The 71,136-nt window shown below is 37.1% G+C and overlaps 7 protein-coding genes and 1 non-coding gene across 10 annotated transcripts; 6 read left to right on the top strand and 2 right to left on the bottom strand.

Annotated features, from left to right (window-relative positions):
* The first annotated feature begins 12,394 nt into the window (after nt 1-12,394).
* LOC113280224 (porphobilinogen deaminase, chloroplastic-like) lies at nt 12,395-16,692 on the top strand. Its single transcript, XM_026528877.1, has 5 exons — nt 12,395-13,170; nt 14,115-14,520; nt 15,045-15,248; nt 15,716-15,893; nt 16,326-16,692. Exons 1-5 carry the CDS (start codon nt 12,962-12,964, stop codon nt 16,451-16,453), a joined length of 1,125 nt encoding a protein of 374 aa, XP_026384662.1. The 5' UTR covers nt 12,395-12,961; the 3' UTR covers nt 16,454-16,692.
* On the bottom strand, nt 16,547-18,616 carry LOC113280215 (UDP-glucose 6-dehydrogenase 5-like). Its single transcript, XM_026528870.1, has one exon. It carries the CDS (start codon nt 18,457-18,459, stop codon nt 17,002-17,004), a length of 1,458 nt encoding a protein of 485 aa, XP_026384655.1. The 5' UTR covers nt 18,460-18,616; the 3' UTR covers nt 16,547-17,001.
* A 1,391-nt stretch (nt 18,617-20,007) lies between these two features.
* Nucleotides 20,008-23,065, top strand: LOC113280199. Its single transcript, XM_026528857.1, has 7 exons — nt 20,008-20,271; nt 20,502-20,996; nt 21,272-21,421; nt 21,542-21,688; nt 21,780-21,815; nt 21,895-22,331; nt 22,431-23,065. The coding sequence occupies exons 1-7, from the start codon at nt 20,073-20,075 to the stop codon at nt 23,043-23,045; spliced, it is 2,079 nt and encodes a 692-aa protein (XP_026384642.1). The 5' UTR covers nt 20,008-20,072; the 3' UTR covers nt 23,046-23,065.
* Nucleotides 23,066-23,094: 29 nt separating this feature from the next.
* On the top strand, nt 23,095-24,793 carry LOC113280208 (F-box/kelch-repeat protein At3g06240-like). Its single transcript, XM_026528864.1, has 2 exons — nt 23,095-24,270; nt 24,421-24,793. Exons 1-2 carry the CDS (start codon nt 23,441-23,443, stop codon nt 24,458-24,460), a joined length of 870 nt encoding a protein of 289 aa, XP_026384649.1. The 5' UTR covers nt 23,095-23,440; the 3' UTR covers nt 24,461-24,793.
* A 366-nt stretch (nt 24,794-25,159) lies between these two features.
* Nucleotides 25,160-25,783, bottom strand: LOC113355058. Its single transcript, XM_026597887.1, has one exon. The coding sequence runs from the start codon at nt 25,781-25,783 to the stop codon at nt 25,160-25,162; it is 624 nt and encodes a 207-aa protein (XP_026453672.1).
* Nucleotides 25,784-28,493: 2,710 nt separating this feature from the next.
* On the top strand, nt 28,494-30,024 carry LOC113326337. 3 transcript variants are annotated; one of them, XM_026574089.1, is made up of 2 exons: nt 28,494-29,513; nt 29,866-30,024. In XM_026574089.1, exons 1-2 carry the CDS (start codon nt 28,997-28,999, stop codon nt 29,985-29,987), a joined length of 639 nt encoding a protein of 212 aa, XP_026429874.1. In that variant the 5' UTR covers nt 28,494-28,996; the 3' UTR covers nt 29,988-30,024. The 3 variants fall into 3 exon arrangements, with proteins under 3 accessions (XP_026429874.1, XP_026429871.1, XP_026429878.1); XM_026574086.1 differs by having other exon boundaries at nt 28,494-29,611; nt 29,866-29,999; XM_026574093.1 differs by having other exon boundaries at nt 28,494-29,616; nt 29,866-29,960.
* Nucleotides 30,025-33,418: 3,394 nt separating this feature from the next.
* Nucleotides 33,419-36,660, top strand: LOC113326329 (ribonuclease H2 subunit C-like). Its single transcript, XM_026574080.1, has 4 exons — nt 33,419-33,668; nt 33,759-33,854; nt 33,958-34,136; nt 36,359-36,660. The coding sequence occupies exons 1-4, from the start codon at nt 33,452-33,454 to the stop codon at nt 36,413-36,415; spliced, it is 549 nt and encodes a 182-aa protein (XP_026429865.1). The 5' UTR covers nt 33,419-33,451; the 3' UTR covers nt 36,416-36,660.
* A 143-nt stretch (nt 36,661-36,803) lies between these two features.
* LOC113341262 lies at nt 36,804-36,921 on the top strand. Its single transcript, XR_003355845.1, has one exon. It is a non-coding gene; the product is annotated as a U5 spliceosomal RNA (small nuclear RNA).
* Nucleotides 36,922-71,136: the final 34,215 nt, after the last annotated feature.

Below are 71,136 nucleotides of genomic sequence, written 5' to 3'. Positions count from 1 at the left end.
TAACCACCACCTCAACCACCACCATCTCCTCTCAAATCAACCAAACCACCAACTCCACCTGCTCGAACATCATCACCCCCTATTTCTAGCCCCCTATTTGATTGATATTTCTTCTCACCTTTCTCTGAAACCCTAGAAGAAAAATCAATCGATTAGGCGAGTCTAGAGTAGCAATTGACACATGGGAATGGAGCAAAGGACCAAGGGGAAGAATGGGTCGAAGTCAGAATCAATTTTCAGAGAGTTGGTGAGTTTTAATTTCACTTTTGGTGAAACCCTAATTTTTGGGAATTTTGGGGATTATGCTTGCATGTATAAATTGAGTGCTTGGGGTGTAATTTTAACTATGCCCGGAGTAGCCGGTGCACCAAGTTGTAGAATTTAATTTTAGTTCATGTTCTAAATCAATCTGCTAGGTTTTGGATGAAACCCTTAATCACATGTTAAGATAATTCAAGTTCATATTATTGTTCTTATTATGCTTCATGGCTTTAGAGATGCTAGTTAGCTACATTGATCAAATGAACCTGTGATAAGTTGTACTGTAAGAAGACAGTTTATGCTAGAGGGGAATTAGTGAAGTTGGTTGATAAGTTATCCATTTGAGATCCCACCATAGAATAAGAACTGTGCTTAATTGAGAAAAGAATGAGAGTTAGCTAATTGAACCAAATTAGCCTGTGATAGGTTGTGCTGTAAGAAGACAGCCTATGCTAGGGGTGAGTTAGGAAGATTAACTGATAAATCATTCTTTGGAGTTTTCTTTGGAAAGGAACAAGAACATAATTTGAATAAATATTTCCTTAGGATAGGATTAAGAAGGTGGATTCAAGACCCTAGTAGTGTTACCACAACTGTTTTACTTTGTTTCTTTGGCTCTTTACTTCACTGCCTTTGGCTCCATGCCATTGTTTCACAGTTATTCCTTGGTTCACTATCTCACTGCCACTTAGTTACTTGTTTAGATAACTTTAGCTTAGGAAGATTTCAACACACACCCTAGTCTCTGTGGAATGACCCGTATTTGCACACACATACTACAATCGACACCGTGCACTTGCGGTTATAATTTGTAGGTCTTTTAGAAACCTAACAAGTTTTTGGCGCCGCTGCCGGGGACTTGGTTGTGTTGTGTTGAATTTTTCTTGGCTGTTTTTGCATGTTAGTTCATTTGCATCATTGCATACTCTTTTGAATATTGTTTCATTCTAGCATACTCATCATGCATTGCATTCTTGCATTTTAGTGTAACTTGCTGTTTTAGTAGCTGCTGTGTAGTGCAGCTGAACTTCTTAGCTTCTAGCAAGAAACTTACTTCTCTTTTTGAGCCAACAGGTGTTGCTGCTGCTGCTGCTTCCTGTTGCTGCTTTTCTTCCTTACTGTCTGCTGCTGCTGCTGCCAAGCAAGTGCTGGTGAAGCTGCTGCTGTGCCTGAGAGCCTCTTGCTGCTGAGGCTGCCCCTGAGTTGCTGCTGAACTGCCCCTCCTGAGACCTGCTAGCCTGAATTGCTGCTGTGGAGCTGGTGCTGCACTATTGTTGCTAGAACTTGTGCTCCTGCTGGTGCTCCTGCTGGTGCCAGGCCAAGTCTGCTGCAACCCCTGCTGCCTGGTGCTAAACTGAGCCATCAAAGCCCAACTGGGCTGATTCCAAGCAGCTGAAAAAGAACAAAGCCCAACTGAGCTTTGCAACTGAAATACCCAACTGGGCTTCAACAAAAGCTTAGGATGATTCAAAGCCCAACTGGGCTTTTGCAACCTAACTGAGCAGCTGGGCTGTGCTTAAGCAAGTAAGCCTAAACCCATTAAGAGAACCCAACCTGTGGGCTTCCATTTTTAATTTGTGGGCTTGTAATAATTTTTTCCATCTTTCTGTTGGGTTTGTAATTAATTTCTTGTGGGCTTGTTTGTTTAATTTCTTGTGGGCTTGTGGTTTTAGATTAATTTGGGCCTGTTGTTTAAATTAAAGAAAACTGAACTTTTGAAAGCCCAGTTGGGCCTCATATTTTAGTTAGTAGCTAGCCAAAGCCCAACTAAATTTCTGGGACTGTGGGCTTAACATCCATTTGAAAACTAAACATTTACACTGTGGGCTTGACCCAAAAACAGAAAACGTTTTCAAAGCCCAGTTGGGCCTCGACCTTTGGCTATTTAAGAGCCCAAATTTCAAATTGTTACGTGGGCTTGTTTCTGAACTGTGGGCCTGAACCAAAGTTCAAGTGGGCCAAAATTTCAAAATTCCAAAAAACAACAGTGAGCTTTACTCACCAGCAGTGGGCCTGTTTTTCAAAAACGCAGCTGGGCTTCTTCTTCAAAACTCACAGCTGGGCCTCTCCAAAAGCACTAAAAGATCTACCCATTATCTGGGCTTTTTCCCGAATAGAAACCAAGGTTTCTTCATCCCATTTAAACCAAAAGTTTTTTCTTTAACCCATTAAAAACCAAAAGGCTTTGCTCCCTTTAAAAACCAAAATTTTTCCTCATCCCATAAAAAACCAAATTTCTTTTCCAAAATTCCCAAGAAACACAAAGCTCTTTGCTCCCTTTAAAAAACCAAAAGTTTCCAAATGTCTCCCGCCAAAACCAAATGTCTCCCGACAAAACCAAATTTTCCCCGAAAAGTCCAATCCCATTAAAAACCAAATTTTCTTGTACATAATCCAGTAGATAAAATTTCTTAAAACCCTTTTGTTCCTTTTGTATATATTTTGCTAATCCAATATGATCTCGGCTGACATATGTTGGATTCTTGCCTTGAATAACGGAGTTCTAATATTGCTTTCGCCGAAATCGGGTATTCTCTTTCCTTTTTCTCTACTCAACATGATCCTCTTCATATGTTGTATTATAATTTTGTTCATATTTTGAAACATTGAGGACAATGTTTAGTTTAGGTTTGGGGGTGAAAATTAGATACTTCGATAACATGTTATAATTGAAAACAGAACTCCCTCTTTTTGAAAAAATTTAAAAATTCCGAAAAAATTAAAAAATTAAAAAATCATAAAAATGGAGCTCATTTACCTTGAAATGTTGACTCTTGTGCATATATGTAATTTTTAGGAGTCTTAGTCTAGATATTTAGGCACCCTGATTCTAGCACAATTCACATAGTGATAAGAAACTTGCACGCGCACGATCTACCAATACATGTATAGCCTCGATCTTCAAGGTGTTTGATAGGAAGTTAGATTGCCAATCACTTTAGAATACTGAATGAGACTTGACTAGCTTGTTCTTTGGTTGGCTGGGATAGAAGTTGGAGGATACGTTAAGAAAAGCAACCATAGAATTTGACCGGATGCATTCGATAAGGGCCACCTCTTGCTAAGAGTCATGTAATTATGTTTTTCTTTTTCATGTATCAAAAGTGTCACTATGTTGTAAAGATCAAAGTTATTTCTTACAAAAAAAAAAAAAATATTCAATCAAGTATTTATTTATTCCATGTTTTGTCATGTTAAAGACAATATTCTCTCTTGTTCCAAAAATAAAAGAGAGTAATCAATGTAAATAAGAGTCATGTAAAGAGTCATCTTTTTGTTGTAAATAGTCTTGTAATAAGCAAGGAGGGTGCAGCCATCGATGTATAACGCGGGTAAACTGAAATATCACCAACTCATTGGGTGAACATTCACAATTCTCGTAAAGCCGGACAACTAGCTTGGCTTAGAATTCGGTTCTTAGCCTAAAAACTATCTCTTGGTGATTAGTAGTCATAACTTCAGATCTTTCTTTACACATGTGTAGATACACTTTACACTCTTATCACATGTTTTTATTTGTTATCAGTGCTAGGATTGTGCCTTTGATAGCTAGATTGACATCTCCATTTTGCTGTGAGCTTCTACTGTCTTGCACATGTCACATTTCATAGAATATGAGCTTATATTTTGTCCTAGAACTTTGTAGGTACGTTCTAAGCAAACCTTCACGAGACTTCACTCGTCCACTAGGGACACTTAGTGGTTTAAAAGGCTTAGTGCATACGCTAAATGCATTCGAGAGACCAGCGACAGTGGTATAGGTAGGATTTCCTTAGTTTTGTTTTACTTGAGGACAAGTAAAATTCAGGTTTGGGGGTATTTGATGAGTGCTAAAAACTGCATATTTCTATATATTTTTCTTGGCATTTAACTCATCTTTTGTGCATTAATTCTACATTTTATCCCATATTCTATATTTTCTTTGTTTTCAAGAATAAATATTTTTATTAATTAATTTTGCATTTTTAGGTAATAAATAAAGTTTGGATGAATAGCGGAACAGAAAAGAGCAGAAAAGCGGTGAAAAGCCGGGAGGAATTACACAAGGAAGCCGCGAAGAATGTTGTGCACAAGACCAAAAGGCTAGAAGTGGGCTTGAAGAGGAAGAATTGTTCTTAAAGAAGATATGGGCTTGGCATACCCAAGGCCCAAAACCCTCACCCAAATCCATTTCATATATCCATACCCGTTTCCCTTTCTAGCCGTCAGATTGGATCATCTCAGCATCCTACGGTCGCAGCATCGCCAGTACATCAAAGTCTGAAGCTCCTGTCAAACACTACAACACCTAACTCCATCTTGAGCCGTCAGTTTCGTTGTATCAGGCATCCGACGGTCGATACCATCCTCTTCACTTGTAGCCGTTAGATCAATCTATCATTTCCGCATCCCACGGCTGAGCTTCGCAAATCATCAAGCTTGCCATCCCCGCCACACACCCAAGCACCTAACACCTATACCCCGCACCAAACAACCCCTTCTCCTATTCTCCATCGAATCCATCTTCTCCTCCACTCCGCTGCAGAGAAAACCCATGTCCGCCATCACCATAACCACCACCTCAACCACCACCATCTCCTCTCAAATCAACCAAACCACCAACTCCACCTGCTCGAACATCATCACCCCCTATTTCTAGCCCCCTATTTGATTGATATTTCTTCTCACCTTTCTCTGAAACCCTAGAAGAAAAATCAATCGATTAGGCGAGTCTAGAGTAGCAATTGACACATGGGAATGGAGCAAAGGACCAAGGGGAAGAATGGGTCGAAGTCAGAATCAATTTTTAGAGAGTTGGTGAGTTTTAATTTCACTTTTGGTGAAACCCTAATTTTTGGGAATTTTGGGGATTATGCTTGCATGTATAAATTGAGTGCTTGGGGTGTAATTTTAACTATGCCCGGAGTAGCCGGTGCACCAAGTTGTAGAATTTAATTTTAGTTCATGTTCTAAATCAATCTGCTAGGGTTTGGATGAAACCCTTAATCACATGTTAAGATAATTCAAGTTCATATTATTGTTCTTATAATGCTTCATGGCTTTAGAGATGCTAGTTAGCTACATTGATCAAATGAACCTGTGATAAGCTGTACTGTAAGAAGACAGTTTATGCTAGGGGGAATTAATGAAGTTGGTTGATAAGTTATCCATTTGAGATCCCACCATAGAATAAGAACTGTGCTTAATTGAGAAAAGAATGAGAGTTAGCTAATTGAACCAAATTAGCCTGTGATAGGTTGTGCTGTAAGAAGACAGCCTATGCTAGGGGTGAGTTAGGAAGATTAACTGATAAATCATTCTTTGGAGTTTTCTTTGGAAAGGAACAAGAACATAATTTGAATAAATATTTCCTTAGGATAGGATTAAGAAGGTGGATTCAAGACCCTAGTAGTGTTACCACAACTGTTTTACTTTGTTTCTTTGGCTCTTTACTTCACTGCCTTTGGCTCCATGCCATTGTTTCACGGTTATTCCTTGGTTCACTATCTCACTGCCACTTAGTTACTTGTTTAGATAACTTTAGCTTAGGAAGATTTCAACACACACCCTAGTCTCTGTGGAATGACCCGTATTTGCACACACATACTACAATCGACACCGTGCACTTGCGGTTATAATTTGTAGGTCTTTTAGAAGCCTATCAGTACCCGTTTGTATACCTGAGTGAGTTAAGTTCTAAAATCGGTTTGTTCATGAACAAATACATTTATATAATAAGGAATGCAATCTTTGCAAATCGTGGGTATAATGTTCATGATTGATTCGAGTGAATCAAAATCGATTTTGCTTCAATTGTGTCTTGTATACTTTTATCAGAATATAAACAATTGAACAACTCTATAACTAGCTTCATTTGAGTCATTTGAACTAGTTGTGATTAAGATGAACAAGGTTGATATGAAAGTGTTCATATGGCTAACTTTGGTTAACTATTGTTGAGCCAATTAAGTGTACACGTTTAGGTACGTTATCCATATCTAAATAGGCACACTTCATTTGTATGTAACAAGCTAAGATCAATCTAACAGTTGGAATATATTAGCTTGAATCTAATCAGGTTTTATCTAACAATGAATGCTTTGTTACCAAGGTAACATTGATTGCAAACCCTGATTTGAAGACTATATAAGGGATTACTCTAGCAACTGGGAAACCTAAGTCCTATACCTTCCGTGTGATACTAGTTGCGACTAGAGTCAATTCTCCTTTAACCTAGGTTTTTCTAAAACCATTATAGGCTAACGACTTAAAGACTTCATTGGGATTATGAAGCCAGACCCAACTATTTTCTCTGTAGTTGCGTGTTCTAATCTTACTTTGTTCTATCGTATTGAGTACTATCTTCTCTAAGATTTGCTCGACATTCAATCTCCGATAGGTAAGATAAAAAGTAATCACAAAGCTCTTCTTATCATTCTTTGTGATTCCACAATATCTTGTTTTGCTACCATACTGTTAAGATTATTATGGGGTGACTAATATTATTAGGCTGTTCTTCATGAATATAAGTCTGGTGTATCAATTGGTTCCTGTTCCCCTTGATTTATCAAAATACGGAACAAGAACTCGTAGGTATTTCTGTGGGAGACATATTTATCTATTCAATAGACTTTTCTGTGTGAGAAAAATTTGTTTATCAAGTCTTTGACTTTGGGTCGTAACAACTCTTAATTGTGGGTGAGATCAACTAAATGAATCAAGTGCATAGAGTCCTGCTGGGATTCATAGGTGTAAGGAATACGACTGTGCCTTGATCAGTGTGAGATTGGTTAGGGCTCAACTACATTCTAGTCCGAAGTTAACTTATAGTAGGCTAGAGTCTGTAGCGGCTTAATATAATGTGGTGTTCAAATCTGGACTAGGTCCCGGGTTTTTTCAGCATTTGCGGTTTCCTCGTTAACAAAAATTCTGGTGTCTGTGTTATTTCTTTTCCGCATTATATTTTCTATATAATTGAAATATCACAGGTTATGCGTAGTTCAATCAATTAGATAATCCAACCTTTGGTTGTTGATATAAATTGATTGACACTTGAACATTGGTCTTTGGTACCGTTCTAGTTGTTTCTCATAATAATCAGGCTCGCGGATTTATATCTGTTTGATTTGCTGATTACATTGAGAAACATGATATAACTCTTGAATGTATTTTCCTTGATTGAGTTTGACCGTCTAGTTGATTCTCTTGGAAATATATTGGAGTTAATCTATACAGATTTCCTAAACGAAATATTGGGTGTGGTTGTTAGACCCCCGCTTTTTCAGCTATGCCTACCTAGATCTAAAAGTAAGACTCATCCTGTAATGACCCGTCCCTTAATCGATATTGTCTCCGCTTAGCCACTGCGGTTATCTGGAAGTGTGAAGTTTTTCACGGGCATATCTGCGGTTATCCGACAACAACTTCCCGGGAGGTCACGCATCCCTGGATTACTCTCTCCCGAGTATGCTTAACTGCAGAGTTTTCTGCCAACTCTGGATCCAATTGTGCTGAAAAGACCTCAGTATAATGTAGACGTTCCTTGCCTCATGTGAAACCAGTATCTGGCATAGCATCCCAGCATACTCTCCCACCTGAGCACAAGCGAACCTTCCCTATTTGTATGCCAACTAACACCGATATTGTTCACATTTACCCACTGTGGTTATCCAGTAGTATGAGATTTTTAACGACATTACTGCGGTCATCCACCAACAGCTTCTCGAGAAGTCACCCATCCCGTGATTACTTCTGGCCGAGCACGCTTAACTGAGAAGTTTTCCCCCAAAAATCAGTCAGGTGAACCCATCATGCCTTGGTGTTAGGAAATGACAAACCATTACTTATATTTCATTCAGCCAACCACTGTTGGATATCGGGGTATTACAATACCACCACCTTAAATTTGAGTCGTCCTCGGCTCCGGAATATATTTTCAAGCCCAGATCTCCGGCGTTCCCTGCCCCTCATGAGAGCATTACCTGACATATTCCGTCCAGCGTACTTTCTCACCCTCGGAAGGTGAACCGTCGTCGGCTCTGATACCATTTGTAGTAACCCGTCCCTCCACACACTGCTGTCATCCAACAGTGTGGGGTTTTTAACAGGCATCGCTGCAGTAATCCAGCAACAACTTCCCACGAGGTCACCCATACCTGGATTGTTCTCGTCCTAGCACGCTTAATTGCAAATTTTTCTGCCAACTCTGGAGCCAATTGTGCTGAAAATACCTCGGTATAATTTAGACGTTCCTTGCCTCATGCGAAACCAGTATCTGGAACAACATCCCAGCATACCCTCCCACCCGAGCACAAGCGAACCGTCCCTAGTTGTATCCCAATTAACACCGATATTGTTACCACTTACCCGATGCGGTTATCCAGTAGTGTGGGATTTTAACGTACTACGACGGTCATCCAACAACAGCTTCCCGAGAGGTCACCCATTCCGTGACTACTCCAGGCCGAACACGCTCAACTGAGAAGTTTTTTCCCACAACTCAGTCAAGTGAACCCATCAGGCTTCGGTGTTAGGAAAGGACAAACTATTACTTATATTTCATTCAGCCAACCACTGCCGAATATCGGGGTATTACACATCCAACAAAAGTCAAGTTTCATGTGACCGAGAAAGAACTTGAGTACCACATGATATTAGGCTGACCGTGGATTCACGACAACGTGGTCATCCTCTCAATTTATCACCAATACATGAAGGCTATGTTGAATGAGAAGATCAACAATGCAGCATCGCCATCATATCCGTATGCTCCTGTTTATGATGTTTTTTTCTTCGAACCAAGGTGGAATCAACCTAACTTTACAAAGAAAAATCTATTAAAAAACTACTTAGGAAAAGAAATGTGTTTATTATCGCAGATAGAGAGAGGAAAGTTGGGAGAATTTGACGTGTCTTGTTCGGATGAAAGAGAATCTAGGCATAAAAGAAAATCAATTTACTGATTTCATGTTCAACATATTCATAACTTGTACTAAGAAAATGAAAGGAGTAATGAGACACCTGCAAAAACTATAGAAAGTGATTGAAATAAGTGACGAGATGCCTACAAAAACTTTAAAATGTGATTACAAGAAGTGACGAGATATTTGTAATTACTATAGAATGAGACTAAAAGAAGTGAAAAGACGTTTGGAAAAACTGTGGAATGAGATTTAAATAAGTGACGAGATGCATGCAGAAATTGTAGAATGATATTTGGGAGTTTGAATTTCATAACTATGATGTAAAGTATATACACTGTTTTATCAATCAATTCAGGATATGTTATGATAGTTTGTACACTGAGGAAATAAAAACATTTAAGCAACAAAATATATAATTTTAAACCCTAACTCAATTTCGTAAGAATCAAAGTTACACTTAACATGTGCAACAAGCCTTTAAACCATTATGATAACCCAGTGGACGAGTTGTGTTTTGTGAAGGTTTACAGAGATATGTACCCATAAATCTATGCTAATCTGTCTCAGTCTTCATCGGAATCTCCGAGAACATGATTGTGTTTCAGTTTTGATAATTGATCAAGGAACTTCCTTTTTAAAATGACATAGCACCCAACAAGTTCAAATTTTCTTCCTTTTAGTTGAGGGTATTTGATTATGCCAGTCTTTCCTACAACATTCAAACATTAACTTTAATGTTCATTAGTTGGAAGTTAAATAAATTAAAATATCAAAAAGTAAATGGATAAATGTTTATAAGTATTTTAGTTGTCATTGATTCATAACAATTGCACTTGGTGAAATCCCGGGTTGGAGGGATATCAACTATGTTACTCCTTCATTGATTACTAGATTACTATCATGTATGTTTTACATTGTTCTTTGGCGAAATTTTTCATAATTTTTTTGATAATAGCGCCGCATCCGGCTCCAGAAGGTATCAATTGGACGAACTCCTTACCAGACATCTGAACAGAGAGTTTCAGATAACTAAATCTTCTTGTAAATCATAACTGGCCATAGTACTTGAAGATATTTTTATAGTGAATTGAGTAGAAGAAAGTTGATTTTTATGAAGAAAAATGAGAAATGATTTTTGTTATGTAAAGGGACAAGATCAAGTGTGAGAGATTGTAAAAAAAAATCAAATAAGTATTGAATTTATAAGAGGGACCGTGTGGATACTTAGTCCCGACGAGCTAAGCCTGCACTTACCAACATTATAGATTTGTAGTTATGGTAAGCCTTGACTTAGCTAACTACCACAATCTTATCATCATAGTAGTTGCTTATTACTAGATTGTGGCTAAAAATAAAACAATAATTCTTTTCAGCCCGCCTTATTATCCCATGGTCAATCCCACCATGACGTGGCATGAATTTTCATACATTTTATCTTTCTTCTTCCTAATTGAGGTGGTCTGTTCAGTGTTTTACGGACTAATGGAGTTTTTGGCTCTGTTATTCAATCTTTGTATCTTTCTTCAGTCAATCCCTTATGGCATATGTTTTTTGGTGGCCTTCTTTTAACTCTCTTTCAATTTCAGAAACTCTAATCTCAATTTTTGCCTAGTTTTTTCAGTGTTTTTTAGCTAATAAATATGAAATCGGATCCACTGAAGCTATATGTACCACTGCTTATTGGTTTGTCTTGATCTAGCTCTCATAGCAGGACACAAGTAACAAATGTTGCCGCATACGGGCACTACCCATCTAGACATGCATTACTGGTATCTTTTCACCACCACAATCCCTTCACCTTCTTCTCCACAAATTCACTTTTGAAACACAGATTATTTACACTAATTAAAATTCCCAAATTCAGCAGACCATGATCATAATAATCAAAACATTCCACCAAAATCAATAAAAATTCAACCTTTCATCAAATTATATACTAAACCTGATCAAATTGCCAAATTGACAAAAATGAAGAAAAATCTCAAAAGGTCAAAGAAACAACTGAAGAATGTTTCAAAGACATTAAAGTTTCTTCCTTTTTCATACTAAACTCATAACATTAAACACAATCTTCTCAAAATCAAGGAACCCCATGTCTTAGATGATTGAGATATCATCTTTCCAGTAAGAAAACATATAGACTTGATACCAGGTTGTTATTTTCCATCTCCCAATTGATTTCGACTTATTGTTTTGTAATTGATAACAAGTTGTTATTATAGACTAGACTTAGAAGACTAATTGGACGTGGAGAAGTGAACGAATGAGCTAAATGAATAGGATGTTTAAATCATCCTTACCCTGTACTCAGTTTCAGAAGAACTTCTATGGACGACAGGGTATCCAATGATCCAAGTCATAACTGAATGCCATTGATGGTGGAACTAATACTTCCTTTCCCATAATCAAAGTTTCACATGTAAAGAGCTTGTTTCCATCACTAACAACTTCAATGAAAAATTTAATTTGGATAAAGATTGGTTTAGTCTTGTGTGCTCGTCACACCCAGAAAATAGTAAAAAGCCACGTCAATTTAGAGAGAGAAAAATCAAAAGATAGACTAGCCACGTCATAGTGGGATTGACGGTGGGACAATATGGTGGACTGAACAGAATTACTGAAAATAAAAAACAATGCTCACCGTAATGCATACTTCTATATCATGATATACTATCTTTATTTCAGCAAGAGTTATACATTTACTTATTCATTTTTAACAAAAAATAATTCATATCGAAACTAAAAATATCAAAACGGAGAGAGTAGTATTCTGTTTGATTACTTTGTAGTTAGTCCCATGTAATGTTAGGAATCTTAGGATTCATGTTGTGTATATAACAAGTAAAGTATCTTCTTAATCATGCAACAAGTACGTACTTCCGTACTTGGGCAGGTAACAACTAAGTGGTTCAAGAACATGGCAGGGCAATCCTTCTGTTCTCGTCCTTCTCCTTTTTATTTCTTCAATTTAAGAAAAAAAAATTATGATGACATGGTAGATAGATTGAATCAGCTTTGCTTAGAGACCAAACAAATGGGGATAAATTTTCGTACGGAATCTTCTGTTTTTTTTTGTTTAGTCCTCCCATTGGCGAAGTATTTTGTTGACCGCAAAGTTGACAATTAGTATGTTTGCAGGTGCAAATGCATCTTTCGCTCAATAGTATGTTTGCAGGTGCAAATGCTCCTATAAGACATGGTTTTTGCAACAAGCATCTCTAATGGAGATTCTAAGAAATGTGGGCGGTAGTTAGAAAAAAATAACTACAAATAGAAAAACTTTCACAGAGAAAATTTTAGATTTCTAGACTCACATAGTCATTTTCATACCTTTTCATTTATCGAAAAATTCCTATTTCCTATTATATCTCAATCTCACCAACACCAGTTTAAGAGATTGCAGTAAAAATCATCATTGGAGACGATCTAAGTTGAATTATGAGTTTAATTACTTAAGCTAGGTAATCGAGCAAACACTTTTTGATAGTCAACACCTTTTATACTAAATTATCGATTAGGTATAGTATTAATATTAGATTAAGATTTAATCAGATCTCATCTACTGTGTTAATCAGTAGACTTTTTTTACAGCGAAAAATTGTACCTAATTCAGGATGGGGAGGATGAAAACTGGGATGTTGGATTTTGATTGGTTCAATCTTCTGACATTATCTTTTTCCCCCTCTCAATAATTCCTTCTTTCTTTCTTCTAAAAAACCAAAACCCTCCTCATCTCTACAAAATTCAGACCCAAACTTTCTTCTTCTTCTTTCTTTATCTATCTTTGTTTGGGAATAATGGCAAACTTAGCCTTGAAACAGTGTATATTTCTTGGTTCTCCAATTACAAACAAGAATCTTAGTAATGGGTCGATTTCAGTTATTGGGTTCCCACCACCATCTTCTTCCTCTCGAAAACACCTTGTTTTGACTGCCAAGGCTGCTGTTACCGTTGAGCAGCAAATCCAGAAGAAAGTCTCTCTAATCAAAATTGGAACCAGAGGAAGGTATTATCTTCCTTCTTTGTAAATTGTGTAAGCTAATCATGTACAAATTTGGCTTCGCTTTGAGTTTTTGTTTCTGGGTTTTGGATATTTGGATAAAATATCTTCATTTTTGTACTTTTATGATCTGTGAATTATTATGGTGGTGTTGGAGAACAAGATGGCACTGCATAACTGTTCTTATTGATTTGATTAGGGTTATGTGTGCTATAAACCATCTCAATTGATTCCAATTTAGTTAGTTAGAAGTTATGGGGTTAAGTTATTGAGACTTCTTTCTGAACACATGGAAAATTTCATGTGTTTGAACCTGTTTAACTGAGCATTGTCCATCCGTTTCTGAACATAATATGAATAGGTTCATTTGCTCCTGCTTTGCTGGGTCTTTATCTTTTCTTTGGCTGTTGTAGAAACTTGAACAGCAAGGTGGTTTTGTATCTGTTATGTGTTTTGATATGATTATGAAGCCATCAATTAGTATGACCTTAGAAAGTTCTACTAGTTTAGAAGTTAACTAAGATCTATGGAGGTTTATGTCAGGGACTGAAAGCTAGCTATACCTGTTCGTTTTGAGGTCAGTCTTCTACCCAAGTCTTGTCAGTATCAGTTTTGGCCAAATGTTAGGGACCTACAAAAAAAGTAATTTGTGAGCATAACTGCTAGAAAGGCGCCTGTAAGAAATCCGTAAAGTTCAAATACTCAAGAAACTGAATTTGTTATTGCTGTCAGTATATTCAGAACAATATATGGGGAGTGCCTGTAAGAAATCCGTAAAGTTCAAATACTCAAGAAACTGAATTTAAAATCAATGAAGATACTTAAAATTATTTTCTGGCAATCTGAGAGGTGTCCTTATCCATATTCTGGAAGCTTTTTTTTCTTCTTCTTTGTACAGTTTTAAGTATTCTCCGTTGGGTGATATAATTCCTGTGCTTTGTTTAGGACAGCCCACTGGCACTTGCTCAGGCTTACCAAACACGGGAGAGACTCATTGCCGCACATGCAGACTTGGCTGAAGAAGGAGCCATTGAAATTATTATTATAAAAACAACTGGTGACAAGATACTGGATCAGCCTCTTGCAGATATAGGAGGCAAAGGCCTGTTCACAAAAGAGATAGATGAAGCTCTACTAAATGGCGACATAGATATCGCCGTCCACTCTATGAAAGATGTCCCTACATATTTACCAGAGGGGACGATTTTACCATGCAACCTTCCACGAGAAGATGTCCGTGATGCATTTATTTCATTAAGTGCAGCTTCTCTGGGTGATCTCCCTGCTGGAAGTGTTGTTGGTAGTGCTTCTCTTAGAAGACAATCACAGATACTGCACAAATACCCTTCATTGAAAGTAAGTAATAATTTGTATGAGAGAGTATCAGGATCTTCACTTGTTACCAATCTTCATGGTAGTGCCTGGGTGGCGTTTCGTCTACATATACATAACTCAGCCTTCTGTTATCTCCTTTGAGGGGTAGTGGTTATCGAGAACATGGATTTTGAAACTAGTGACCATTTTGGTCATAACAGAGTGCTAGTGTCAGCAATTACCATCTTGATATGTCCATCTACTGGGCACAACATTTTAGGTTGTCATAATCCAAATAGGCTGGTTTGCAAGTTATACTGAATCGACGCCTTTAGTTTCTTGCATCTTGTTGTGGGTTGAATTTTGGAGTCTGCATTGGAATCATCAACTTGAATGGTCAACTCATCTTATTAAAAGTTCATAAACAATCCTGTCATTCTGAGTAGCAGATTCCCAAACATATCTTTGTTCTGTATCGTTTCTCTAATTTGTCCAGTTCCTGCGTTCTATAATCTTATCTATCTCTTAGGAGCCTTCCTTTGATGCATTTATTTCCTATTTTGCAGGTCGAGAACATTAGAGGCAACGTTCAAACAAGATTAAAGAAACTTAAAGAAGGGAAAGTCAAAGCGACCTTATTAGCATTGGCCGGGCTCAAACGTCTTGACATGACAGAAAATGTCACTGCCATTCTATCTATAGATGATATGCTTCCAGCCGTTGCTCAAGGAGCTATTGGAATTGCATGTCGGACCAATGATGATAAGATGGTATATATCCGTTAGTTTCCAAGTCTTGCAATTCCCTCTTTTCAGATTGTTGATTCTAAGAAAATGAGAAGTTTTATGTAAATAGGTTTACTTGACACCCTCACTTCTTGATTGAACTTAGTGCTACTGCATTTTCAGTTTGTCCTTTCCTTCACCCCCTCCTAGTGCCTTTTGACTTTCTTTTGCTTAGCTCAGTTGGCTTCTTTTTTCTCGTTTTATGGTGATCGGAATTGACTTTTCCTTTTCTGTTTTCCTCTTCTTTTCTATGTAAATGGACCGTGGTTGTTCTCTTTGTTCCTTTAGACAGTGACACTAACTAGGGTTAAATTTAAGCTTTTGGGGTCGCCTGTAAAAATGGTGAAAAACTTGAGTGCGTTTCTCTGTGACTTGCATATTTTAGTTTCTATTCGAATTATTATGCAATAAAAATGAATTCTGTCAATATTTATTAACACTGTCTTGTGTAGGCTAATTACATTGCTTCACTGGATCACGAGGATACCAGATTTGCCATCACATGTGAAAGAGCTTTCCTTGCAACACTGGATGGTTCTTGCCGAACTCCAATTGCAGGTTATGCTCACCGCGATACAGATGGTTCTTGTGTATTCAGGGGATTGGTTGCTTCACCTGATGGAACTCAAGGTAAGCCAAATATTATTGATTTTCGATTGTCTTACGTCCGAACTTGCCCACAACTTGTATATAAAATCCAACAAGGACCCTCTGGTTTCTGCTTATAATATGCACTTTTTTTATAGCAAGGTAAAAGTCTTAACGATATTTGGATTGAATGCTACACTATAAAACTTCTTTTCTAGACAAACTTGTAAACTTAACTCTTACTTACCACTTGTTCTGAAGTCTCATTCGAAGTAGTTAGTGGATTCCACATAGAGATGATTCATGATATGCTTGTTCTCTTCCTATTTTGAGCAGTTTAACCAATCTTGGCAGATTTTCACAAAATTTTAAAACTGTTTCACCTCATAAAAATAAATAGGCCAACTAAAAAACACTTCTTCTTTTCAAATTTTTTTGTGTCTACTCATTTACTGTCTTTCTTTCTTATTTTAGTACTTGAGACATCGAGAACGGGTACATTTGCTCTCGATGATATGATTGCCATGGGGAAAGATGCTGGTGAGGAATTGCGTTCACGTGCTGGTCCAGGTTTCTTTGATTTCTTAACAGCCCAAAAGTAGGAATACAAAACAATAAAACATAATAGGTGAAGAGAAAGAAAGTCTCTGGCGCATTCGAAGGAAGAGGTAATGCGCCTGCTTCTGATGTCTGTACTTTGTAACATTTACCGGCTGTAGTCGTTTGTTGAGCTAGATTAGATAAAGCATGCTGTACGGAACTTCAAATGCTGAAGAGATTAGATTAGACTATTTATTCATTTTTGTGCAAGTTAGTTTTTCGTTTTCCTCGTTCTTCTTCACAGTTGGCGTATATAATCTCTTATTTGGTAATTGTTCAAAATGAAATCTATTAGCGTTGTTTTTTTTCAGTAAGCAACTGCACATCTTTCTTAAACGTCCAAGAGAACCAGTTTCCTTTTCATAGATAGGTTTCATGTTTTGTTTTCTGTAAGACAAGTTAGCAGGTGACAGGAAGAAAGTGATTTGAAGATGATTTGGTGAAGTAGTTCAAGAAACAAAACAAAGAAAAGAAAACTTAGGTAAATCTTACAAGAGAACTGGTGCTAATGGTAAAGAAACAGAAAATGGAAAGTGCTAAGCGGAGGATGTTAGGTTAAAGGGGCAGCTGGGAGATCCTTCATCCAAGCATCTAATGGTTTGCCTATAGAGTATACGATGAATCCAATCTTTCTTAGTTCATCAGGATTCACTACATTCCTTCCATCGAATACAAATGCCGGTTTCTCCATTCCATCGTAGATCCTCTGGTAATCTAAGAATTTGAACTCATCCCACTCCGTCATGATGCAGATACCATGAGCTCCCTTGGCTGCTTCATATGCATCCCATGTGACAGTCACCATTTCCTTCGATTTAGCTGTAGGACTACTTGGGACCAGGTGCTGCGGATGATCCCAGTCAAATTTGCTCGTCGTTAGATCCCTTCTAATTTGATCCTCACTTACCTGTGGATCGTAGATTGACAACTTTGCTTTGTCCCCTAATAGACCCAAGCAGATATCTATTGCAGGCGTCTCCCTAGTGTCACCGGTATCCTTCTTAAATGCGAATCCTAACACTAGTATCTTCTTTCCCGATACAGTGTTGAACATGGATGACACTACCCTGTTCACAAACCTCAACTTCTGGTAGTCATTAATCTGGACTACCTGCCTCCAATAGTTTGCCACCTCTGTCAGACCGTTGCACTCACAAATGTACACCAGGTTCAGTATGTCCTTCTGGAAGCATGAACCGCCGAACCCGACACTTGCGTTCAAGAACTTGGGGCCAATCCTAGTGTCCTTACCCACGGCATAAGCAACCTCCGAGACATTAGCACCCGTTGCTTCGCATAATGCAGACATCGCATTGATAGAGGAGATCCTTTGAGCCAATATTGCATTTGCTGCCAGCTTTGAGAGTTCTGCTGACCATAAATTTGTGGTTATGATACGATCCTCGGGGACCCATTTGGCGTACACACCCTTAAGAGCAGCCACGGCCTTCTGTCCTTCAGGGGTCTGACGTCCTCCTATGAGGACCCGATCTGGATTAGTGAGGTCATCAATTGCAGTACCCTCTGCAAGGAATTCAGGGTTCGAGAGTATTTGGAAGTTAACACCATCACGACTGCTGTGGTTTAAGATCTTCTCGATGGCCTCTGCAGTCTTCACGGGGACGGTCGACTTCTCTACCACAATCTTGTCGGACTTGGCGACATCAGCAATCATACGGGCAGCACTTTCCCAGTAAGTGAGATCAGCTGCCTTGCCAGCTCCAAGACCACGGGTTTTGGTTGGGGTATTGACTGAGACGAAGATGATATCGGAATCCGCAATATGGGACTCGACGTCTGAACTAAAGAAGAGATTGGTGTTTCTGCATGATTTGACAACTTCATCAAGGCCAGGCTCAAAAATTGGGAGACGGTCACTGTTCCAGGCATTGATACGCGGAACTGAAATATCCACGACGACCACTTGAATATCAGGGCACTTGTAGGCGATCATTGCCATTGTCGGTCCTCCAACGTAACCGGCCCCGATGCAACATATTTTTACCATTTCGGAACGACTTTATGCGTGTTTTCTTATTCTTTTGCTTCTTGATCAATGGATTCTCGATTGAGAAAGACCAATTTTCTAGTTAACTCTGATAACAACCGCTAAACTGCATGCCCTGGATCTTTGAGAGCTCAAAAGGAACATACATAGGGTTTCTTTTTTCTTTTGAAGAAGAAAAATTTAACGAAGCTTTGTTAGTTTGAGCGAAATTTGTGAATATTTTCTTGTGGAGGGGAGAAAAGGTAGGATCATACATGAATGCTTTTAGAGAGAATAAAATGGATATCAGCAGCATGGTCACTTTTTTTTTTTTCTTCTCTTTTAACGTAGTCAGCAGGACCAGTACCCTTGTCTCTATCCAGTAATTGTTTTTTTGAGAATCTAATGGGTTCTCGGATCCAACGAAATACCTGGTTCGGGTTCAAGACCCGGATCCGTTAAGAAATGGACCCAACTTTTTAAATCGAGTTCTGTGCCGGGTTCGTAATACCGAGCAGAACCGAATCCTCAAACACCCTCCCCGGCAGATAGGGTGGCTAAAAACCCTACCCGTCCGACCCATTGTGCAGGCCTCAAATTTGTGACAGATCATGAAATCACCAGGTTACTTCGTCTCGTATAGTTCCACGAAGTTCCAAAAAGGAGATGATTAAATAGTTACATTCAGATTTTTGTTGAGAAAGTTCTTCTCCTTTTTGATTATTCATATTTCTTAGTCAAAGTCTTCTTCAAGTTGTATCTTTCAAGTCAGAGGCCTAGTTAGTAAGTTCGCGAATGATTCGCGAATCATTCGCGAATTTTTCCGTATCACGAATTTTACCGTCTTATTCGCGTACGTTTGCAACTCCGAACCCAAGTCGCGTATTATGTGGCATTCCCGGATTATTCGCGAACCGTTCACGAATTTTACGTATCCCGAATGATACGTCCGCTTAATTCGCCATAAATTCTTTAGCTTTTACTTTTCAAAGATCCCATTTTTTGGGCTTTACTGCCTCCCGAGCATACACGACCGAATATTAGACGTGTTGTAATTTTTATGAAACAAAAACGACTGAAGAGATTTGAAGGTGAAGGTGAGAGAGATCTCAAACTCACTAACCAAGCATCTAAACCACCATACGACGTCCTCTTGGATAACTAATGTTGTATATATTATTAATATCATCATATTAAGTTTATTTTTTCTTTAAATAACTCACACATATGCATAAAAATTGGTCTATGACCTTATAAATACAAATTATTTGTTATATATAGATACCGAATTTTCAGAACCGAACTCACATTTATAAATCGAATTATACACGTACGTATGCCGTTCCGAATTACTAACGAATCACGTCCCGTTGACCGAATTTTTGACCGAATCTGGATTTTACAAAACCGTATAATACTCGTACGTTTGATGTTCCGTACGTTTGACGAATCCCGAATTGCTAACTAGGGTCAGAGGGTGGCAGGCTCTTAAATAATTGTATAAATGTTTGGTTCATCAAGTCTTTTCCAAAGTGGAATTTGACTTCAGGTGCAACTTACAGGGTAACGTTAGTTCTGAAATCTCAAAGGGAAACACAAACTAGCTATACGCAACAACAATTTCACATTAGGAAATGTCAACAAGGATGAAGTTAGCACAAGATAATCCTTACTTGCAAGAGATAACTTGCGATTACAGTACTGCTGCGTCTGAGCAACGGCCATTTGATCTTCGCAATGTGGTTCAGCTTGGTGCTTCTGATTTGGCAGAGATTAATCCGACTGTCTGCTGTTTTTCACCATCCCATGTTTCCGTCCCGTCCTACGATTCAGGTATGCAAACTTTCCTAAGCCTAATTAGGTGAAGAGATGACTTAATATGGTGCTAAGTTAATTGCTTGTGGATTAATCACTTACATACTGAATTCTGGAACAATTAACTGTTACTGTTTAATTAGTATCCGCATTTCAAATCATATGAAGTTTTTGTAGCAAATTGTTTTTGTGGTACTAGTTAACAAGAATAGGTTCTGATGAGCAATTGAGCATGTGTGCTTTGGCAGGTAATCGCCTGAGGCCTTTAAGTGAGTCTTTGCCATTGTACAAAGCAGCAGTGAATGGGGACTGGAAAAGGGCTAAAGATATCATCAAGGATGATTTGGCCTCAACGACTGACGGAATCACAATATTCTCAGAGACGGCACTGCATGTAGCTGCAGCTGCAGGGCATGCCAAGTTTGTCGAAGAGCTAGTGCAACTCATGCAATCAGATGCTCTTGAATTACGGGAAACCAACAATGATGAGACAGCGATCCACCTTGCTGCCATTGCTGGGCATACAAAAGTTGCCAAGGCCATGTTGCAGAAAAATCCCAATTTAACACAGCTGCGTAATATGAATGGATGGACACCACTGTTGAGTGCTATCTATTCTTCATCGAATCAACCAAAGGAGATGATTGAATATCTTTGCAGTGTCACCATTGATGGAGATAGTATAAACAATCCATTGGTTGGTGGTGAGCTAATCTGTACCATTGCTAGAGCTGGTTTATATGGTAAGTAATCATCACTTAATTAGCTTAAAAAACCAACATTTATAAATGTGTGTCCTACAATACAATATTGTTTCTCAGTAATCTAATAATGCAGATAGCAAGAATCAGTTTAGGAGTAAAATATATCATTATATGTCCATCAAATGGCTGAAGGCTATGGCTATCCTTAAGGGTGTGGATAGATTGTTCTTGTTAGATGTGTTCTATGGATAGACATGACAAGTATAATTTCTTAAGTTAACTGATTTTCTAGGTAATGAATTTCTTGTATGTAGATATTGCTATGAATTTAATTCAGCAGAACCCGGATCTGGCTATACTGAAGGATGAAAGTGGCTGTTGTGCATTGGAAGTGATGGCGGAGAGGCCGTATGCATTCCCAAGTTCAAGTCAGCTGCGACCTTGGCAAAGGTTCATCTACCCATGTTGGTCACTGCTTAACTAATCTTCTGCTTTATATAATTTGAGTGCAACTCCTAGCTACTGAAGATATGATTCCATTCAACTGAAAATCTGAAACAATCCATATAATTTTGGTGGTTCAGTTATTACAGTGGAGTCATCTCCTGCAGTTGCCAACCAGGTAAGAGCAGATTTGGAGAATCCTTTACTGATTTCAGGGGAACTATCAACCAATATCACTACTCAAAGCACAACTAACAACATCTCAGTCATTGCCTCCTCAATTCAAGGTTTGTTTGAGTTTTATTAGCTAGCTACCTTGGCAGTCCTCTTGTGTATTGATCCTTATCTTACTCAGGGATACCGGGTTTTCCTTTTCAGTGCACTATGGACGGATAAAAGAACTACTCTTGAAAGGTATGGCAATAGTTTTTTCGGTCTCAATAGAAGTAGTATGAAGTAATTAAATTTGATTAATGATTTTATTCTATTTCAGTCCGTGGTATCAAACAAGTATACGATGAAAAGTTGATGCATAAACAAGCCTTGGATTTGGTCAAATGTATTTGTGCACAGATTTTTCTTATGAGCTGTTCAGGAATCTCAGATTTTTTCAAAGATTCGTCTACCTTCACGACAGCCACGATTTATGGAACTGTCGAGGTTGTACTAGAGTGCATTCAAATGTTTCCCGATCTAATCTGGCTTAAATCGCAAGGACGTAGTATATTTGAGATTGCAATAGAAGAACGACATGAACAGATCTTCAATCTCGTACTTCAGATGAATGAGCACAAGAAAAAATTGGTTTACTCGAGAGACGAGTTTGGTAATACTATCCTGCATTTAGCTGCCAAGTTATCACCTTTTTCTCAGCTTCACTCGGTCACTTGTGTAGCTTTGCAAATGCAGAGAGAGCTGCAGTGGTTTGAGGTACATATTTCAGCACATAAAAGTCCAAACTTACACCAAATTGGTATGATTACTAGCTTGTTGTTGTGTGCATTGTTAATGATGTTACCTTTTCTCCAGGCCGTTGAAAATATTACGCTACCAATCCACAAGGTAACAAGAAACAATGATGGAAAGACACCAGGAATTTTGTTCAAGGAGCAACACCATGCCTTAATGGAAAAAGGGGAGAAATGGATGAAAGATACAGCCCAGTCGTGCATGTTAGTAGCCACCCTCATTGCTACTGTAGTATTTGCTGCAGCTTTTCAAGTTCCTGGTGGTAATTTTAGCGATGATGATGGCAGTAACAAACTAGCAGGCTTCCCAATCTTTTTACGTCGAAATGCTTTTATGGTGTTTGCAGTAGCAGATGCTTTGGCTTTTTTCTCTTCCTCCACATCGATTCTGATGTTCTTATCCATCCTAACTTCCCGTTATGCTGAACAAGATTTTCTCAACTCATTGCCTAAAAGGTTAATCATCGGTCATGCGACTCTTTTTTTCTCTATAATCACCATGATGGTAGCCTTTAGTGCAACACTTTCTATTTCACTTGGTCCCAAATTTGGATGGGTTCCAATTCCATTAGCTTTAAGTGCATGTGTCCCTGTGACCTTATTTGCATTCTTACAGTATCCATTGTTTTTTGAAATTGTGTATTCGACATATGGGCCTGGCATCTTTCATAAATAAAGGAAGAAACGTCGCAGCAATCTGAACTTCAGCAGTAACTTAGAATCCTTGATTTACAAGGAACTTTACAATCATTGCAGCATGTGAACACATGTAGAAGTCCATATTCGAGAGGATGACATATCTGCTTGTAAGTTGTGATTAACAGTGCCTGCAAATGCATAACGAAAGACAAAGGTTACGAAATTTGATCTTGAAATGACCCCATTTGGACTGGAGCATTATCTGGAGGCCCTTTCTGGAAGTATTTCTTGTGATGGTTTTTCTTCTACTGCTGGATCAATATTTAGCGGGTTTCCGGGTTCGGAAAACCAGTATAGATTATCTATTCCATAGGTAATGATTCATTGGAATCATTATTGTCTAGGGATAAATTTCTTGATTATGCAGTAGAAATGGATTATCCATTCAATTCTCGAGAGTGTTCAGTTGATCTACTGGGTTGTTGTCATGGTCTGGTTTGCCTATGGTTAGAAAATCGTGATACGACTTTTTTATGTCTTTGGAATCCAGCAACCAAAGAGTACAAACAAGTACCCAAATCACCAGATGATCATGATGATATGAATCAAATGAGCATGGTTGCATTTGGTTATGATTCTAAGAATGATGATTACAAGTTACTAACTCGTTTTGATAATTTAGTTCAAGTCTATTCGTTAGGATTAAATTCCTGGAAAAGAATTGGAAATGTGGAGTTTCGCAGCCTTCGGGATGCTGGGGTGCTTGTTAATGGAGATCTTCATTGGTTAGCTGAATCGCAGGACTCTTCACGACAAATTGTAGTCTCTTTAGATATGAGTGAGGAGATATTCAAAGAGATGCAACTACCAAAAACTTCGGTGAGTAGGCCGCATCGGTTTATGAAAGTGGGGGCGTTGGAAGGGTGCCTCTGTGTGCTTGGTAGCGATATTTGTCTTCAGGTTGAAGTATGGGTAATGCAGGATTATGGAGTTCATGAATCTTGGACTAAACGCTATGTGATTAACCATGAGTCGGTCTCGAATGATTATTTATTGAGGCTTGTGTGGTCTTTTAAGAGTGGGGAGATTCTATTCGGGATTTCTTCTAATGGTTCTTTAATTTCATACGACCCAAACTATCGAAGACTTAGACCAACTAACCTCCTCAGGGTAACACACATCGAAAAGGAAGGGTCTTATTGCGAAAGCTTAATTTCACTGAACTCTAATACTTATCAGGGAAGGACAAGAGGAACCAACAGGTGAATTAATTTGTTAGTATTTATATGGTATTAACTTGTATATCTGTTTCCTGTCCCGTCGTTGCAGCTTTTACTGTTAAGCAAAATAAGTTTGGATTGTCATAATTTATAAACACTGATGGACAACTCTTAAATTTTGTGGTAATGCAGGGTGCCCAGGCATAGAGCAGGCTTAGATAGTTTAGATTAGTTGGGCTTGAGGCAATCATATGGGATGAAGAACTGAAACAAGAGAATGCTTTGGGGATAACAAATATGGTGATGTATAATCTCATTGAGATGACGCAGTAGAATTCTTTTGTGCAGGGTTAAGTTTAGGTTTAGTCGTCTTAATGTCTTGTTTTCTGGATATATTTAAAATAATGCAACTGCATACTAGATGTGTGTTTCTAAAGCTCTCTGTAGAACTTGGTCTCTAGTAGTCCAGTGGTATGAGTCCGAGTCAGAAACAGTTGGATTAAACTAGAAACAGTGGTGCAATTATCATTTTGGGCTAGTGCTATTTACGCTTTAATGAGTTATTTTTCATTACGTTATTTTGTTGAGATTTAACGAGTTATTTTTCATTATGTTTCTCGCATAATTGTTCTATATTATACAACCTCTAAATACACCATGTAATGGTAGTGAATGGCGTGAACCTTTTGTGTTGTATCTCGCCTAACATGCACAACAATACATCTGCCTGTGTGGAGTTTCTTCTAACATTTTTGTTATTAATTCTGCATTTCTTCTTGAGATCATCCAATCATTTAAAGCTCTCTACCAATAGTGGCAGTCGTGTTTGTAATGCTCTTGTTGGAATACATAAGTACAAAGGTAAACTTAAAATTACGAATTACAAATAACAACCAGTAATAATAATGCATTAACTCATACATCTCCGTCACTAAAGAAGAATATGTAATACGAGAACCGATAAGGCAACGATACCCAGGCTTATAAGACCACCGACTTGAACAGGAGCGCTTGATAGCCTCAAATCGTGGTTGAAAGACATCGATCCTCGATCATTGACAGTAACGTTCGTTCCTAACCTCAAATCATGTCTTTTTGACTTCAAAATTCCATTCGAATACCTTGTTTTTGTATCCAATTCGATCCTAAACATGATCGTTTTCCCGCTAGAAACCTCTGTTCTAGCCTTTTCCCAAGGTACTCCAAGAGTCATAACTGTCCCTGAGCGATGAGCTGCCAAACCGGACGAATGATGGAACTCGGGTATAGAGATGTTTCCGATCGGTAAATCTGAGCTATCACTATAATAATAAACAGCCAAATTAATGCTATCGTAATAAACAGATTTTGGCTGCTCGCGTCCCTTGTTGTTTAACCTCCAAAAACTGAGCTCGACAGATATGGTCGTGGTGTTGATGCCTTGAGACTCATTTGACCCTATGTCGAGGCCAGGAACATAAAACTTTTTGAGAAAAATTGCTGGAGGAGACTGGCACTCGGCGAAACCGATAAACCACAGCGTGATTATAATTACTAAGAACATTTTGGAATGCATAGCTCTAATACTCACTCTGCAAGAATCAAGAAGATACAGCTAGGAATGTCTCAACTCAACAGCTTGTTTCCTTCTTTTAACTGTCAGAAATGAAGTGCTTTTAATTTATAGATATTCCTCAAAACTTAAATGTGGGAAATGTTCCTTCTTGTGGTACTACAAGACAAGTAAAGGTTAGTAAATGTGGGTGATGTTCTTATGTTAATTTCCTGTCACATTGACAAAAAAACATGCACCATACCGTGATTAGTATATATTGGCCGCCGGAGTGGGTGAATGATTTCAATTCTTTTTTTGCTTGTCACTCGGAAGAGAGTAGGTACATGAGAACGCTGTCATGTCCCAAACCTAGGAGGAGGGCGCCCATATCATTTCGACGACGGTATTTAGTGTAATCTTTAGTTGTAGCCTTTAACCAACTAGGGGTGTCTTTATCTTTTGTAATGAGTGGTTTAGATGTAAGCATTTAGTGGCATTGTAGCCGTTAGATCAAGGGCAGTATTTGGGGTAAAGCCTTGTAAACCCAGGAGTCTGTAATAGAGCTGGCAAACGGGCGGGCCGGGGCTGGCTTGTTACGGGTTACACGGGTTCGGGTTAATACGGGCCAAAACCCGCGGGTTGATATTCTTCACGGGTAGTCATTTCTTCAACCCGTGCTCGTAACGGGTAAAGCTTGCGGGTTCACGGGTTACCCGGCTTGTTAGATTAAAAATCAAATCAAATTTTAATTAAGTTAATTTAGGACAAATTACAAAGATCAAACACAAGTATTACAATAAGCAAACACAAATCCTTCCAAATCCTTCCCTATAACACCTAACATACATCTAATCAGTCCATTTTCAGCTCAACCCATCGTTGCTTCAATCGCAGCAAGAATTCTATACATTTGAAGGTGAAGTTTTTCTCTTGCTGAGAATCATCCAAATCCAAATGATGGACACCAACTCTTCCCTCAGTTGAGCCAATTTATATACAAAATAAAAAAAAAAATAGTTAGTCGGGAAACATAAAAGAATCAGTCACCAACCCCTTTTAGAATTAGTAGATAACTTTACAAGAAATGACACCATTTAGTCACAAAACTAGATAATAAAATTCAGAGTGCAATACCATTTTAGATGTTCAACCCCCGTGATGGCTAGAACTGAGTACTGCCAGTTAAAACATACTACAAAAATGTTGCAGAAGAATCTGTGCATTAGCTCCTTCAAATCACAAGGGATTTTGTTGAGACAATTTTTCAACCACCCTCCAAGCACGAACCTTGCCATTTTAGTCACCAACTCTTACTGCCATCAATAGCTCTCTATTTCTCTCCTTTTTCCAAACAAGAACAATCCCATTTAACCAAATCATCTTCCACTCTTTAAAGAAATAAAAACAGAGATGAAAATCAATTTCAATTAGAATATATACTTCAATTAGAATTATCATCAACAACTGCAATTACATCCACAGGACCATATATACTTCAATTAGAATTATCAACAAACAAAGGCATACCTCATTCAACAATACTACTAGTAATTCGATCACACCAGTAACTCATATTTTTGCAATTTGTCGTAGGTCATAATTAAGGCGGAAAAAAATAAATAAAAAAGGAATGCAAACGGGAAGGATGATCTACTGACCATTGAAAGTGTTGCGGATCCATCACCTTCTTTGGCCTGCAGAAGTATGTAAAGAATTTCAACTCAATCTCAATGCATAAGAAACTATTAATAAATCTACTAGATAAAACAACCACAGTTGAACAACATGCAATCAAAGAAAAGATTCATAATGATTCTTATAATAAAACCCTAACTCTAAATTCATACTGAGTTTACAATAATTATCTTCTTCTTTTTTTCTGTAAATCAATCTTCAAATAAGAATAATTATTTTCTTCTACATCTCACGATCTTAAATCCCATCTGGAATTTGATAATCAATCCTCAACTCACATAACCCTAATTTATCTTCTCTAAATTACTTCCCCCTTTTGAGTTGGAATCAATTTCTCGACTCAACAACACTACCAACAACCATACTTCGATCTATATTTCCTCAATTTCAAACTCAATCTTAACCACAGAGAAAACCCAACTTTTTTCCTTTTTAATTCACAACTTCTTCATCATCTTCTTTTTACTTAATTAACATCAGTAACACTATTATTAACACCAACGAAACCTTTCCCCTCAACTCTCGGTCTCAATCTCTCACTATCATTTCTAATTCTCCACCAGCCGAAGAACACAGAAGAAGAGAACGAGCAGAAGAGGCAGAAGAAAAAAAGAGAATGATGTTTTAGGTTTAGCCTTTCCTTTTTATACCTTAAACGTAAGGATATGATTAGCCCTAGATAATCCGACGGTTATGATTAAATATAACTTATTATAAGCAATTTAGACGGGTTTACGGGTTGTACCCGCGGGTTCACGGGCCGGGACGGGTTAACCCGTTTACTCACAAACCGACATTTCTCCAACCCGAACCCGGCTTGTTTTGGAACCAGCCGAGCCGGGTTCGGGTTTTCACGGGCCGGACACGGGTTAACTCGCGGGTTTTGGCTTGTTTGCCAGCTCTAGTCTGTAAGAACAGTTTATCGAAGAATTAATGAAAAGAACCAGATCGTTTCAACCGATCAAACCGTGTTCGCTGAACCGGGAGGCTTGATCCGTGAGGATCTTGACGTTACTATTATCTCCATCCCCATTCTTGTTGTGAATCACATCCAGGTTCATAACAAATGGTATCCTCCAGTCTTTCCTGTCCGTGCTCTGCACTTGAAGAGTTCTCAACTCCATTGGCTCAATTGGCGGCTTCTACCAAGATCAGTGAGGTAAGGAAGAGTTGGAAAATCTCAAAACGGAAAGTTCACCAGAGCGAGAGCTTAATCTTTTCAAAACGGAAAATCTCATTTCAATCACAAAGACCGAGTTGGAAAATCTCATTTCAGTCTCAGAGAAAGAGTTGGGACCATTCATCACCGACGTTGAATCAACTCAGCCGCAACCATCAGAAGAACAATTAGTTGATGAAGCTAAAGGCGTTGCTGAAAAGGGAGAAGCTAAAGGTGTTGCTGAAAAAGGAGAAGAAAGGGAGTTCGAGTTGATTATTCCTTCTTATTTATTTGAAGAACAAGATGATTCTCTAGATCTAGAGTCGATTCCTTCTTACTTCTTTGATGAAGACGACGATGAAGATACTGTCGATTCTGAAATGCTCATTCCCTTGTTTTTCTTCCACGTGAAGGATTGTTCTGATAGGGTGGATGTTCAACCTAAAGAGGTTTTGAGTGCTGAGGTTACTAAGGAGAAACTCGTGAGCTTACAGGTACTAGTACCAACTACCCACACCCTGTTGTTTTCTGATGGTTTTATCATTCCTATCTATTCTTCGCGTATTCTATTTGATCGTGGCAGAGAAACTGAAATTATAAAGGGTTTTTCTGATCTCCCTGGGAATTATAAATCATGTTCTATTCCGAATAGTCCTGGTTTTTTGGTACCCAATGTGTGTTCGGTTCTTGTGGATAAATTTGATCAGAAATCTATTTATGCGAATGTTTTCAAACATGGGTATCAATTGGGATGGTTTGTTGAGGATTCAATGGTGATTTTGTGGGTTAAAAATGAAAATAGATATGTTGCTGGCAATATGTTTGATAAAACGCCTGAGAGCGTAGTTTGGTGGTTGAACAGTGGCGGAGATGATTTTCTCTTGCAATATAAAATGGGTAAGTTAAGCTACAACTTAATAGTTGATGAATGTCTCTACCTCATCTTTGGTTCTGCTCGTGGTGTATTTGATCGTGGGAAAAAATTTAAACTTCTGGTAAGGTATTTTAAATTTTATGTGGAATTGAAATTGTTGGATAGATATTACAGGAAACTTGTTCAAGAGCTGCTTTATAAAAGTGGGTACTGGTCAGATTTATGATCTAATGTTTTGTTTGGTTGTGTATCATCTAGAGATGGTATTATTAGTACTACTTGGATGTTGTTAGATTACATTCTTCAGATGGATATTTTGTATTTCACTGGGATACTGTGTGTGTGTGTGTTTTCACCCTTGTTTCAACTTTACAGGTAGAGTCTTTGATCCAGGAAGAGAATTTGAATCCATTGATGGGTACTCTTACTCTGCTGGTGAAGACAGAAAGTTGTTGGTGAAAATGTCATGTAGAGATTGCAAAATGAGCGAATTTTGACACCTCTGTTGATTATGGTTGAATCTGGTAGCAATGTTGATCGAAGTGAGCCATTTAGGGGAGGGATAATTTTGATATTCTTGTTGGCAGGAGTGTTTTTAAATGAGCAAGCTCACCAAAGGATTTGTACGGCGCCTCAAAGGAGTATTGGATACCGGAATTCAGTGGTCACTCAGGTCTTGTTAATAGTGAATCAACAATTAGCTGTCAGATTGATGGGGTACTTAAGCTGGAAATTTAAATTCCTTACTTCTGAGAATTATGAAAGCCTAGCCATTCGAGAAGAAGAAGAGCAGTTGCACCTAGATTTTGTCAAGCTTGTTCTCCGTTCCTTGTATTACACTCAAAATGACTCTAATTCTTATGTGAGGATGTGGAGTTTGATTGGTGCTGTTTATTTTTCTAAGAATTTGTATTCCGTAATTGACTGTGGGATGAATCTTATTGAGTCTGATAATGGAAAAAATGCTTACGAGCTGGATCTAAGACTAGGGTACAGTTCAGAATTTCAATTTAGGTATCTGATTGCGTTTATGTTGGCTGGTCTGTTGTTTCCGCATGTGCCGTGCAGAGATAGTATACTTGAGACTACTGTAACACAACAGTGGATGGAGTTGGTGAGGTTTAGGAAGGTATATCAAATTTTTGGTCAAGTGTCTGGTAACAAGAAAACAAAACATTTTTTCTTACAGTTGCAGTTTGATTTGCTTAAGCTTAAGGGGGCTTATAGGCCAGCGATGAGTATGTGTGGCTTAATGTTTTTTATCTTATACAATCGTATGGTTATCTGCAATATTGGCATTTGACTTATAGTGAGAATCAGATCCCTTGGAAGGAGTTTACACGCATATTAATGCTAATATTCTCAGTAGTCGATGGATTGATTAGTAAAGCCACGAATGTGTTCACTCCTCTGCAGCTAGAACTTGGTAGTTGGGGTGAAGGCTTTAATGTTCCATTAGGGTATCGTATTGGTATTATTCCACCATTCTTCGAGAAACTGAATGTCTCCACCACTACAGACATGATAGTACAAGGCAAAGATGTCAACTATACATTGTTAACGGTAGCATTACAAGAATTCCTTGGGAAGCTCCTTACGTCTCTTATATTGCATCTGAGATGTGAATTACTGAATAGTTGGGAAGCTGAGAAGCAAATTGCAACAATTCTCAAGGGTTTTACCTATTTCCCATCCCCACTTTCCCTAAATCCCATCCCACATATCCAAATCAAATTTTATATAACTTTTTTTAAGGTGGGTATACAAAACACACCCTATTATATTCTATAGGTAATCGTCGTCTTCCAAACCACCGTCTTCTTCCTTCTTCTCTCAAACCATAGCCTATCTTTATCATTACTGCAACCTATTTAACAAGATGGTAGCATCACGTCGCTGCCTATATGTACCACCGATATCCAATAATTTCCATGAACATGGTTTAATGAAGGATTGGCACTGTGAGAAATCCAAAAACTACAATATGATCACAAAAGGGGCTATTCAATTAGGTTTTTATTGGATATTTGGATTCAATTATAACTCAATCTAATAATTTTATATTAGTGGATTTTGTTTGTGATTGTAATACGGGAATTGTACTACGAGAATATAAGTAAGTTTTGGTATCCAAACTCAAAACTTGATTAAGATTGATTTGCAAACTAATTTTCAAACCCAATTAACTTGGCGGCGGTGGTAAAAATTTAGGTTAATCATGGAGATTAGAGAACATTTGAGTGAGTTTTGTTCACCCAATTTAAAATAAGTTACATGAAGTTTGATTTGGATAGTTGGGATGGGATTTAGGGAATGTGGGGATATGAAATAGGTAAAACATTCTCAAGACCAAAACAAGTTTGTACTTGGGCACTACAGTTACAGTTCATGGTATGTGCTTATTTCTCTCATCTCCATCTTTTATTAGTACTGCTATACCACCTGGGTTTCCATGCATCGGGAAGTTCAGTCCACTGGTGGATCTTGAGGGGATACCCAAGCCGAGGGTCATTCACAATACAAATGCACTGATGTTAAGGATCTATTTGAGGTGGACTATTTCAGCAAATTATGAGGCTCAAACAAAGGTTCGCCTGAGATCTATAACCAAGTGTATTAACCCTCGTCAGTTTTTGATAGCTCCAGAAGGGGTGAAGAAGCTACACCATTCGATTGTGGGTAAATACAAGAATGTCGTGGAATGGGTTGTTTGTTTGAGTACATATCAAACTGGGGGTTATGAAGATAGTCCGCATCTTTACCTTGCGGGAATGACCACAAGGAAGTATCCACTGTTTTCCTTCAACGGAGGGGCCACACTCATGTCTGCTCATTACATTACATTACGCAGGAAAATAGTCAGTTGATGGATGGACTGGGAGTTGGAGTTCTTACAGGCCTTAAAGGTGACTTCTCTAACCCTGAGACTAAATGTTTGCTAAGGGCGATTCAAATTGTAAGGATGTTGATCTGGATTGATTACTTGAAGTGGGAATTCAGCTTGTTTGATATGGGGGTATGGAGCGCAAGAAGTATAGCGGACCATAAAAAGTTTTGTTGTGCAACATTGGTCATCATTAAATTGACGGTTCATCTTGGCCTGAGCAGAGCGGACTACATACAACTAAGAGTTCATGGTGCTACGACAAGCAAAATGTTAGCAAGGCAACAGACAGCAAAGTGCCATCATGTCCATGTTATGAGAGTGGAGCGTCCCATATCATTTCGACCACACAAAGGCAGCAACAGATCTTCCCCTTGTGAACTTAACAAGCCCTTTTTCTTGACCTTCATCCTTGAGGACAAGGATGTTCCGAAGGGATGGTATTTGTCATGTCCCAAACCTAGGAGGAGGGCGCCCATATCATTTCGACGACGATGTTTAGTGTAATCTTTAGTTGTAGCCTTTAACCAACTAGGGGTGTCTTTATCCTTTGTAATGAGTGGTTTAGATGTAAGCATTTAGTGGCATTGTAGCCTAGATCTAGGGCAGTATTTGGGGTAAAGCCTTATAAACTCAGGAGTCTGTAAGAACAATTTATCGAAGAATTAATGAAAAGAACCTGATCATTTCAATCGATCAAATCGTGTTCGCTGAAACGGGAGGCTTGATCCGTGAGGATCTTGACGTTACTATTATCTATATCCCCATTCTTGTTGTGAATCACATCCAGGTTCATAACAAACGCTAATTCGATGGTTAGCGCATTGGGGTGACTGCCGGGAAAGCGGTGTTACACAGGTGCAGGCAGCAAGTCGGAATTGTAGCCTGAGTTAGATGTCAGGCTTGATCGTAATCGAATCAGACTCGAGTCAGCCAAAAAAAACAACCTAAGCGGGAAACCCCAATTATTTAGCGCGGGAACCTTGTTGACTCAGTTTTTTGAAACGGGGGACTTTATTACCTCCTATAAATCGGAACTCACAAAAAAAAAGTTGTAAAAACTAGGGTTTTGCAGTAATGGAAATAGAAAATAATGAAGATGGTGCCAGTGTCACTAATACTAACAAGGAGAAAGAGGAATATGGGGGAGTAATCGGAAGCATTCATATTCCATCACTAGAAAACTCAGAATCCAGTGTTGTGGATCTGACTGGTCTTGTTCATCAGCTCCCTTGCTGTATCAAACACGATGGTCCTTCCTCCGTCTCTCAATACTTCAAACCCAGTAAATCTGGTAATTTAATTTGAGATTCATTTATTTATTTATCTTAAATTCTTAATTTTGATTTTGATTATCTGAAACAATTAGTTGTAATGAAATTAGGTATTGGGATGGAGAATGGTATCAGTGTAGAGGAAACTCATTTCAGAGGAAGGAAATTGCAAGGAGCAAACATTCCCCTTCCACAAGGATATTCTGGTAAGAATTAAGAATCTTATGTTTCGAACCCTGAAACTTTCATTTTGCTTAATTTTTATAGTTAAATCCGATTGCATTGTGTCCCATTTTACTTGATTTCTAGGTTATGTTTTGGGGAAAAAGAAGAAACCAATTAAGAGGAAAACTTGTGAAGAGGAGGATAGGGATTCCTGGGAGACATGTGCAAGATTTCAAAGCATTACGTATTGGAATCACGACAACATTCCTTCTCAAGATGATGTTCTGTTGAGGTCTTTTCACTGGTTCAAAATTGCTAATGCGGTAAGCTTTCAGTTGACTTAATGATGATAGTTTGTTATATTATGTGCAATACACTGTTTTTTAATCCCATCATTACTTCATGTACATCTTTTTAATTGGATAAACCAACAATGAAAATGTGCAATGCTCGTTTTAATTACTACCTGTATTTTCATGGTTAGAATTCTTTTTATTTTGTTTTATTAGAAGCACCATTTTACTCTACCACCACTGCTAATGCCCAATATCCTCGTCACTGCATTAAGTATGTCATGTCAATTCTACACATGATATGCAATGAAAACAAACACTAGTATATAGGATGGTGTTTTACATTTAAGCTTGTTGGACTATTTTGATGCTATGGTCATTAAACAATTCAAGAATAATGTTCCGAACTGTGAACTTTGTAGGTATGTATACAACTTGTTAGGATTAACAAACTTATTAGTTTTTTAATCCAAGTAGGATTTTTTTAAATTGATGAAGTACGTAGTGCCGGGTATTAGTTTCATGAAGTAACTCTTTGTTAGTCCTACTCCAATTCTGTTCATATAATAAGACTCACATTCTGATCTTTTGAACCTCAAATCTAGGCAGTTTGTAGTCTAAATTAAGGCGAGTACATTGTCATTAGACTACAAACTTTCTAGAATGGGGTTATAAGGAGATGTTAGTGTTATCAGTCGTGGGTAGTATTTGTACAGGAGTTGTTTAATCTAAAGTGTATTTACATGGAAGCCATATGAGATAATTGAAGTGTAGAATGGCTACGTCGCATTCACTCATCTAATAAATCTAACTTAATCCGAGTTCAATTTAATTGAAACAAACTTTTGCACCTGAGTTCTGTACAGTTTGTAGCCTAAAGACGAATCCCAACGTCCTCAGCGTACAAACTTTACTTTCTAAAACTTAGGTGCAAAACAAGGAGATGCTAGGGATATTGAGGATGTTGCTGTCATGCAGAAGATTAATCTAGGGTCACTTGCATGGAAGCAACATGAGATAAAGGGTCTGTTGAAAACACTACTTGTACTTTCATGTTAGCTTTTAAGTGTATATAGTTGTGCAGGTTTCGGTAGAAAAACATCTCTACTTCTTTTGGCTGATTTTGCTATTTGGTGAGTTCTATGGTGCAAATGCAAAAAATGCACTAGTTTAGTGGCTCACTGTCGTATTCTGATAGCTTATAGTTGAATGCTATTAAGAAAGCAAAACTACTGTTAGAAATTTGCAAAATGAGGACATGTTTATACATAACACAACTATGTATGCGCTAATAGAAAGTTTGCATCAATGGAGGTTACATGTGTGAACCCCAGTATGAAATCCAGGATATTAATTAGAGGTGCAACTTGGAAGGCTGCACCAGTGTGGATGCTAACTGAAAGTTTTAATGCTAAACTAGCTTTTCCTTAGTCCACCTTGAGTCTGAACGATAAATTTAAAAGTGTAACTGCTAGGCTAGCTAGTAGCCTAGTACCATGGACCACCCTGATCTGGGTGTTCGTGTTCGTGTTCGGTTGAGTAAATCTGATCTATAGCAGGAAATCTTCTATTCAATAAAATCCTTGCGGAACATGATTTTTGGTGCAGAAAAAAGTCAAAAAATAAGCTGTGCTTGAGATTTATACTGACAGAGATAGTAAGGGAGAAGGAAGGGAGAAGAAGAGAAATGTGTGGAACTAGTCTGAGACTCTTAGAAACGTGGTAAGAGTTATCATAGTGAAGCTAAAGCGGTTAAGAACGGGTGATGGAGGTTGGTGATAATGAGGGAATCCCGCAGCCACTACTCGAGTAATGCTAAGTGAGAGGAACAGGAAACTATTTGAACCTTTAGTCTGAAAATTTACTTCTTAAGGTGGATGAGATATCTTTTTGGATATGGTTGTAGGTTCACTTTGTATGGATCAGTATAAATTTTGCATAGCCAAATGATGAACCGAGGCATTTTATAAGAAGTATGCATCAGGCATCTCACACCAGCTCTTAAATAGTTTTAGTACTAACAGTCCTATGATTCTATAGCCTTAGGCCTAAGCTCCAATCTACCTATAGAAGCCTGGTCAAACTTAGGGTTCAGCATATTTGGGTTTTGTCAAGTTATTTATTTCTTAAAAGTTCTGCTGCTGTATTGTTACTCCATTTTCTGCTGTTTACATGTTTTGAATTCATGGGTTTATTGTTTACTCAGAGAAAATTCGTTATTCTAATTGCTTGTGTTTTCTCCACATATGCAGCTGCACGCACCTGTTCCTGTTGACGATTTGGCTTCTATCCCCAGTCTTTCATGCTAAAGTCAATGCGAACATTTAAGGGATTTAAGTCTTACGAATTCAGACGCATTTATGTATTAAATGTAACTAAAGCTAGGTTATTTAAGTTTTTCCAACTTGCTTAGCAGGATTTTCACCAAAATTGAGAAATATGTATATACAAGTGGGTGTACTACTCCTTGACGCAGTTATTCGGCAACAAATTGGATGATTCTGTGGAATATGTTTCTCATTATTGCTACTGGTGTAATCGAGTTTGTAGAACCATTTAAGTGTCCGTCATGTCCAGAAAAATAAATGTGCATAATCTATGCTCAACTAGTGAAACCGCACACACGTGCTTGCCACCAGAACCTCAGATATGCGAAACAAATTGTTTATAAGCAATACTTGCACATCTGACGAAGATTCACGGAGCAGTAAGCATAGAGCGAACTCATCTTTCGCCTTTTACTAAAGAATACTATGTGCTTGCCTCATCTTTCTTATTTTACTAAAGAATATTGTGTGCTTTAGTTAGAGGCATACACCTATTTTTGGGGTTTTTCTCTATTCCAAGAGATACCCAACATAAATTGAAATCAAATATAATATCAAAAACTTTTAACATCCCATAAAAAAACAATATATAAACTGCACCCTCACATAATCTTTATTTATGGGTCGCAGGGCATTCAGCCGGGACCTACCATTTTCCCTGAAAGGGTTCAATATTTTTCCTTTTGAGTTGGTTTGGGAAATCCATGCTATCTGTGGTTTTTTACATGATCCACACAAAAATAGCTCATATAATATCTATCTCAAGTCATCATGTTATGTTCACGGATGGATTACTTGAACCTGTTATCCCAAGTCATCATGTTCTGTCCAGGATGGATTACCTGAGCATGTTAAATGTTAGTATCCAACTTGCCTAATCTCATCCCTTCTACGACAATAATGCATTCAATGACGATTATTATCTAAATTGCCACACTCTGCATACATGTTATTAAGGGAACTCGCATTCAATGGCGATTACTATTTATGATTTTTGTCCAAAAAGCATAACAACAACTTTGCTTGAACTACCTGAGAGACGTTGTAGCTCCCTTTTAGGATATCAATCTCTTTATCTTTCAGAACAGTTGTGTCAACCAGTTTTTCTTGCTCAGATTTTGCCTCTTGAGTTTTATCAGATAAAGATTTTCTCAAGTTATCAAGTTTCCCTTTTAACATTAGAATTTCTATAGTCACCAACTCAACTTTTTTCTAAACAGTCCTTTAGGAGTTAATTGGATTCACTTAATTGATATCACTGTTACTTTTGGCAAGAAGGGCAGCACAATTTGATATTCCCTCATAGGCTTTCTCCTCAAGGATATCATCCAGAGTAGTGTGATAAGCTTTATTTCTTCGAGATAATTAGCATTTGAATAATCTTTAAAAACACTATAGACATATTTGATCACATGATTGTGTTTCGAGTTAAGTCGCGAGTCTTATATGAAAATGCTTAAGCTTCTAGTTCAGTTGGCTAGCGTCGGCTAACCATTCATGAGCGTGGTCTTTATACACGGTTCGGTTACGGTTCATCCTAACCAGAGTGTATATCTTGATACTGTTTGCTTGGTTCCAAAGTTATCTGAGCTTAAACCTAAAGCAACCTATGCTTTGAATGTCTATATAAGGGGAACCTCAAACAACTGGGATCTTTGAATCCCGACAATACTCTTTAGTGTGTCCTAGTTGTAAACTAGAGTCATCCTCTCCAGAAACCCTTTTAGGATTTAGCGACTACAAAGACTTCATAGGGATTCGTTGATCCAGGTCCAGCTATTGTTTATCTGATACCTCGAGTATCCTGATCTTGTTCGATTTTTGTCACAAAATGACAAAGGTTCGAGCAAATAAAGGACAAACCGAAAGGATCTTACAAATCTAAAAGACTTGTAAACAACCTATAATAGTTAAGTATGACCGGCCCGACAAGTGAGCATATTAATGATTTTGCGTTACTGATAAACACATTTATGTATGTAATTTGTCCTCAATGTTTCATAATGTTAGTACTCGTTTTCGTCCTTATTATGGTGTTTTGTGTGTTTGTAGGTATTTTTTGGAAATAAATATTGTTGGAAAATTCGGCTCGAAAAGTTGCTCGGAGCACCCCCGAAGGACATTTTCTATATGGACCCCCACTTTTTCTATGTGTCACCCACGGCTATGTGTAGCCCATTTGTCCACAGCACCCATTTGTTATTCGGCACCCAGGACGTTGGATAAGGGCTAACCATCTTCTTCATTTCAAAAATTATGTTTTGGCGGGAAATATTTGGTTTCAATGGCAGAACTAGGGTTGCGAATTTGAGCTTGTTTCAGCGAGACTAAAGAGCTGGAATTGTTTGGGTATCTTCCTTTGAGCCTAACAGGATTGTTTTGGGTCTTTGGTTCGATGGATTTTGGCTAGAACTCGAGTTAGAAGAAATCAGGGAGTAAAGCTGGCTAAATTAGGGTTGGAGTTTTTACGCAACTCAGTGAGACTCAACAACTCAGATTGATTGGGTTTGTTCCTATGGTGTTAACAGGCATGGTATAGTTGATTTCGTCAGCCAAAATTGGCTAGCTACCCGGTGAGAAGAAAACAGAGGTCGGAATATATTCATGGGATTTCCTGTGCGTAATAGAGGATAGCGTGTGTCTTAACAAAATTTTACTCCAATTGGGACCGTGTTGGGAGTGTGTCAACACTATTCAGACGCGTGATGAGCTAAAACAGGGAACAAATATATTCGTATCATTCTCTGTTGGTGCTATTACGGGAAAGATGCGTACATTGAAGGAAATGTATTGATTGGGGATTATATACAATTGATTGGGAGATATTTCACAACTCATTCCAGCGTAGAGAAGAGAAGAAAAACGGAATTATTCCCGTGTACTGGCAGGGAGTAAATGAAGATTTTTGAGAGTTATTACGCGTGATTTCTTTGTCCTGTGGAGTATAAAAACGTTGTTGGGGTCGAATTGAAGGGGACGGGGGTGATTAGGGACGAGGGTGATTAGGGAGAGTTCAGAGCATTACAGAGTGAGAAAATCAAGCTGCAGAGAATCGCCATTTTCTGCTGTTGTGAAGAACATAAGACACACATAGGGCAGTCGTATTTGCTACAGTGACATCGACAGTTCCTTTATATCGTACTTTGTAACAGTTCGGTTTGTAACAAATATAACTGTTACAAACCCGGTTTTTCATTATTTCTCCCTTATTCAACATTTGTAAACCATTTTTGAGCATAAATGAATTTTGAGCGTGTTTCCAACATGATGATGTGCTAATTCTCTCACAACCAAGGCAATGAGGAAGCTATTTATGCATGAATAATTGGTAATTATTTATTTTCTCTAATTTATAATTTATAATTCACTCAATCACTGCTTTTGTAGAGTTTTCAATTGTTTGCATAATTTCTTCATTAGTTGTAATTCAATTAGATAGGTTATACTTTGCTTAGATAATCTATGCTTAGGGGATACAATTAATATTGAGAATTTGCCTGATTATATGTGAATTAAGAAATAAGGTACTTAAAAGATAATTAGAGTTTTGGATTATTTATCATAATTTATTCATGTGTAATAGTGGAATCAATGTCTTGGTTATTCCTAATATCTTAAAATCAAATTTTGAGTTAAGTTTTCTTTATTTTTAAGTTTCTATTAAGTGTAGAATCTTTTGCTTTCACAAGCCTCAACGAACCTTTTACTACAACATTATTGAGATCACATCAATTTTTGGCGCCGCCGACGCGGGCTTGTCTTTAGGCTAGAGTTTTTTTCTTTTTTAGGTTTTTATTTGTGTTTATTTTATTTGTTCTTCTTTACGTTTTTGGGTTTTTGTCTTTTCCTTATAGAATTTGGAGCGAAAGAAAATTTTGCCAAAGCTTTTAGTGAATACTTAAAGACTTGGAGTAAAAGGCAAAGCGAAAGGAGCGAAAAAAGAAGATATTTTTTTTTATTATTTTATACAAAAGAGAGAAAAAAAGAGAGAAATTTTTTTTTTAGATTTTTTTTTTTTTAGACTTTCCTTTTCTTTTGTACTTTATTTTTAGACTTTGGACTTTAAACTTTGGGACATTATTTTTAAACCCTACGGAAGGGTAGTTTAAATATAAACTGTGTGCAGAGAAGGACGACGATTACAATATCGTCTCGTCCCCTCGGATTCGTACACTGACATTGGAGTCAGTGGCCCGAGTCGACCTCAACGGTTCATCCCCCGTCTGGAAAGGGAGGTAAGAATTCTAAACACCCGCGAATCCCCTGTCAGCGGGTTTACTGGATGATTTTGTATGCATATATGTTGAGGACCTGAAATCGGATTTAATTTTCTAGTAAAGGGCAAGGCCTGGCTAAATCAAGATAAGGACTCAGATTTCATCACCGTTCCCTTCTTGCCCGCCTTAGGAACACGTAACCTACACGAAACTAAGCCTTAAAATTTGGACTAGAACGAGACCGATAGGGTAACGAGCTTAATTGGAAAGTCGTTCGAAAAATATTTGTTACTCTTTTGAGCATACTTTGAAGTTCATGATGGTTTATGTGAGTTGAATACGCCGCCTTGTAATGCCGGTGAGGCCTTGGGTATCAAAGCTCCATGCAGCTTCCCTCGTCTCTATTCAACTTACTTTAACTCGGATTGATTCCATAGGGGTTTGCTCAGATTATAACGAATTCCTTTTCGAAAGAATATAAGCTGGTCTAGAAACAATCTAACTGGAGCCATCATGATTTTTGTTTGCTTGATAAAATAGGCTTGTTGTGGTCGAGTCAACCTTCGTTGTGCTTGTTTAGAATTCCCTTACAGTTAGGATGTCAAACTGGTATTATAGTAGCCAATCCAATGAGTATCCGACTGAGCAGCTTGGACATTATCCTTTTTATGACCATAGTGTGAATAGTGATTGGGAACGTGAAACTTTTAAAGGTTATGGTCCATACCATTGTGAGTCCAATTACTATCCACATACCCACAAGTCATACGAGCAAAACAATCCTTCTATTTCTCTAGAAGAGTCTCTCAAGAGTTTCAATGAGTCAACACAGAAATTTCAATTATTTATGAAAGAGACTTATAATATTCCGCTCTCAGAAGAGTACGTAGAGCAGTCAACTAAGATGTCTCTAGAAGAGTCCCTCAAGCAATTTACTGAGAGTACAAATAGGATTGTAGAAAAATTTGCTCAAGATAGTCTTAAATACCAATATAGTGTTCCCAATACCACCCTTGAAAATAAGGATAGTTTTTATTCACATAATCAAGATGACGAGGTTAGAATTGGTAATACTACTTATTTAAATGGGGTTCGATCATTTTCATGTTATTATAATGATGATTATGATGAGGATAGTATTGATGAAGAACATAAAATATGTAGGCATAGTGATCAGGAATTTGTTACTCCGATTGAGCTTTATAATGATAGTGTTGTTTCTAGTGCAAATCCAAATAATTTTAATAATTATTCACCTATTCAAAAGGATGAGGATTTGACTAGAAATACCCCCGTTTTAGACGATGTAGTATTTCCTTTTCACGAAGCCAACGAAGGAGGAACGAGTTTATTTTGAGTCTAGAGATTTAGAAACAATAGTTTTAGACAAAGAAAGTGAACTCGTAGAGATGAGCGAGGATAAACCTGACTTAGAAGAATCAATTGACCATTTCCAGGAATCTGATGACCTAGAAATTAGGGAAGTTGTGACTAGTCTTTCTAGAGACACTGAAAACTCTAAGTTTGAGGGTGATTATCATTCTCCATGTGCTTTAACTCTTAGAAAGGTCCCTCACTTGGGACTTGATATATGTGCCTCAACCATTGTGCCAGATTACCTTCATACTAGATCTCGCGAACCTAATAATGTCCAGGAAGAAGTTCAGTTGTTAGAAACCCATCCTCTGGTTGATGTGGTTTATCCAAGCGATATTACCCAAATTAACTTTGTTTTCCCACCAAATATTTTTCAACCAATTATGGGAACGTATAAGTTTCAGATGTGTCAATTATTAAGTTTTGAGACTAAACCTAATTACTTTAGGAGATTAGGGTCGACACATTTGTTTAAGGAAGACCACTACTTTTATCGTGGTCAATTGTGTGAGTCAAAAATGATTGACTTAAAGGAACCGTAATTATTTAAGTTATTATTATGTGCTTCCAAGTTTTTACTTGAGTTTTTACAGACTCTAATACCTGAATTGGACCTTAGCTACGAGGAAATGCAGTCCATGAAAATATTTTATCTAGACCCAGTTATAGAACCTGAACCTGAACCACAGCTAGATGTAGTTGTCTTAAACAGGAAACTAGACAAGGGCGTACTTTATCTGTTAATTTTCTTGGCATGTTGCAGATTCCTTTTACTTGTGATAGCCCTATTTGGTTTTGGTGATCCGCAGTTATTCCGGCTATTACTTTATGATTCTATAAGGTGACTAATCCTTTCTTAGTCTGGCTGAAGACTTTAAACTTAGCACTTCTTGGGAGGTAACCCAATATTCATGCGACACGGTAATATATTTCCTTATCTATTTTGCTTCAATTGGTAACAGTTTCTCCTTGTTCGTGCTTTTAATTTCATCTTTAGAACATTGAGGACAATGTTAGATTTAAGTTTGGGGGTGGGGAAGAACTTTTTAGTCGCATTTTTGAAACTTCTAGCGTCACATAGTATCCGGTTAGCTAAGTTTACATACTGTTTGTCACCGAAAAGATAGAAATTGGAATGCTAGAGATAACAATCTTTTGAGACATTAGAGAAAAAAACATTGAGATCTTTGAAATTCAGGAGAGAACTTGTTCCTTTTAGAGGGTAACCGTGATGGACCTAACCATCCATGATGGAAAGGCAAGTAGGTCAGGAAATGCCAGAAAGACAAAGCAACCTCACAATGTAGTCTTAGTTACTGGATTACGACTCTCTCTCAGTAGAAACTTATCATCATCAACAAGCGGAGCGACATCAAAATCTATGAAGAAAGTTGAAGACGTTTAAGGTTTAGAAGCAATAATAGAAAAGAATAATTCAAAAATCAAAGTTGAAGACTTAGTTACAAGAAGTTATAAGAGCAAATGATATAAGTTGTTGGAATTCATGATACCAAGACATCACAAGTTGCGAAGATCCAAGTTTTTAAAGTCCTTCTCTCATGGCCATGTAAATTTTTGTCTTGTAATTTTTGTTCCAAAAGAAAAAAAAATCATCATTACGTTCTTTTTGTTCTATAATTAGTTTTTTGTTCAATAAGGCCATAAGAGAAGTAGAAATTTTTAAGTCAAGCAAGAAATCGAAGAGAAAAGTTAATTTAATTGTCAAGGTTCTATGAGGTTCGATAGTTTATCATCAACAGTTGAAGACCGAAGAAGACGTTTTTTCTACTGAGCACTATGAGAGAGTCGAAGAAAGATACATTTTGGTTGCTTTGTTAGTCCGCTTTCTATCTGGCACAAGATCTTTCTAGCACTGGTTCAACTCATCACACGTAATTAGTCCAACTGTGTAGTAGATGTCCCTCTCATCTTTATCTCTCTCCTAATCTTATCCAGCTGTAAATCAACGGACGCATCTTACAATGTTTATCTAGCTGTGTAGCGGATATCTCTTTATCTAGCAGTGTTGCGGATGTGTCTCCCCTTTGCTTTAGTCAGCTTTAGAACTGGCACCTTTAATTTCTCTGGCATTCTAGTTACTTGGAGATAGGTTGAGAATATGTATGCCTCATAGCTCTTTGGATACTTGTGACCAATTAGAAGTCATGGTTTTGTGGTACACCTCTGTAAACCCTCCTGATATTAACTCGGTTTTATTTTTTATTAGTTTTGCTCGAGGGCTAGCAAATAATAAGTTTGGGGGTATTTGATAGACGCATTTATGTGTGTAATTTGTCCTCAATGTTTCATATTGTTAGTACTCGTTTTCGTCCTTATTATGGTGTTTTGTGTGTTTGTAGGTGTTTTTTGGAAATAAATATTGTTGGAAAATTCGGCTCGAAAAGTTGCTCGGAGCACCCCCGGAGGACATTTTCTATATGGACCCCCACTTTTGCTATGCGTCACCCACGGATATGTGTAGCCCATTTTTCCACAACACCCATTTGTTATTCGGTACCCAAGACGTTGGATAAGGGCTAACCATCTTCTTCATTTCAAAAATTATGTTTTGGCAGGAAATATTTGGTTTCAATGGCAGAACAAGGGTTGCGAATTTGAGCTTGTTTCAGCGAGACTAAAGAGCTGGAATTGTTTGGGTATCTTCCTTTGAGCCTAGCAGGATTGTTTTGGGTCTTTGGTTCGATGGATTTTGGCTAGAACTCGAGTTAGAAGAAATCAGGGAGTAAAGCTGGCTAAATTAGGGTTGGAGTTTTTACGCAACTCAGTGAGACTCAACGGCTCATATTGATTGGGTTTGTTCCTCTGGTGTTAACATGCATGGTATGGTTGATTTCGTCAGCCAAATTTGGCTAGCTACTCGGTGAGAAGAAAACAGAGGTCGGAAGATATTCATGGGATTTCCTGTGCGTATTAGAGGATAGCGTCTGTCTTAACAGAATTTTACTCCAACTGGGACTGTGTTGGGAGCGTGTCAACGCTATTCAGACGCGTGATGAGCTTAAACAGGGAACAAATATATTCGTATCACTCTCTGTTGGTGCTATTGCGGGAAAGATGCGTACAGTGAAGGAAAGGTATTGATTGGGGATTATATACAATTGATTGGGAGATATTTCATAGCTCATTCCAGCGTAAAGAAGAGAAGAAAAATGGAATTATTCCCGTGTACTGGCAGGGAGTAAATGAAGATTTTTGAGAGTTATTACACGTGATTTCTTTGTCCTGTGGAGTATAAAAACGTTGTTGGGGTCGAATTGAAGGGGACGGGGGTGATTAGGGGGAGTTCAGAGCATTACAGAGTGAGAAAATCAAGCTGCAGAGAATCGCCATTTTCTGCTGTTGTGAAGAACATAAGACGCACACAGGGCAGTCGTATTTGCTATAGTTACATCGACAGTTCCTTTATATCGTACTTTGTAACAGTTCGGTTGGTAACAAATATAATTGTTACAAACCCGGTTTTTCATTATTTCTCCCTTATTCATCATTTGTAAACCATTTTTGAGCATAAATGAATTTCGAGCGTGTTTCCAACATGATAATGTGCTAATTTTCTCACAACCAAGGCAATGAGGAAGCTATTTATGCATGAATAATTGGTAATTATTTATTTTCTCTAATTTATAATTTATAATTCACTCAGTCACTGCTTTTGTAGAGTTTTTAATTGTTTGCATAATTTCTTCATTAGTTGTGATTCAATTAGATAGGTTATACTTTGTTTAGATAATCTATGCTTAGGGGATACAATTAATATTTGAGAATTTGCCTGATTATATGTGAATTAAGAAATAAGGGACTTAAAAGATAATTAGAGTTTTGGATTATTTATCATAATTTATTCATGTGTAATAGTGGAATCAGTGTCTTGGTTATTCCTAATATCTTAAAATCAAATTTTGAGTTAAATTTTCTTTATTTTTAAGTTTATATTAAGTCTAGAATCTTTTGCTTTCACAAGCCTCAACGAACTTTTTACTACAACATTATTGAGATCACATCAGTTACAGAGTTGCGGGCCAAGTCAGTGTCCGACAAAGATTGCGCGATACTGCATAGACTTACAAGTGCTAAGAATGGCATAACCCTACAGGGCTTGTGAAGCGCAAAGGTAGTGCTACACTATAAAGACATTTGGCTAAGTAATGAAGCTTATTGTCCGACACAATGAAGCTTCATTGAGGGAAAGGAAAGGCAAATCCAAAGTGGCAAGATGCAACATGTAACATGCGATGTTGGCATTAAGGAAAAATAGACTAAGAATTAGTTTATGCATTAGTTCAAGGCAGGGCCAAATCTTGAACAGTGCAAACAAGCTAGTAATGCAAGAGTTTCATTGTTATTGTCAAACAAAATTGGCTAAGTGAAGCATATGACGCCATGAGTAACTAGAATGAGTTTAAGGAATTCGCCTTGATGATTGAAGAACAGGGATGGTCTATACATTATCTTAGAGAAAGAAGTTGGAAGGTCCAAGACGGCTGAGCATGGGATCAAGGCTAAATTCAGTAAAGCGCAACAGTTGTGCAATACAACTCAAGTGACGGTTAGGAGTTGGTTATGGGCTTCACAAGCATGCCAATCACACGATACAAAGAAGGACGTTTATAAAGGGAGTTTATAAGCATGGGAGAAGGTTCCTAACTGCTAGAGAACAGGTGTTGAGTAATTGGCGCGAGTTGAAGAATAACTGTCCAGTTAGCACAGTTATAGGCGGTTATGGAACTGCTCCATGGGACAGATGGTTGTTCCTTGCATGTGCAACAGTTGTACACGGTTTTGGCCAAGGAAATTTATTGTATAAATAGTCCTAAGGCATGGAAAATTCAGCAGGCTTACATAGGAGAGTGTGAGACTCAAAATATGAGATTTTTTGTAAGATTAAGGCTTGGTTCAAGGTGAATAAGTCTATGTAAGTCCCTTAAGTGGGCAGTTTTGTATTTCTTCCCTTTGATGCAATAAAAGAAGTTGATTGTGTCATGTTCTAAGTGTTCTTGGTTGGTTGATTGTTGTTGACAAAGTATGGCAATGTATGGGGTGCATTTGAAAAGTTAAGTAAAGAGAAAGAAGGCTAAATACTTCTGCTGAAGAGCTGTTGAGTTGGTTGTTTGCGTTGGTGCAAACTTATAAGGCTGAAGTGCAGGTGGGTGAAGCTTGATTCACATAACCACTGTGCTGTCGGGTTACACTTTCACAGAAGTTTGTCTGGGGCATTTTGAGGTGTGACAGTACGGGTATCAGAGCCATGTTTGGTACACAGTTCAAGTGTATTTGTTGGATAATACGCTGGTATTTCTTTCTCTATTAAGTTATTTTCCTGTGAGAAAGTAAGTGGTGCATTGTATTCAGAAAGTTTGCATTAGAAATGGGTTTTAATGGCATGATGATCGACGAAGAACTACCAGGTACGTTTGATCAACTATGGTGATCTTGTGAGCCTGACCATTGACTTGGGTACTGATGGCCTTGATATTCCTCTTGGTTCTGAAGATAATGGCAGGCTAGATTTACTTGAAGGAAGAACATCAGATTGGTTTAAAGTATTTGATGAAAGGGTTGGTGCAGTCGAGGACAAGGTGTCTGATCCAACCTTATTAAATTATGAAACCAATACTGAAGTGACTGAACTGAAGGGGCAATTCAGTGACATGAAGACCATACTAACAGGCCATGCGAAACAAATGTCAGATGAGATGACAAGCCTTCGTAAGTTAATCAGTGATGGCATGTTTGCAGGGGAAAACGTGAATGGAGAAATCTCTAATCGAGTCTCCAAGACAAGAGTTTACGCTAGTTCCCGAAATGCTAGAAAATTGAGAATTTCTTGTATGACATTGAGGCATACTTTGAGGCGAATGGAACTGGGGAAGAACAAAAGGTAACTCTCGCAAGCAATTACCTTGGTGGTGATGCAAAGGTTTGGTGGAGAATTATGCTGAAAGAAGATGAAGCTACTAGTTATGCCAATCCTATGTCTTGGAATGACATGAAAGATGGACTGAGATGTCATTTCTGGCCGATAAATGGTGCTTGGTACGCAAGAGAGATTTTGCGTAGGCTAAAAATGACGGGTACACCATAGGCATGTGCTGAAAACTTCCTTGCATTGGTGCGAGAAGTACGTGGCATGAGTGAAGAAGATCAAATGTTCCAATTTCTGAGTGACGCGAGTTCATTGGTTGTTGCTGAACTCAAGAAGCGCAAAATTCAGAGTGTCCAAATGGTTGTTCAGGCGGTAAGAGAGCTTACCAGTTGCACACAAACTGAAGATGTGCAAAGCTTTGAAGGGAAGGAAAATGAAAGGAAAAATCTGCTGGCAGTAAGCGCAAGCATGAGCCAAAGGAAGATGAATTTTTCCCTTCATCCCGGAAGTATAGGGGATGTTTCATTTGCAAAGGTTTACATTTCGCTAGAAACTGTCCACTCAAGGCGCAACTTAATGCATCAGTTGGGGATGACTATGGGAGTCATTCTAGCAAGACTCATGAGGCCGAAGTGAAGGTTCAAGGAAGATACCACACAGCGAATTTATTACTCACTTCGACAAAGGCAGAAACTAAGCTAGGACATGAAGGAGTGTTGTCGTCTCCATTGGCAACACTTAGTGCAGAAAACATGGTGTTTTCTGATCTTGTTCTTAGGTAGCTTTAGTTTGTTGTTGCAAACTCTGTGTGTAGATTTTTGTTATACAGACTTTTATTTGAGTCTTCAAGTTTGTATATACTTTTCTTTGGTGTAAGCAAGTTGCTTTATTAATGAAGTTTTAGCTTTCCAAAATTATTGGTGGATCAATCATGTAATGATACATGGTCTTGTTATGTAAGAGCAGTAATGAATGAAGATGTTTTCGTTTTTAAAGTCTTGCCTCTTTATTTATGATGTAAAGATAGTTCATGGGGAGATGCTGCAGTAGCATACTTAGCCTAATGTATGCAGTAGCAAGACAAGTCGAAAGCTAATAAGCAAAGCATAAGACAAGGGTCCTAGTTGATGTAAAAGTGATATTGTTGTTTGGGGATTGCAATATGGCACGACGGCTGATGGGCAGCGACAGTGAAAGCAATACATCAAGTTAGAAATCATTTTATCAGCAAGCATGAGTTGGGTAGAAATCATGGCCAAGTGAAAGACACACACTTTCCAGGCGAGCAAGCAATGCAGTTCAAAGAAATAGTTGGAGACCTTATTGTCTTTGAAGGCATGGCGGATGGACATATAAAGGGTTAGTTATGTTATGTCCAAAAAGATAGTTAGTCACAGTTGCGTAGATAGGTTGTGCAACTCGATAGTTAGCGAGTTAGGCAAAGAAAACTTGCAATTCTAGTTCGGGTATGCAACAAGTCCTAGGTATAGAGAGTTTATAATTAGTGGCCACATCCAGAGAAATGATTTCTTGGATGATTTTTGCATGAAAAAATTTGGCAAGGCATGAAGTGGCAGAGTCAGGTATTCTATGCGAAATATACCTCTATGCACTTTGTGACATGCTTAACAGATGGCATGAAGGACAACAGTCCAAGGAAGGTGCCATCAAAATTAATTTAAAACAAGGCCAAGTCGTTTATAAGTCCTTATCATGTTGAGTTAGATGCAAAAGGCAAAGTCGGGAGGGGAAAGGCTATGACAATAATCATAATAATCAATTTGAGAAGAATCATTATGTGCGTACACTTAGGCGTAAATGATTCAAGGCGAAATTCAGGCCTAAAGAGAATTGGCTAAGAAGAATTTCAGGTTTGCATTTGGGTATTGATGCATGATTTGAGTAGCAGTTGAAGCGTAGTGCATGACGCCGAGAAGTGGCTCAAGTATATGAGATCAATAGAAAAACAGTAAAGCTAAGTGATGCTGATGCTATGGAATGAAAGTTGGCTAAAGTATTTTTGCAAAGGCCAGCAATGGGTGCTGAATTTCAGAAAAGGTTCTGAAAGTGCATACAGTGAGGTTAAGACAAGTATAGTGTTTATACTGGGTCGCGTTCAACGAGGGCGTTGAACGGATTAGGTGGTGTGTGTGGGGGGAGGGGGTCTATGACCGGTCCGGAAAGTGAGCATAATGATTATGCGTTACAAAATTGCATGCCAAGTCAGTGTCCGACAATGATTGCGCGATACTACATAGACTGTCAAGTGCTAAGAATGGCATAACCCTGCAGGGACAGTGAAACGCAAAGGTAGTGCTACAATGTAAAGACATTTGGCTAAGTAATGAAGCTTATTGGCCGACACAATGAAGCTGTTAGAGCACTGCTCGGTCAAACTCGCAAGAGTTGCTATCTCAAGCTTGTTTGTCAAGTTTAGTTGTCAAAACTATAAGTCTTGATTTCTAGTCTACTTATAGCTAAGTCTCGGATTTGGATAGTAAGTGTAGTTGAGCTTTCGACTTCACGGCGTTCATCGAATGAAGACGAAGAACCACACAAGGGAACTTGTGGAACTTCATCAACAAAAGGTATATGGAGACTTGAACTCATCTATCACTCAAAAATCTATCTACTCTATCTCCTATTTGAGACAAAAGTCGTATTGCTATATAAACTTCAACTATACACATTTGATATTTCGAGCTGAGTTTATCTCACTTATCTATTTCTCGAAATATGTGTTGGTAAGCTTTCGCTTTAAACAAGTTCATCTTTTATTCATGACGAAAGTCAAAAGATGATCATGTGAAAATCGCCTTGTAACATCTTACATGATTTGTGTGAGACAGTCATTTGATGTAGACTCAGAATGTTTCGTATTTGATCATTCGATCACTTGAAAATTGCTTTGAAGCTAATAGTTTGTGTGAGACACCTATTGTCGTCTTCCAAGAATGTTTCAATGATTGAAATGAGGGTTTAGAACATGTAACCATGATTGGATATAAACATAGTGTGTATTCACATTTGTGTAAAGTCCAAAACCGGGAACCATGGTATGCGTACCCGTACGCGTGCTGGTTGGTTGTTGGAAGTCAAGGAACTAAGTATGCGTACCCGTACGCATAGTGGCGGAAGTTCAAGTTCTGTGAATTTCTGTTGGAGTTTGGAAGTATATTATGTATGCGTACCCATACCCGTACCTAGACTGGCGTAACCAAACTCAGTCCGGCTACTTAGGTTATGCGTACCTGTTAGAGCATTGCTCGGTCGAACTCGCATGTGTTGCTATCTCAAGCATGTTTGTCAATGTTAGTGATCAAAACTATAAGTCTTGATTTCTAGCTTATTTGTAGATGTCTCGGACTAGGACATAGATAGTGTAGTTGAGCTTAAATCTCTCGACATTCATCTCTTGAAGACGAAGAACTACTAAGGAGAGCTTGTGTAACTTCATCGACAAAAGGTATATGGAGACTTAAACTCATCTATCACTTGTAAAGTCTATTTCTACTCTATATCCTATATTGAGACATAAGTCGTATTACGATATAGTTTTCTATATACACATTCGAGATTTCGAGCTGAGTATATCTCGCTTACATATTTCTCGAAATATGTGTTAGTAAACTTTCGCTTCGACCAAGTTCATCTTATATCATGAGAAAATTGCCGAGTAACATCTTACATGGTTTGTGTGATACAACCATTTGGTGTAAGACTTGGAATGTTTCGATAATGATTATTTCAATATCTTGAAAATTGCTTTGATGATAATAGTGTGTGAAAACGGCTATTGTCATTATAGAAGAATGTTTCAATGATTTAAATAAAGAGTTTAGAATCGTGTAACCTTCTTTGGATATAAGCATAGAGTGTGTTCACACATTTGTGTATAAGTCCAAAACCGGGAACCTAAAGTGTGTATACAAAATGGTTGAAGGAGACTGGATAAGTATGCGTATCTGTACGCATACTGGCGGAAGTTCACGTCCGTGAATTTCTGCTAATGTTGGAATTTCAAAACCAACTCATTCAGTTACCTAAGTACGCGTACTCGTACGCATACTGGCGGAAGTTCACGTCTGTGAATTTCTGCTGATGTTGGAATTTCAAAACCAACTCATTCAGTTACCTAAGTACGCGTACTGGCGAAAAATTCACGTCCGTGAATTTCTGCTGAGTTTCGAAAAACCAAACTCAAAAAACCGGTTACTTAAGTACGCGTACTTAAGTGGTTACTTTCTAAAATCGGTAGTGTACATGAACTTAAACATTTATCAATAAGGAATGCAATCTTTGCAAACCGTGGCTATAATGTTCATGTATTGATTCGAGAGAATTAAACCGATTTTGTTTCAATTGTGTTCTTGTATAAATCCATGAGAATATAACAATTGAACAACTCTTTAACTAGTTTCATTTGAGTCGTTTGAACTAGTTATGGTTAAGATGAAAAAGGTTGATATGAGAGTAACCATATGGCTAACCTCGGTTAACTATTTGTGAACCAACATGGTGTACATGTTTGGGTACGGTTACATAAACCTAAATGAGGGTACATTTCAATTGTGTGTAACAAGTTAAGTTCGATCTAAAAGTTGAAAGATATTAGCTTGGTTGAATCAGGTTTTTCATCTAACGATGAGTATTGAATGCTTTGTTACCAAGGTAACTTGGATTGCAAACCCTGATTTGAAAACTATATAAATGAGAACTCTAGCAACTGGGAAACCTAATCCCCACACCTCCTGTATGTTACCAGTTGCATAAATAGAGTCGATTCTCCTTTAACCTTAGGTTTCTTCTCGAGACCCTGTAGGTTAACGACTTGAAGACTTCATTGGGATTGTGAAGCCAGACCCAACTATTTTCGTTGTAGTTGCGTGATCTGATCTTGTTGTTTCTATCGTGATTGAGTGCAATTGTAAAATTGGCTTGATATTTATATCTCCGATAGGCAAGATAGAAAAGTAGTCACAAACACCTTCGTCTCATTGTTTGTGATTCAATAATAACTTGTTTCGCTAGTCTATTAAGTTTATTGTGAGGTGATTGATAATACTAGGTTGTTCTTCGGGAATATAAGTCTGGTTTATCAATTGGTTCATGTTCACCTTGATTTATCAAAAGACGGAACAAAAACTCTTAGGTATTTCTGTGGTAGACAGATTTATTCAATCCTATAGACTTTTCTGTGTGAGACATATTTGTTTATCAAGTCTTCGAATTTGGGTTGTAGAAACCCTTAGTTATGGGTGAGATCAGCTAAGGGAATCAAGTGCGTAGTATCCTGCTGGGATCAAAGACGTAAGGAGCGCAACTGTACCTTGAATAAGTGTGAGATTGATTAGGGTTCAACTACAGTCCAGTCCGAAGTTAATTGGTAGTAGGCTAGTGTCTGTAGCGGCTTAATACAGTGTGGTGTTTAAATTGGACTAGGTCCCGGGGTTTTTCTGCATTTGCGGTTTCCTCGTTAACAAAATTCTGGTGTTTGTGTTATTTCTTTTCCACATTATATTTTGTTATATAATTGAAATATCACAGGTTGTGGTTAACATTAATCAATTAGAATATCCAACCTTTGGTTGTTGATTTACATTGATTGACACTTGAACATTGGTCTTTGGTACCGTTCAAGTAATTCCTCTTATATTCAATCGGGCTCGCAGATTTCTATTTGTTGATTGCGGAATGAATTAAGAGTTAGAGATATTAAACTCTTTGATATACTTTATTCTAGATTGAGTCTGACTGTGTAGTTGACTCTAGAAAGTGTATTGGAGTAATTCCTCCCAGATTTCCACACAAATTGTTGGGTGTGGTTGTTAGACCCCCGCATTTTCAGTACCCGTTTGCATACTTAAGTAGGTTATGTTCTAAAATCTATTTATACATTTATATAATAAGGAATGCAATCTTTTGAAAACCGTGGCTATAATGTTCATGAAATGATTCGAGTGAATCAAAATAGATTTTACTTCAATTGTGTCTTATATACTTCTATGAGAATTTAAACAATTGAACAACTCTCTAACTAGTTTCATTTAAGTCATTTGAACTAATTGTGATGAAGATGAATAAGGTTGATATGAAAGTGCTCATATGGCTAACCATTGGTTAACTATTGTTGAACCAACTAAGTGTACACGTTTAGGTACGGTCACCTTTATCTAAATGATGGTACATTTCATTTGTGTATAACAAGCTAAGTTCGATCTAACGGTTGAAAGATATAAGCTTGAATCTAATAAGGTTTTCATCTAACGGTGAATATTGAATGCTTCGTTACCAAGGTGACATTGATTACAAACCCTGATTTGGAGACTATATAAAGGAGAACTCTAGCAACTGGGAAACCTAATCCCCACACCTCTTGTGTGATACTAGTTGCGACTAGAGTCGATTCTCCTTTAAGCTTAGGTTTTTCCAAAACTTTGTAGGTTAAGGACTTGAAGACTTCATTGGGATTGTGAAGCCAGACCTAACTATTTTCTCTGTAGTTGCGTGTTCTGATCTTGTTGTTTTCTATTGTTATTGAGTATTATCTTCTTTAAGATTTGATCGAGATTTATTCTCCGATATGAAAGATTGAAAAGTAGTCACAAACATCTTCGTCTCATCGTTTGTGATTCCACAATATATTGTTTCGTTAATCGATTAAGATTATTGTGAGGTGATTGGTAATACTAGGTCGTTCTTCGGGAATATAAGTACGGTTTATCAATTGGTTCTTGTTCACCTTGATTTATCAAAAGACGGAACAAAAACTCGTAGGTATATCTGTGGGAGACAGATTTATTTATTCAATAGACTTTTCTGTGTGATACATATTTGTTTATCAAGTCTTCGACTTTGGGTCGTAGCAACTCTTAGTTGTGGATGAGATCAGCTAAGGGAATCAAGTGCGCAGAATCCGCCGTGGTTCAAGAGGCGTAAGGAACGCGATCAGTGTGAGATTGGTTAGGGCTCAACTACATTCCAGTCCGAAGTTAACTGGTAGTAGGCTAGTGTCTGTAGCGGCTTAATACAATGTGGTGTTCAAATATGGACTAGGTCCCGGGGGTTTTCTGCATTTGCGGTTTCCTCGTTAATAAAATTTCTGGTGTCTGTGTTATTTCTTTTCCGCATTATATTTTGTTATATAATAGAAATATCACAGTTGTGCGTAAGTTCAATCAATTAGATAATCCAACTTGGTTGTTGATATAAATTGATTGACACTTGGATATTGGTTTTTGATACCATCCAAGTTATTTGTTATATTCAATCAGGCTCGCAAATTTCTATTTGTTTGATTGCGGATTGAATTGAGAAATTGAGATATAACTCTTTGATATACTTTTCTTAAGATTGAGTCTGACTGTCTAGTTGATTCTCTTGAAAGTATATTGGAGTTAGTCCATACAGATTGCTAAGCGAAATACTGGGTGTGGTTGTTAGACCCCCGCTTTTCCAATTGGTAGCAGAGCATGCAAACACGTTTAAGACCTTATAAGTCTGTATTTGTAGCGATCTGACTATATGGACAGAAATTCATCTATTGATTTTATGCATACTAAAATTCTTCCAAAGCTTTTAATTATGCCAATTACCTCAAAGGAAAACTCCTTAGTTGATTCTTCCGAATCCCGAGGTAGAAAGTTTGCTTTATCAAATTTTGATAACATTCCCTCAAATGAGACAATTGACACTATGACAGAAGCTGAAATAGAACTTACCAGATCTTCAAAAAAATCTACTGAGACTATTGATTTTCAAAATCATGCTCAACTCATTGATGAATTTGAAAAGTCTCTTGGTCGAGAAAGGGAACTCTATAGTATGATTGAGTCTTTCTCCAACAATATCGAAAAACTAATTTAAGAAACTACCCTACAGCGTGAAAAGATTAGTGTTCTTGAGGATGTTGTTAAAGAAGATTCAATTAGAGAAAAACGTTTGATCGATACGCATTCATCTGATCTGAACAGACTTCGTGTTGAAAAAGAGAAACTGGGAGCATCCCTTATTTTAACCCAGGAACAGTGCAAATCCTTGAAAAAGGAAAACTTTGTTTTAATGAGAAAATCTTCTGTGCTGATCATTAGTTCCCAGACAGAATTACAGTACATGAAGAAATGTTCTCCAAAGGGAGTTCCTGTTAAGAAGTGTTTACATAAATTGCAGTCTTCTAATAGGGCTATGAACTTAAAACAGGTTCCTTCCAATGTTTCTCTTCCACGAACCTGTTCTTTCTGTGGGAAAAAAAAATCACTATGTTCAACATTTTTTTGATAGAAAGAAACATATTTATGATCTTCAAAATCTTCTTCTTTTTACTATCGACAGAGTAAAGTGTCTGACGACATCTACAATGGATTTTATTCCTACAGAAAGCCAGATTTCTCATAAAAGAGACTTTAATGGTCACTCATCTCGAAATCTCTACATGGATCATGTTTCTTCTCATGGTGCAAATTCTTAAACCACAAAAATACACATTCCCAGTGTTTATGAGAATACGTCTAGTAGATCTAAGTCTAGAAGATGAAGACCTCTCTCCTCTAATCCTCTAGAACCAATTTTTATAGGTCCTAGACTTAATCTTCAGAAAAGTCCCTCTGATGGTTTTCCTAAAGAGGCTATGACGATTTTTTCTGGAATAAGAAATAGTCGAAGGAAGGTAAGAAATACTAGATTCAAACGCTCAAATAGTTTTCAAAACTCATCTCTCAATAATCATGGTGGGATTGCATCTCACTTTGCTACCTAACTCCGGGTAATTTCATCCCAGTATCTAGCTTGAGAGCTGCAAGGATGATATTTGTGATATGCTCAAGCCTACTGTTGGTTACCATTTGTCTTGTGTTTGTTTTTGTTGTTTTCTCTTTATGTGAAGGATGAGTCATCTCTTGACTCCGTGTAACTAATGTATCTCTTTCATTTGCTCTGATTAAATACTTTAGTTATTGAGTCATGATGATAAGAGATATTTGAAAACAAAGATTACTTTCTTTTTCATGGATCTTTTCTGATCCATTAGTCTTCCACTTACGGTCCATGAACGTCCGTGTCTTTCTTAGGAGTTGTAGGGTTTGCGCAACATGGGTGTCCCTCTCTTGTCTACAAACATATATATTTTATTTTGTTTTGTGTTCCCTAATATATATATATATATATATATAAAGGATATGAATAACTCCTCAAGACCTCAAGAAGTGGTGAATCTTGAGATGGAAGAAGACTCTAAAGGATGCGTTTATGTTCAAGGACTTGTCTTGAAAAAGACGATTGGAAGGAAAGAGTACAACTCCTGGATTGGAGAATCTGTCAAGGGTTTAATTCTTTTTCAGAATGACTCTAGGGTCGAGTTTGCAAATCTTCAACTGCAAATAAATAAGCTTATTGATGGTCAGGCCAAAATCCTTGATAATCAAAACACCTTGATCAGGAATCAAAAGAAACTCATCATCGACTGTGTCAAAGCTAGGCATCTTGCCTGCATCGTCGATCGGAAAGTTAATTTTCTAACTCATGAACATGGTGTCTCTGCGGTCAAAAGAATCAAGGATATCAGTGATACCTTTTATTATGGACCCTTTCAAAGGTATGATGTTATCAAACAAACTTGATTGTTGTTTTATCTAGGAAACTTCTTATGATAATTTATTCTTGTATTTTATGAAGGATAACTAGGGTTTGGAATATCCATTATTGTGACTACACATAGCTATTTCCAACGATTTTCATCTTGCAATGTTTTTAGACTTATCTATTTAAATTTTAAAGTTTATTTGGCAGATGATTTTGCAGTATTAATCTTTATGGTTTTATGTATTGTAACTTGTTATGGGATATGTGTGTTTGCGTCCGTAAACTATAATTGTCCCATATGTGGTCAAAAGTGAAGTCTTTCATATGTCATTATGCAAATATTGATAAAAGATTGAATGAAGTTTTGACAAACAAAAGTTAAGCCTATTATGTCATTATGCAAATATTGATGGAAGATAGGATGAACTGTTGTTTACAAAGATTAAGTCTATTATATGTCTCTATGCAAATATTGATGAAAATATAATGAATCTTTGAATATTCTGCAGTATTGGTTGTCATGATCCACATCTTTGTGTAAATATTGTGCGGCTCCGTAAGTTTTCTTATGTTGAGCATTTCCGATTAAATTAATCATAGGTTCTCTTGTGGTTAATTTAATTGAGTATTTTGGATACAAATTCATGTTTCATGTGATTTGTTAATGTCCAAAGAAATTCTTCTTTTCTTGTGAAAGTAAGGTCTCTCTTGTTGTTCCTTTGGGGATGACATTTTATTGGGGAGAGTTCTTATTTGAACTTGTGCTTAATTTCCAAATCTTTGTGGGGAGTGCGGTTGTGGAATATTATAGGGGTTATCTTGTATCTTTATAAACTCCTTGATGAATGCATTTAGTTTCGGCTATATGATTGCATCTAAACAAAGTTGATATGTGGTTCTCTTTTGGTCATGAAGTATCTCTATGGAAATTTCATTAGGATCCCACTAGTTTTCATACCTTTGCCAATTTATATTGACAAAAAGGGGGATAATTTATGTGTAATTCACACTACAAATACATATGGTTTACGGATCATTATGTAAGGGGGAGTGGTTTTCATGGGATATGAAGTATTGACTAAGAGGGAGTGATACATATCACCATAGTATTTTTGTCAAAGTTGTGATACAATTGAACTTTGATGCTGTGTAATAATACTATTACACTGTATAACAATGATTGAGAGCTATTGTTTTCTCATTGTTATATCTACGTATCTTCAACAACTATGATGCTGATTTGAACATATTTATAATCATTGTAGTACTTGGAAGTGACGAACATTTCAAGTAATGATGAAGAGCCAAGGAGATCAAGCATTTGGATGAGAAGCTACAAAGTTTGTTTATTTTGTAATCCATAGGTATTGATAGTTTTGTCACTAAAATTGACAAAGGGGGGGGATTGTTAGAGCACTGCTCAGTTGAACTCGCAAGCGTTGCTATCTCAAGCTTATTTTTCAAGTTTATTCTACTTATAGCTAAGTCTCGAATTAGGATAGTAAGTGTAGTGGAGCTTTAGACTTCACGGCGTTCATCGAATGAAGACGAAGGACCACTCAAGGGAACTTGTGGAACTTCATCAATAAAAGGTATGTGGAGACTTGAACTCATCTATCATTCAAAATGAAAAGACGAGGGTACCCAAATATACCTCAATCTAAAACTTTTCCACCTATAAGTCCTTTCTCCGAAAGTGATTGTCTATGGACTGAGTCGAGACAATACAACGAATCGGTTCACACTTCGTGTGATCGTCTATGGATACGAGATCGAGACAATACGATAATAAGATAACTTGCGTGATTGACTATGGATACAAGATCGAGACAATACAACAACGAAGTATGATTACTTGATAATAGGTTCGGACTTAACCAAACACTATAGGATTGCTTCAAGTAATTAGGAATTAAGGTTTGTGTATTTTACTTCTAATTATAATAAATCAATTATAATTGCGGAAATAGAAAAGTAAAAGACACAGCAAGATTTTGTTAATGAGGAAACCGCAAATGCAAAAAAAACCCGGGACCTTGTCCAGAATTGAATACTCTCAGAATTAAGCCGCTATACAAAATCTAAACCAACTTCGTATAGTTGAGACCAAGCAACTAAACCTATAGTTCACCTAGTTCCCTCAGTATCCTTGGGCCTCCAACTTGCAATAAGTCACGCACTTGGAACAATTCCTTTGGTTCGTATTCCAAACAGTAAAGGAACAACAAATCTGTTCGGTAACAACTCTTTTCGAACAACGTGATATGAGTTTGACAAAAGGCTCTTCCGTTTAACCAATAAACTCCTTTGTCGGGTTCTTAGATCAATCTATTTAACAACTAAGAAAGTAATTGTTTGGACTATGCAATCAATACTATGAATCACAAAGAAATGTATTGATGTCGATCTACACAACTAATCAACCCAATCTATCAAAAGATAAACCGATTATAGTTGGATCGCCAGCCTTTCAAGTTTTGTGCACACCAAAGATTATGAACTCAAATAAGAAATCTTCTTTTGAAAAAGCGGGGGTCTAACAACACCACCCAATATTTCACTTAGCAATCTGTATGGACTAACTCCGAAATACTTTGCTAGAGAATCAACTAGACAGTCAGACTCAATCTAGATAAAAGTATCTCAAGGAGTTAATATATCTCTCTTGATTTGATTTTTACTCAAGCTAAAATCAATAGCGAGTCTTTATCAAATACAAGGAATAACTTGGACGGTACCAAATACCAATGTCCAAGGATCAATCAATATCAATCAACAACCAAAGGTTGGATTTCCAACTGATGATCATGAACGCACAACCTGTATTATTTCAATTATATAAAATATAATGCGGAAAAGAAATAACACGGACACCGGAAGTTTTGTTAACGAGGAAACCGCAAATGCATAAAAACCCCGGGACCTAGTCCAGATTGAATACACACTGTATTAAGCCGCTATAGACACTAGCCTACTCCAAGCTAACTTCGGACTCGACTATAGTTGAACCCCCAATCAGTCTCCCACTAATTCAAGGTACAGTTGTACTCCTACGCCTCTGATCCCATCAGGACACTGCACACTTGATTTCCTTAGCTGATCTCACCCACAACTAAGAGTTGCTGCAACCCAAAATCGCAGACTTGATAATAAACAAATCTGTCTCACATAGAAAAGTCTATCAAAGGATAAATCTGTCTCCCACAGAAGAACCCTAGGTTTTTGTTCCGTCTTATGATATGAAATCAAGGTGAACAGGAACCAATTGATAATACGGTCTTATGTTCCCGAAGAACAGCCTAGATTAATCAATCACCTATCTACAATCCTTCCTGACTACACATGCGGTTTGTCGAGGAATCACAAACAGTGAGACGAAGATGTTTGTGACTTCTTTATCTTGCCTATCGGAGAACTCTCACGATCTCAAGCCAATCAAAGATTGTACTCGTACGATAGAAGATGCAAGATCATATCACACAACTACGATAAAAGTAGTATCGGTTTGGCTTCACAATCCCAATGAAGTCTTTAAGTCGTTAACCTGGTTTTAGAGAAGAAAACCAAAGGTTAAAGGAGAATCGACTCTAGCGAGCGCACTAGTATCACACAGACGTGTGGGGATTAGTGTTGCACAATGCTAGATGTCTCCTTTATATAGCCTTCAAATAAGGGTTTTGCCTTAGTTACAAACCAATCCATATTCACCGTTAGATGAAAACCTGATTTAGATTCAAGCTAATATTTCTCAACCGTTATATCGAAAACTTAGCTTGTCACACACACTTGGGTAGACATTTACTGGGTTTGTGAAAACCATGCCCAAACGTGTAAGTGTATGTTGGTTCAACATAGTAACCCAAAAGGTTAACCATATGAGCAATTCATATTAACCTAGTTCTTCTTCACCATAACTAGTTCAATTGACTCAAATGAACTAGTTAGACAGTTGTTCAATTGCTATGAGATCTTATGTAACTACACAAGACACAATTGAAACAAAGATGATTCGATTCGATTGAATCGGCTCATGAACTTTTATAGCCACGGTTTGCATACATAATTCCTTAGTAATTTAAGTTTCATGTGCAGAGCACATCTTTAGATCATAATCACTTAAGCTCACAAACAAGTTCACGAACTTAAGGCAACCGGCAGAGTTTTCCAAACTCAGCAGAAAATATCGGCAAAGAGACTTCCGCCAGTTCACGGACTAGGTTCGCGGACTGAGTTCGCGAACTAAACACGCAAACGAGTTTTTGAAAAATCCCAGCAGAAATTCTCGGTACAAGTACTTACGTCAGTTCGTGGACTGAGTTCGCGGACTGGGTTCGCAGACTTGGCAAAGCCAATTCCTCCGGTTTCTCTCAATCAACAAATTTCAAAAACTTCGGATTAAGGAATACATGGTTATGTAATCCAAACTCTCATTCCAATCATTGAGACATTCTCAAAGAACATTGTATAGCCGTTATTCACAAACCGTTTCGCGTCAGAGCAATTCTAAAAGTAATTGAAACTTTTCATGACTTTCGTCACTAGGTGAAGATAAACTTGATAAAAGCGAAACGCTTTACCAACACATGATTTCGAGATATAGATAGGCGAGATATACTCGGCTCGAAATATCAAATGTGTATGATCCAGTCTATATAGCATACGACTTTTGTCTCATAAGAAGTAGGAGATAGAAGAGATAGACTTTTGAGTGATAGATAAGTTCAAGTCTCCACATACATTTTTGTTGATGAAGTTTCATGGTTCCTTGAATAGATCTTCGTCGTTGTATGAAGAATCGCCATGAAGTCCTTGAGCTCAACTACACTTTTCTATCCTAGTCCGAGACTTAGCTATGTAGGATAGAAATCAAGACTCATAGTTTAGATCACTAACATTGACAAACATGCTTGAGATAGCAACGCATGCGAGGTCGAACGAGCTATGCTCTAACATCTTTGTCTTCAAATCATCTTATATCTTCAATAAACACCTGCACACAAACAACTTGAATCTCTTGTGATCAATCACATACAGAACGGAGTCTGTTAACGATGGAATATCACAAGACGTCTTTAGTTCTACAAACAGTCTAAAGATCCCCGTCGATACTTCGATCTAGTTTGAGTGAATCTTATATCAGAAGAGAAGATTCTCAAGCATAAACAAACTAGGTGCAATCAAAGTTCAACAACTGTTAGTCGATCAAATCAATCGAAAACTAATAATAAGCTGCAATTATCTAGTTTCCCACCAACGGTACTCGTAGAGCTTCTCAATCCCAAAGAAGTCTTTAAAACGAGTGGTCGTAAGAGATATTGCCTAATTAGGGTACTTTCCTCTCCGAATAGACGGCTCCACCAGTAACAACACAACTAGGTAGTTTTGCTGGCTCTGAGGATTAGTTTGCTCGAAATACAAACTTCAATATTTATAGACCAAGGAAGTTTGGACACCAAGGAATTTCCAAAACCGAATATTCTCAAAGATATGCAATAAAGCCAAAATCGGTTTTCATAAATACTGGAAATGCTCTGTCCAAATATTGACCGAAATCTCAGTAGAAAATCTCCAATTAGTAAATGCACATTACCAATTTTATTTTCTAAAGATATGCATTTAATTGTTGGAAATTAAAAGCATATAAAATTAAAAACCTTAATTAAAAGATTCTCAATTTATTTCGATCCGGGATTCTCCTTTAGTTATTAATGAATATCTTTGAACAATAATAGATAAGAATTAATGCACATGTTCAAAGTATGTCGACATCTTTACTTTGTAAATCCTTTTTCATATTTACAATCTTGGAACTGATTTGCCACACTTCCAAACGAGTTTAGAATTGGTTCATCTGATTTCCAAGAACTATGTAATTGATCAAAAACATTCGATCACCATTCATGGGTTTAACGGTTCTACCAAACACAAAGTTCGGTTCTCCCTCCAAGTGGCTACTAGGATCGGTTACACTAGTTTCCATAAAATGGCTAACTAAGTACCAGGATCGGTTACCACTATCCCATGGTATTACTTGTGATCGGTTGTACAAGTTATAGGATCGGTGACACCAATTACTAAAACTTGTTAACCTACTACAAGGATCGGTTACACATCTTGTGATTAGACCCACCAAGTACTAGGATCGGTTACCCAATGACTAGGATTGGTCACACCAATTACAAATATCGATCATACCACTCAGGTGATTACTTAAGATGGTTTCACTAATAAAAGTCATACCGATACATAAGTCAGGCATTGTGAATAGTTTTACCAAGATACATAAACAAGTTATGAGCGGTTATACTAAAACCACATATTGGTAATCCAACGATTTGCAATGAATAACAATACCAATAAGCCTAGCGATTTCCCTTTCGATTCACAAAACAAGTTTATGAATTTTACTTCCTTACGAATGTAAAACATTGTTTCCTAGGACGAAATCTTCACCCATACCCATACATAATCACAATAACATTCATACGATTATGTCGATGTCTTATATACGAAATTCAAAAGATAGGCGTTATACTTCGTATTATAATTTCTTAATACTACGTCTAACTAGAGTATAATCATTCACAGCTTCGCAGTTATGTTTTCAATTTAGCACGACTTGAAAGATACATAGAGAATGAAACAGTTCAAGTCAAAATATTAGTAACCTCAAGAGGAAGGATGATGTCGTCGATGTATCTCTTTACTTCTTCGCATTCTTCAAGTTTTCGAGTAATACTTATAAGTCGCATATCCTAATAACTTTCTAGCTAACCTATACGAAGTTGGCTCTAGTAAATAATCAAGCGACTCTTTAAATGAGTTCGGTTCACTAAAATATGACAACCAAACTTGACATACCAACGTTTGGTGGGTTCAACCGAGCAATGCTCTAATAATCTCCCCCTTATGGATAAACAAAGGGGGAGATTGTTACAAGAATCTTATGGATAAACAAATTACAAGAACTCATTATACATACGCTTAATTCCAAGTTTCAACAGCACAATAACCTGCATATATTCAATCCATAAATGTCGTTGTTGATATTATAATGACAAAGCTAATACTCCCCCTGAAGGTGAGATAGGTAGATTTTCAATCCGCACATCTTTGTTCTTTACTCTTGTAGTCCATATAACTACAAATCATCATATGATATTTTTTCCCCTTAGTCAATGCTTTACTCTTTCGTTAGATATAACGTTTTAGCACCATTGTCCTTTCCTTAGTGAATCACACCATTTGTTTACTCCATATATGTCTCCCGCTTTTTGTCACAAAATGAAAAAGGTACGATCAAATAAAGGACAAACCGAAAGGATCTTACAAATCTTAAAAGTCTTGCATAACCTATAAGAGTTAAGCACGAAGGTTTCACATACCATTTAGATAACCAATGTCTAAACCGAAACTACAAAGTAATTTATTTTGATATGTTATCAAGGAAAAAATTGCCCAAAGCAATTTTCCTTAATAGTTTAGAAAATTAAAAATTGACTAAGCACCTTAGTTCTTTTGCTAAACCGATTGTACAAATACAATCGCTTGTTTGATAAGACCAAAATAAAGATCATAATTAACTCTATTTTTCTCATGAGGTTCTAATTATTCGAGCAATAACTTAGATCTTTCATTTTGAACAAGACAAGTATTAGGTTAGTTAACTAGTATTTATTGTTAAGGCATTCGGTTAGACTTGAATAACCGAATCCTCCACTTTGATAAGTCTAACTAAGATCATAATTAACTTAGTTTCTATTATCTGGAATCGAATTGGAGTAAACAAATAATCCCGAAAATTTTTGTTAAGCCATAAACAATTCATACAAACCAAATAAATAAACTTGCATTATTATTTATCTTAACCAGAAGAAATTGAAACAAACATAGACATTAAAGCACCGCAATTGCACCGAAATTTCGTTAAGCCTAAGCAATTGATACCAAACAATAAAGCAAGATAACAATTTTTCTCAACCGGAAACAATTGAATCACACACACATCCATACACAAATAATGGAATAAACATCAATTGTACCGAAATTTTGTTAAGCAAAAGAAAAATATATGCAATAAAATCAGGCTTTTCTTAAACAGGAAAACGATTAACTAACAAATTCATTACCTCAAGTTCCGCATCCTCTTATCCCCAGAAAGATATATCATTAAGCGCAAGTTCAGATAGAACTTTCCCCCGTTGTGTTGTCGTCCTATCGCAAGACAAAAGAACAACAATAAAAAGGCAACCTTTATCAGAGAAAGGTTGAAAATCGGTTTTAACTAATGTGATGCAAAAGTTGAAAACCCGAAACGCATATGCTTTTATGATAAACCAAAAGACGATTCAACATATTGTGACTTTTTCACACATGAGTTTCAATCGGAACCCCTCATGATCCTTTGATAAAGCCTACCAACATGGGCTAGAACTCAATCCCGCTAAATCAAAAAGTCACCCAAACCATAAGGGTTCACAAAATATGAGATCTAATTTCAAGGTTATGAAAACCGAAGTCAAACATCCCACAAACACATAGCAATAGTATAAAGCATTCAAGCACATGATATGTAAACGAAAAACTATCACAAGGAAAAATATAAAATAATAATTGTATTCATAAATAAGATAGTTTTATTCAAAATAGACCTTATATAATTATTGAAAGAAATAAAAAAACTGATGTCTATTTTCCTGGATTAAGTCTTGCAGTATATGACTTCATCTCTAGTGATGCTCTCATTGTTTACTGAAGATTCTTCAGAAATCAGGTTCTTCAGTCTTCTCTTTTCTTTTAGAAAATTGAATCTTCTCTTCAAGAAGTTCACCTCAACGATCAACTTCAAAAGAGTTGATTCAAGCCATTTTTCATTCTTTACAGAAGCTTCTCATTGTTCTTGAGCAATTTCAAAGTCCCTCATTAAATTGAACATGAGATCACGAGATATGTGATTCTTCTTGTGTTCCCGTAAGAAATAACACTTAATCTCAGCGGGAGGACAGGTTTCAAGCTTTTGTAATTGTGAACCAATATCAGTAATATTTTTATCCATCTTGAACCTCAGCAAAAACTTAAGAAAAAGATCGGTTTTTAAGATGGTTTTTATAAATATCAAATAGAACTTGGTTTCCAAGTTTTACTCATACCTAATCAAGGTATTTTTTTTTATTTGATAAATATATACTTACGGAAATAACATTGAGAGTTTTTCCAAATCAGTGCAATTAAGAGGGTTTGACATTATCTTGCCCAATTTCGTCATGAATTCTCCAAAATCGAAAGTATGTTTCTAAAAATAGAAGAAGTATTCCAAATCCAGAAAAATTCTTTAGATATTCATGATACAGGTAGATTGAGTAGTATTTTACCTCCTTCATATTCTTGTGCTCTTTTTAAGAACTTCCCATTTATTTGAATCGAGCACATCTAGGGAAATTCCGATCACCAACATCAGTTGTTGAAGTGAGCTTGTGATAGCTCATATTTTGTGAAACATGATCCATCATGATATTTTCGAATATGTTCCCTTTTGGGACTATTCCAAGAATAAACTTCTTTTAATAAGTCACAGCTGGAGAGATCTGCTTTAACAGAATGATCAGTTTGATGAACATGATCATAAGCGTGACATGAATTCTTTTGAGTCGTGAAATAATCAGAAATCTTATATCGACCCAGGAATTTCTTGGAATACGACAACATCATTTGATGAGATTGTTTCCTGGATCCTGTTTTAGACAGTCGATCAATAACAAAATAGCATGATCTGAAATCATTAGTTTTTGTGCACTTGTGCTGATCTTTCCCTCTGTCTAGGAGATAATCATTGTCATAATGTATGACAGATGGTCTTGGCCGGATATTGGTCCTAGGATTACTCCTTGGAACACATCTATTTTGATTCTTGTAAGTGATTAGACTATTAAAATCACGATGTTGTATATTAGTTAAGAGATTCTGGAGATTAGAATCACATATCCTTGCTTTAACTAATATATCATTTTTGACTTTAACAAAGTCAAGTTCCTTAGATTCAACTTCTTCATGAATCCTGATTTTTATCAAAGATTCTCTGATAAGCTTCTCAACAGATGGATAATATAAATTATCTTTTAGATTGTATTTTTCAGCAAGTTTTATGAAAACTTTAATCTCATCACTGTCATATGAATCTAACTTTTTTGTCACAAGTATCTGGTTTCTTATTAACTCATCATGGTTAATATTTCCTGAGTTGTGTTCAACTAGTGAACTAATAGTACATAGCTATATATCAAGTTTTGAAACCAAACCGCCTTTCTGAAGTATATCATCTTCCTGCTCTATGTTAAATGAATCAACCATTAGATTCAATTCTTATAGGTTGGATCGCACCAACACACAGATTGTTAGATCTTTTCGTGTTTGCCTGCTCTGATACCAAATTGAAAAGACGAGGGTACCCAAATATACCTCAATCTAAAACTTTTCCACCTATAAGTCCTTTCTTCGAAAGTGATTGTCTATGGACTGAGTCGAGACAATACAACGAATCGGTTCACACTTCGTGTGACCGTCTATGGATACGAGATCGAGACAATACGACAATAAGATAACTTACGTGATTGACTATGGATACAAGATCGAGACAATACAACAACGAAGTATGATTACTTGATAATAGGTTCAGACTTAACCAAACATTATAGGATTGCTATCAAGTAATTAGGAATTAAGGTTTGTGTATTTTACTTCTAATTATAATAAATCAATTACAATTGCGGAAATAGAAAAGTAAAAGACACAACAAGATTTTGTTAACGAGGAAACCGCAAATGCAGAAAAACCCCGGGACCTTGTCCAGAATTGAATACTCTCATAATTAAGCCGCTATACAAAATCTAAACCAACTTCGTATAGTTGATACCAAGCAACTAAACATATAGTTCACCTAGTTCCCTCAGTATCCCTGCGCCTCCAACTTTCAATAAGTCACGCACTTGGAACAATTCCTTTTGTTCGTATTTCAAACAGTAAAGGAACAACAAATCTGTTCGGTAACAACTCTTTTCAAAAAATGTAATATGAGTCTGACAAAAGGCTCTTCCGTTTAACCAATAAACTACTTTGTCGGGTTCTTAGATTAATCTATTTAACAACTACCAAAGTTATTGTTTTTGCTATGCAATCAATACTATGAATCACAAAGAAATGTATTGATGCCGATCTACACAACTTATTAATCCAATCTATCAAAAGACAAACCGATTATAGTTGGATCCCCAGCCGATCAAGTTTTGTGCACACCAAATTTTATGCACTCAAATAAGAAATCTTCTTTGTCTTCAAATCTTCTTAGATCTTCAATAAACAGCCGCACACAAACAACTTGAATCTCTTGTGATCAATCACACACAGAACGGAGTCTGTTAACGATGGATTATCACAAGACGTCTTTATATCTACAAACAGTCTAAAGATCCCCGTCGATACTTCGATCTAGTTTGAGTGAATCTTATATCAAAAGAGAAGATTCTCAAGCATAAACAAACTATGTGCAATCAAAGTTCAACCACCGTTAGTCAATTAGATCAATCGAAAACTAATAATAAATTACAATTATCTATTTTCCCACCAACGGTACTTGTAGAGCTTCCCAATCCCAAAGAAGTCTTTAAAATGAGCGGTCATAAGAGATTTCGCCTAATTAGGGTACTTTCCTCTCCGAATAGACGGCTCCACCAGTAACAACACAACTAGGTAGTTTTGCTGGCTCTGAGGATTAGTTTGCTCGAAATGCAAACTTCAATATTTATAGACCAAGGAAGTTCGTACACCAAGGAATTTCCAAAACCGAATATTCTCAAAGATATGCAATAAAGCCAAAATCGGTTTTCATAATTCCTGGAAATGCTCTGTCCAAATATTGACCGAAATCTCAGTAGAAAATCTCCAATTAGTAAATGCACATTACCAATTTTTATTCTCTAAATATATGCATTTAATTGTTGGAAATTAAAAGCATATAAAATTAAAACCTTAATTAAAAGATTCTCACCTTTAGTTATTAAGGAATATCTTTGAACAATAATAGATAAAAATTACTACACATGTTCAAAGTATGCCGACATCTTTACTTTGTAAATCCTTTTTCATATTTACAATCTTGGAACCGATTTGCCGCACTTCCAAACGAGTTTAGAATTGGTTCATCTGATTTCCAAGAACTATGTGATTGATCAAAAACATTCAATCACCATTCATGGGTTTAACGGTTCTACCAAACACAAAGTTCGGTTCTACCTCCAAGTGGCTACTAGGATCGATTACACTAGTTTCCATAAAATGGCTAACTAAGTACCAAGATCGGTTACCACTATCTCATGGTATTACTTGTGATCGGTTGCACAAGTTATAGGATCGGTTACACCAATTATTAAAACTTGTTAACCTACTACAAGGATCGATTATACATCTTGTGATTAGTCCCACCAAGTACTAGGATCAGTTACCCAATGACTAGGATTGGTCACACCAATTACAAATATCGATCATACCATCTTAGGTGATTACTTAAGATTGGTTTCACTAATAAGAGTCATACTAATAAATAAGTCATACATTGTGAATAGTTTTACCAAGATACATAAACAAGTTATGAGCGGTTATACTAAACACACATATTGGTAATCCAAAGATTTGCAATGAATAACAATACCAATAAGCCTAGAGATTTCCCTTTCGATTCACAAAGCAAGTTTATGAATTGTACTTCCTTTATACGAATGTAAAATATTGTTTCGTAGGACGAAATCTTCACCCATACCATACATAATCACAATAGCATTCATACGATTATGTCGATGTCTTATATACGAAGTTCAAAAGATTGGCGTTATACTTCGTATTATAATTCCTTAATACTACGTCTAACTAGAGTATAATCATTCACAACTTCGCATTTATGTTTTCAATTTTGCACGACTTGAAAGATACTTTAGGAATGGAACAGTTCAAGTCAAAATATTACTAACCTCAAGAGGAAGGATGATGTCGTCAATGTAGCTCTTTACTTCTTCGCATTCTTCAGTCTTCGAGTAATACTTGTAAGTCTCATATCCTAATAACTTTCTAGCCAACCTATACGAAGTTGACTCTAGTAAATAATCAAGCGATTCTTTAAATGAGTTTTGGTTCACTAAAATATGACAACCAAACTTGACATACCAACGCTTAGTGGGTTCAACCGAGCAATGCTCTAACACAAAAGTCTATCTAGTATATCTCCTATTTGAGACAAAAGTCGTATTGCTACATATATATACTTGCTACAAAAGTCTATCTACTCTATCTCCTATTTGAGACAAAAGTTGTATTACTACATATATATACTTCAATTATACACATTTGACATTTCGAGCCGAGTTTATCTCGCTTATCTATTTCTCGAAATATGTGTTGGTAAGATTTCGCTTTAACCAAGTTCATCTTGTATTCTTGACGAAAGTCAAAAGATGATCATGTGAAAATCTCCTTGTAACATCTTACATGATTTGTGTGAGGCAGTCATTTGATGTAGACTCGGAATGTTTCGTATTGATCATTCGATCACTTGAAATTTGCTTTGAAGCTAATAGTTTGTGTGAGACAACTATTGTCGTCTTCCA

This window comes from Papaver somniferum, chromosome 1 (genome assembly GCF_003573695.1).
Source record: "Papaver somniferum cultivar HN1 chromosome 1, ASM357369v1, whole genome shotgun sequence".
NCBI classification, from domain to species: Eukaryota; Viridiplantae; Streptophyta; class Magnoliopsida; order Ranunculales; family Papaveraceae; genus Papaver; species Papaver somniferum.
Note: the sequence above shows the minus strand (reverse complement) of the source record. Positions and strands in the feature narration are given on the sequence as shown.

Excerpts from the sequence above, each read along its gene's own strand:
- LOC113280224 (XM_026528877.1), top strand. The coding sequence starts at position 12,962 with ATGGCAAACTTAGCCTTGAAACAGTGTATATTTCTTGGTTCTCCAATT. Across the intron at positions 14,521-15,044 it reads ACAAATACCCTTCATTGAAA|GTCGAGAACATTAGAGGCAA; the intron begins GTAAGTAATAAT and ends CCTATTTTGCAG. Across the intron at positions 15,894-16,325 it reads TTCACCTGATGGAACTCAAG|TACTTGAGACATCGAGAACG; the intron begins GTAAGCCAAATA and ends TTCTTATTTTAG.
- LOC113280215 (XM_026528870.1), bottom strand. The coding sequence starts at position 18,459 with ATGGTAAAAATATGTTGCATCGGGGCCGGTTACGTTGGAGGACCGACA.
- LOC113280199 (XM_026528857.1), top strand. The coding sequence starts at position 20,073 with ATGTCAACAAGGATGAAGTTAGCACAAGATAATCCTTACTTGCAAGAG. Across the intron at positions 20,272-20,501 it reads CGTCCCGTCCTACGATTCAG|GTAATCGCCTGAGGCCTTTA; the intron begins GTATGCAAACTT and ends GTGCTTTGGCAG. Across the intron at positions 21,816-21,894 it reads AAAAGAACTACTCTTGAAAG|TCCGTGGTATCAAACAAGTA; the intron begins GTATGGCAATAG and ends ATTCTATTTCAG.
- LOC113280208 (XM_026528864.1), top strand. The coding sequence starts at position 23,441 with ATGGATTATCCATTCAATTCTCGAGAGTGTTCAGTTGATCTACTGGGT. Across the intron at positions 24,271-24,420 it reads AGGACAAGAGGAACCAACAG|GGTGCCCAGGCATAGAGCAG; the intron begins GTGAATTAATTT and ends GTGGTAATGCAG.
- LOC113355058 (XM_026597887.1), bottom strand. The coding sequence starts at position 25,783 with ATGCATTCCAAAATGTTCTTAGTAATTATAATCACGCTGTGGTTTATC.
- LOC113326337 (XM_026574086.1), top strand. The coding sequence starts at position 28,997 with ATGCTCATTCCCTTGTTTTTCTTCCACGTGAAGGATTGTTCTGATAGG. Across the intron at positions 29,612-29,865 it reads GGAAAAAATTTAAACTTCTG|GTAGAGTCTTTGATCCAGGA; the intron begins GTAAGGTATTTT and ends TCAACTTTACAG.
- LOC113326329 (XM_026574080.1), top strand. The coding sequence starts at position 33,452 with ATGGAAATAGAAAATAATGAAGATGGTGCCAGTGTCACTAATACTAAC. Across the intron at positions 33,855-33,957 it reads CCTTCCACAAGGATATTCTG|GTTATGTTTTGGGGAAAAAG; the intron begins GTAAGAATTAAG and ends CTTGATTTCTAG. Across the intron at positions 34,137-36,358 it reads GGTTCAAAATTGCTAATGCG|CTGCACGCACCTGTTCCTGT; the intron begins GTAAGCTTTCAG and ends CCACATATGCAG.